The sequence below is a fragment of the Ascidia mentula genome, chromosome 1 (genome assembly GCF_947561715.1).
Source record: "Ascidia mentula chromosome 1, kaAscMent1.1, whole genome shotgun sequence".
Classification (NCBI taxonomy): domain Eukaryota; kingdom Metazoa; phylum Chordata; class Ascidiacea; order Phlebobranchia; family Ascidiidae; genus Ascidia; species Ascidia mentula.
In genome coordinates this window covers 21239887-21298860 of record NC_138566.1, presented here as the reverse complement: position 1 = coordinate 21298860, position 58974 = coordinate 21239887, and the positions used below count along the sequence as shown (strand labels likewise).

At 36.4% G+C, this 58974-nt stretch overlaps 1 protein-coding gene, 2 long non-coding RNA genes and 1 pseudogene across 3 annotated transcripts; all 4 read left to right on the top strand.

Moving 5' to 3' along the window:
* The first annotated feature begins 26092 nt into the window (after positions 1 to 26092).
* Positions 26093 to 27082, top strand: LOC145889344 (uncharacterized). The gene has a single exon (XM_082980288.1). It carries the CDS (start codon positions 26093 to 26095, stop codon positions 27080 to 27082), a length of 990 nt encoding a protein of 329 aa, XP_082836414.1.
* A 1943-nt stretch (positions 27083 to 29025) lies between these two features.
* Positions 29026 to 33326, top strand: LOC145909111 (uncharacterized). The gene is made up of 6 exons (XR_014403103.1): positions 29026 to 29195; positions 30793 to 30852; positions 31050 to 31079; positions 31446 to 31639; positions 31716 to 31920; positions 33215 to 33326. It is a non-coding gene; the product is annotated as an uncharacterized LOC145909111 (long non-coding RNA).
* A 3049-nt stretch (positions 33327 to 36375) lies between these two features.
* LOC145909104 (uncharacterized) lies at positions 36376 to 39590 on the top strand. The gene is made up of 6 exons (XR_014403096.1): positions 36376 to 36497; positions 37211 to 37282; positions 37860 to 38061; positions 38375 to 38430; positions 38766 to 38837; positions 39153 to 39590. It is a non-coding gene; the product is annotated as an uncharacterized LOC145909104 (long non-coding RNA).
* A 12451-nt stretch (positions 39591 to 52041) lies between these two features.
* LOC145889335 (uncharacterized) lies at positions 52042 to 54598 on the top strand (annotated as a pseudogene).
* Positions 54599 to 58974: the final 4376 nt, after the last annotated feature.

Genomic DNA, 58974 nt, shown 5'->3' with positions numbered 1-58974 from the left:
TTTTGTCTAAATCCTTAAACCAAAACCTCTTTTTAAATGTTGACCTAATCAACCTGACACAAAACAGATCAACTTAATAAAAATTTTTTACTGACGCAACTCTATTTTGTTATGTAACAGTAATGTCACAATGACTAGTTTTTGAAAAACGTTGAAGATTTTTTTTGGACACTTTTTGAAAATATGACATATTGTGCAGCATAGGACAATAAATTTACCACAAAAAATGGAAGTTTTGTTATAGAGCTTGTGTCCCCAATTAAAAATGGTTAAGTCCCTCCTCCCCCCGACTGATGTAAACAGCATGTAAAAAGTAACAAAACACTTACCATTTCAGAAATTGTTGGTATTGTTTATAGTCACTGCTACTGCTGCTGGAGGAACTACTGCTACTGCTTTCTTCAGTAGAGTCATCAGATGACGATGATAAACTTGAATAAAAAGAAAATACATGTTTACATCACCCAACGGTTTTCAGAAGTTAAAAGCACTAGTAATCATATATTTACCAATATAAGCTATCCTCATCACTGCTGCTATCAGAAAACTGTAGGGTTCTGTTAAAAAATTAAAATTATAAAGTAAACAACCCAATTTTCTTTTATTTCTGCAACACCAAGATTGTTAAAGAAGCCAAAAACCATTCTTAGATGAGGGAGTTAAAAACATCTTTTTTAAAGTTTTACCACTGATCAGAAGCCAAGACAACTGATAAGAAGCCAATAAACGTTGTACATACCTTTTATGTTTCTTTGAAGCTTTTTCATCCTTCTTATAGTCTCTAAAAATGATAATAAAATAAATTACACCACAAGAGTGAAAAATGCAATAAATTACACAGCAAGTAAAATAAAATAAAATAAATTACACAGCAAGAGTGAAAAATGCTATGAAAAAAAGTGCCCAAAACATAAAATTTTGTGAAAATATGAATGAAAAGGGCTTTAAACAACTTGTGTAAATTGCACATTAAATTCATTATCTAAACCAGGGGTTCTTTAAGTGGGGAGGGGGGGTGTAGATGCTTGGCAAGGGGGAGCGCAAACATTTTCAAAAATGACCAATCAGCGTTCCATTTGTATTTAGTATTTCCATGCAAAGAAACCTTTGTTTAAATGTTTGAAAGATTATGATGTTTGTCCCTCTTTACATCAGTTTTGTTACAATGGTAACTGTGTACCAAAATTGATCATTATATTGTCGAAAATAGTTTTGCTACCTTTATCTGCGGCAAATATTTAAAGATATCGAAGTTTAGAAAAAAAGAGCAGTGCAGAGTATTTGCAGATTGTTTCGTTTCAAAAATGCAGTCACATCCCTCCCATTGACAAACGTTAAAAAAAGCTTGTTTTTGAATTGCGCATTTTTTAAGTTGTCGGACTAAGAGGGGGGCAAGATTTGACTAGTAAGGGGGCGCGACCAAAATAGTTTAAGAACCACTAATCTAATTACTACTTATAGTTACAGCCGCGGTTACGCTGTGTGAATCTCAAGATGTGCGTTCTGCGTTGTTACAGCGAACATTTGGGGCAGTGCATAAAAGTGACAAAATAATAATGTTCCGGGCCAGAGAATTTTTTAAATTGGTGTAGAACAAGCTTACAACATATAAATCACGTTATCATTGCATTTTTTTAAACACCTATGAAGTATAATCGCAACGCAATGGGTTTGACCGTGATCAAAATGAATAGTTACATAATGCGTAGATAGCGAGCATTTGGGCGCTGCATACAAGTGTTAATTTAATGATGTTCCGGGTCATAGAATGTTCAAAAAAATGGTGAAGAATAAGCACAGAACATGTACATTACATTATTGTTGAGTTTTTTAAACACCTATAAGTGTATCGCAACGAAATGTGTTTGACCGCGGTCACCAATCAACTGCATCGTAAATGCTACGACTTACATAAATAACTCGCATTCGTAATAGCTAATTGTTACGTCATGTGTGAAACACAATTATAGAAAAAAGATTTTTCGCACAAAAGACTGTGATCTTCATAGTATTAAAAATTTTTCATGCGGTCCACACGCTATTGTTGATAAAATTTTTTAAATAAATTCGGTTAACCGAAGCTTCGATACATCACTACCAAAACTTAACATCAACTTAAAACACACAAAAGTTAAAATTAAAGAACAAGCATTTTTTCAAAAAAAAAAGTTAATTAAGCTTACTTGGCAAACAACTTTCTCCTTCTGAAATTGTCCATTTCGCCCTCCGCTGAACCACGTAACTTTGACAAAGAAAAACTGTGCCGAACAAAGACTTTGAAATCAATGTAGCCGAAAATAATTTGACATAAAACCTTCTTTCATTTGAGTGAATACCTATTGGTTACAGAATAAAGCGTCAATTTAAAAAAAAAAAAATAAAATAAACTGTTAAAAGATTTTTCATTCAAATATCATCAGGGCTCAATCTACCCAGAAATAATAACAATTGCACTACTGCCGCGGCGCTGAATTATTCTTTTTCTGGTACGGCTTATTTGCTTGACTAACACTGATCTTTGGTGCGGTTTCGAAATGCGCTTCAGCTTTCGTTCTTATGCGTTTTATACAAAAAATTTTCATTTTTTTTTAAACAGCTAACAGCTTTAAATAACTAACACCAACACTGTTACGACGCACTAGTTAAATTCCAACACAGTGGGGCAACGCAAAAACAACTTGCAATGTAGGTCGAGTCGCAGCTGGGCATCTAAGCCCAGGGACAACCAGACGCCTAATAAACTGCATAAACGATCGAAACCTGCACGGTTGAAGGGACGCCTGTTTACTTGTAATGAAAACAATCACAACTTTGCTTTACTTCAAAGTAAACATTAAATTTACGCAGATTTATCGTCGGCTGAGAAAATTGCAAACGTTATTCGAAAAGAAATTATAATTCGAAACCAAAATTTGCGTTTCCAACGCCCTGGTTGTTGGGAAACATGATTACTTGTAAATAACTGATGTTCGTGCGATCCATTTTGGAATTGTTTCGAAACACGCCTTAGTGTTCGTTGTTCTGTTAAATATTATAAAAACAATTACAATTTTACTTTACTTCAAAGTAAATATTCAATTTACGCATAATTAGCGTAAACTTGACATTAAAATAAACTGCTTTTCACACAAATAACAACTTTAAACTTTCGAATAGCAACATGCAGTTCGTGGATTGTTATTATTGTAAATCTATGACGTAATTATGTAACAATTTTATTGATAAACATAAGTGGTGTGATATTTTAGTAATTTATTGGCGGAACCCAAACCAACTTGCATTTCGTTGTTAAATCAAAACTAAATTTGGTTTGCATGCATTTTTCAAACGGGAATTCAAATGAGATCTACGTGCGGAACATTTTGGAACTGTTCGAAACAGGCTTTTATTGTTTTTTTTCTTTTGTTCACAAAACATGTTCAATATTGCATGACGTTTTTGTAAATTGAAATAGTGGCTAACAGCCTTGTAAAACCATCACCAACACTGTTACGACGCACTAGTTAATTTCCAACACAGTGGGGCAACGCAAAAATAACTTGCAATGTAGGTCGAGTCGCAGCTGGGCATTTAAAACTTAAGAGAAAAAAGCCCAGGGACAACCAGACGCCTAATAAACTGCATAAACGATCGAAACCTGCACGCAGGGTTGCCAGGGTGGCGGTATTCCCGCCCAATTGGGCTGGTTTTCAACATCGAGTTGCGGGTTATTTTTACGAGTTGCGGGTTGCGGTTTATTGGGCGGGTTCGCCAATGACATTTTCAACCCCTATAATCACGCATTCTGGCACTAATGTCTCATACCAAGAGTAAACCAATGCGTTCATTTCCCGACAAACGAAACAATCGTACGGCGCAGAGAGTAATAATGCGTTCAGAGAAACACGCAGTGGGTGGGTGCGACAGAAACTTGAACCATGCAACTGGAGTCGTTTTTGCAAAGCAGCAATGGTGCTGAGAAAATTTTATTTTTGCAAACAAATTTAAAAAATATAGTAACCAATGAACTAAGGATTGCTTGAGAAAACAATGCAGTCAAGAGGTCTTTCGTAGTGGGTAAATTTTTTTGCCATAATGCTTACAGCTTCCACGTTTGATCGCTTTACACACGCGTATGACGAAACTACGGAATACAGATGTACGAGATTTTGTAGTTGTAAAAATACATGTTTTAATTGATTGCGTTTTTTAAAGTTGTTAGTTTTAGTTATATTATGACCCAAATTCATTAAATATTGCAATGTTTTTGCTATGTATTAATGCTCCTTGCAATTAAAGAAAACGTAATAGGTAGCGCCATGGTCAGAACCAAATGTGAAAAAACGTAACCGCGGTAGGTTAAAGCTACTGAGTGCGACAATTCACTAACAGTTGTCGATTTCAAGCTAAGTCAGAGTAAAATTGGGCTGGTTTTGGGCTTGTTTCAGAAATTTCTTGTTTGGACGGTTTTTGGGCTAGTTTTGGCAAGGCGTTGGGCGGTTTTAGAAAATTTTACCTGGCAACACTGCCTGCACGGTTGAAGGGACGCGCGATTACTTGTAATGAAAACAATCACCACTTTGCTTTACTTCAAAGTAAACATTAAATTTACGCAGATTTATCGTCGGCTGAGAAAATTGCAAACGTTATTCGAAAAGAAATTATAATTCGAAACCAAAATTTGCGTTTCCAACGCCCTGGTTGTTGGGAAACATGATTACTTGTAAATAACTGATGTTCGTGCGATCCATTTTGGAATTGTTTCGAAACACGCCTTAGTGTTCGTTGTTCTGTTAAATATTATAAAAACAATTACAATTTTACTTTACTTCAAAGTAAATATTCAATTTACGCATAATTAGCGTAAACTTGACATTAAAATAAACTGCTTTTCACACAAATAACAACTTTAAACTTTCGAATAGCAACATGCAGTTCGTGGATTGTTATTATTGTAAATCTATGACGTAATTATGTAACAATTTTATTGATAAACATAAGTGGTGTGATATTTTAGTAATTTATTGGCGGAACCCAAACCAACTTGCATTTCGTTGTTAAATCAAAACTAAATTTGGTTTGCATGCATTTTTCAAACGGGAATTCAAATGAGATCTACGTGCGGAACATTTTGGAACTGTTCGAAACAGGCTTTTATTGTTTTTTTTCTTTTGTTCACAAAACATGTTCAATATTGCATGACGTTTTTGTAAATTGAAATAGTGGCTAACAGCCTTGTAAAACCATCACCAACACTGTTACGACGCACTAGTTAATTTCCAACACAGTGGGGCAACGCAAAAATAACTTGCAATGTAGGTCGAGTCGCAGCTGGGCATCTAAAACTTAAGAGAAAAAAGCCCAGGGACAACCAGACGCCTAATAAACTGCATAAACGATCGAAACCTGCACGCAGGGTTGCCAGGGTGGCGGTATTCCCGCCCAATTGGGCTGGTTTTCAACATCGAGTTGCGGGTTATTTTTACGAGTTGCGGGTTGCGGTTTATTGGGCGGGTTCGCCAATGACATTTTCAACCCCTATAATCACGCATTCTGGCACTAATGTCTCATACCAAGAGTAAACCAATGCGTTCATTTCCCGACAAACGAAACAATCGTACGGCGCAGAGAGTAATAATGCGTTCAGAGAAACACGCAGTGGGTGGGTGCGACAGAAACTTGAACCATGCAACTGGAGTCGTTTTTGCAAAGCAGCAATGGTGCTGAGAAAATTTTATTTTTGCAAACAAATTTAAAAAATATAGTAACCAATGAACTAAGGATTGCTTGAGAAAACAATGCAGTCAAGAGGTCTTTCGTAGTGGGTAAATTTTTTTGCCATAATGCTTACAGCTTCCACGTTTGATCGCTTTACACACGCGTATGACGAAACTACGGAATACAGATGTACGAAATTTTGTAGTTGTAAAAATACATGTTTTAATTGATTGCGTTTTTTAAAGTTGTTAGTTTTAGTTATATTATGACCCAAATTCATCAAATATTGCAATGTTTTTGCTATGTATTAATGCTCCTTGCAATTAAAGAAAACGTAATAGGTAGCGCCATGGTCAGAACCAAATGTGAAAAAACGTAACCGCGGTAGGTTAAAGCTACTGAGTGCGACAATTCACTAACAGTTGTCGATTTCAAGCTAAGTCAGAGTAAAATTGGGCTGGTTTTGGGCTTGTTTCAGAAATTTCTTGTTTGGACGGTTTTTGGGCTAGTTTTGGCAAGGCGTTGGGCGGTTTTAGAAAATTTTACCTGGCAACACTGCCTGCACGGTTGAAGGGACGCCCGATTACTTGTAATGAAAACATTCACCACTTTGCTTTACTTCAAAGTAAACATTAAATTTACGCAGATTTATCGTCGGCTGAGAAAATTGCAAACGTTATTCGAAAAGAAATTATAATTCGAAACCAAAATTTGCGTTTCCAACGCCCTGGTTGTTGGGAAACATGATTACTTGTAAATAACTGATGTTCGTGCGATCCATTTTGGAATTGTTTCGAAACACGCCTTAGTGTTCGTTGTTCTGTTAAATATTATAAAAACAATTACAATTTTACTTTACTTCAAAGTAAATATTCAATTTACGCATAATTAGCGTAAACTTGACATTAAAATAAACTGCTTTTCACACAAATAACAACTTTAAACTTTCGAATAGCAACATGCAGTTCGTGGATTGTTATTATTGTAAATCTATGACGTAATTATGTAACAATTTTATTGATAAACATAAGTGGTGTGATATTTTAGTAATTTATTGGCGGAACCCAAACCAACTTGCATTTCGTTGTTAAATCAAAACTAAATTTGGTTTGCATGCATTTTTCAAACGGGAATTCAAATGAGATCTACGTGCGGAACATTTTGGAACTGTTCGAAACAGGCTTTTATTGTTTTTTTTCTTTTGTTCACAAAACATGTTCAATATTGCATGACGTTTTTGTAAATTGAAATAGTGGCTAACAGCCTTGTAAAACCATCACCAACACTGTTACGACGCACTAGTTAATTTCCAACACAGTGGGGCAACGCAAAAATAACTTGCAATGTAGGTCGAGTCGCAGCTGGGCATCTAAAACTTAAGAGAAAAAAGCCCAGGGACAACCAGACGCCTAATAAACTGCATAAACGATCGAAACCTGCACGCAGGGTTGCCAGGGTGGCGGTATTCCCGCCCAATTGGGCTGGTTTTCAACATCGAGTTGCGGGTTATTTTTACGAGTTGCGGGTTGCGGTTTATTGGGCGGGTTCGCCAATGACATTTTCAACCCCTATAATCACGCATTCTGGCACTAATGTCTCATACCAAGAGTAAACCAATGCGTTCATTTCCCGACAAACGAAACAATCGTACGGCGCAGAGAGTAATAATGCGTTCAGAGAAACACGCAGTGGGTGGGTGCGACAGAAACTTGAACCACGCAACTGGAGTCGTTTTTGCAAAGCAGCAATGGTGCTGAGAAAATTTTATTTTTGCAAACAAATTTAAAAAATATAGTAACCAATGAACTAAGGATTGCTTGAGAAAACAATGCAGTCAAGAGGTCTTTCGTAGTGGGTAAATTTTTTTGCCATAATGCTTACAGCTTCCACGTTTGATCGCTTTACACACGCGTATGACGAAACTACGGAATACAGATGTACGAGATTTTGTAGTTGTAAAAATACATGTTTTAATTGATTGCGTTTTTTAAAGTTGTTAGTTTTAGTTATATTATGACCCAAATTCATCAAATATTGCAATGTTTTTGCTATGTATTAATGCTCCTTGCAATTAAAGAAAACGTAATAGGTAGCGCCATGGTCAGAACCAAATGTGAAAAAACGTAACCGCGGTAGGTTAAAGCTACTGAGTGCGACAATTCACTAACAGTTGTCGATTTCAAGCTAAGTCAGAGTAAAATTGGGCTGGTTTTGGGCTTGTTTCAGAAATGTCTTGTTTGGACGGTTTTTGGGCTAGTTTTGGCAAGGCGTTGGGCGGTTTTAGAAAATTTTACCTGGCAACACTGCCTGCACGGTTGAAGGGACGCCCGATTACTTGTAATGAAAACAATCACCACTTTGCTTTACTTCAAAGTAAACATTAAATTTACGCAGATTTATCGTCGGCTGAGAAAATTGCAAACGTTATTCGAAAAGAAATTATAATTCGAAACCAAAATTTGCGTTTCCAACGCCCTGGTTGTTGGGAAACATGATTACTTGTAAATAACTGATGTTCGTGCGATCCATTTTGGAATTGTTTCGAAACACGCCTTAGTGTTCGTTGTTCTGTTAAATATTATAAAAACAATTACAATTTTACTTTACTTCAAAGTAAATATTCAATTTACGCATAATTAGCGTAAACTTGACATTAAAATAAACTGCTTTTCACACAAATAACAACTTTAAACTTTCGAATAGCAACATGCAGTTCGTGGATTGTTATTATTGTAAATCTATGACGTAATTATGTAACAATTTTATTGATAAACATAAGTGGTGTGATATTTTAGTAATTTATTGGCGGAACCCAAACCAACTTGCATTTCGTTGTTAAATCAAAACTAAATTTGGTTTGCATGCATTTTTCAAACGGGAATTCAAATGAGATCTACGTGCGGAACATTTTGGAACTGTTCGAAACAGGCTTTTATTGTTTTTTTTCTTTTGTTCACAAAACATGTTCAATATTGCATGACGTTTTTGTAAATTGAAATAGTGGCTAACAGCCTTGTAAAACCATCACCAACACTGTTACGACGCACTAGTTAATTTCCCACACAGTGGGGCAACGCAAAAATAACTTGCAATGTAGGTCGAGTCGCAGCTGGGCATTTAAAACTTAAGAGAAAAAAGCCCAGGGACAACCAGACGCCTAATAAACTGCATAAACGATCGAAACCTGCACGCAGGGTTGCCAGGGTGGCGGTATTCCCGCCCAATTGGGCTGGTTTTCAACATCGAGTTGCGGGTTATTTTTACGAGTTGCGGGTTGCGGTTTATTGGGCGGGTTCGCCAATGACATTTTCAACCCCTATAATCACGCATTCTGGCACTAATGTCTCATACCAAGAGTAAACCAATGCGTTCATTTCCCGACAAACGAAACAATCGTACGGCGCAGAGAGTAATAATGCGTTCAGAGAAACACGCAGTGGGTGGGTGCGACAGAAACTTGAACCATGCAACTGGAGTCGTTTTTGCAAAGCAGCAATGGTGCTGAGAAAATTTTATTTTTGCAAACAAATTTAAAAAATATAGTAACCAATGAACTAAGGATTGCTTGAGAAAACAATGCAGTCAAGAGGTCTTTCGTAGTGGGTAAATTTTTTTGCCATAATGCTTACAGCTTCCACGTTTGATCGCTTTACACACGCGTATGACGAAACTACGGAATACAGATGTACGAGATTTTGTAGTTGTAAAAATACATGTTTTAATTGATTGCGTTTTTTAAAGTTGTTAGTTTTAGTTATATTATGACCCAAATTCATCAAATATTGCAATGTTTTTGCTATGTATTAATGCTCCTTGCAATTAAAGAAAACGTAATAGGTAGCGCCATGGTCAGAACCAAATGTGAAAAAACGTAACCGCGGTAGGTTAAAGCTACTGAGTGCGACAATTCACTAACAGTTGTCGATTTCAAGCTAAGTCAGAGTAAAATTGGGCTGGTTTTGGGCTTGTTTCAGAAATGTCTTGTTTGGACGGTTTTTGGGCTAGTTTTGGCAAGGCGTTGGGCGGTTTTAGAAAATTTTACCTGGCAACACTGCCTGCACGGTTGAAGGGACGCCCGATTACTTGTAATGAAAACAATCACCACTTTGCTTTACTTCAAAGTAAACATTAAATTTACGCAGATTTATCGTCGGCTGAGAAAATTGCAAACGTTATTCGAAAAGAAATTATAATTCGAAACCAAAATTTGCGTTTCCAACGCCCTGGTTGTTGGGAAACATGATTACTTGTAAATAACTGATGTTCGTGCGATCCATTTTGGAATTGTTTCGAAACACGCCTTAGTGTTCGTTGTTCTGTTAAATATTATAAAAACAATTACAATTTTACTTTACTTCAAAGTAAATATTCAATTTACGCATAATTAGCGTAAACTTGACATTAAAATAAACTGCTTTTCACACAAATAACACCTTTAAACTTTCGAATAGCAACATGCAGTTCGTGGATTGTTATTATTGTAAATCTATGACGTAATTATGTAACAATTTTATTGATAAACATAAGTGGTGTGATATTTTAGTAATTTATTGGCGGAACCCAAACCAACTTGCATTTCGTTGTTAAATCAAAACTAAATTTGGTTTGCATGCATTTTTCAAACGGGAATTCAAATGAGATCTACGTGCGGAACATTTTGGAACTGTTCGAAACAGGCTTTTATTGTTTTTTTTTTTTGTTCACAAAACATGTTCAATATTGCATGACGTTTTTGTAAATTGAAATAGTGGCTAACAGCCTTGTAAAACCATCACCAACACTGTTACGACGCACTAGTTAATTTCCAACACAGTGGGGCAACGCAAAAATAACTTGCAATGTAGGTCGAGTCGCAGCTGGGCATCTAATGAGAAAAAAGCCCAGGGACAACCAGACGCCTAATAAACTGCATAAACGATCGAAACCTGCACGGTTGAAGGGACGCCTGACTACTTGTAATGAAAACAATCACAACTTTGCTTATCAAAGTAAACATTAAATTTACGCAGATTTTACGTTGGCTGAGAAAATTGCAGACGTTTCTCGAAAAGAAATTATAATTCGAAGTTATAAACCATTTCGTTTTCAAACCTAACACGAAAACAAAATTTCCTTTTGCAAACGTTTTTCGAAACGAAATTTTGTTTTCGAAACCAAAAATTCGTTTCCAATTCCCCTTTGCGGCACACGGTCAGATTCGTATGTGAAACAAGATGTTTCACCATCTTTTGGCGTAAATAGTGCAGGATTCACTTTATCACGACGAACAATCACGATTTTCTTTACTTAGATGTAAAACCCGGGAAATTTCGCTTATGTAGTGCGTGGTGATAATGTTATCACTGAAATAAACAGTTTTCTACGTAAATAACATCATTACACATTACAGTCGCATAAAACAACTCGAGTATTTCGAAAATGTCACACAATTGTGTCGCAATTTCATTTAAGTCTAGTAATATTCAACTAATTTCTTAGGGGAACCCAAACCAACTTCTATTTCGTTTTCAAACCTAACACGAAAACGAAATTTCCTTTCGCAAACGTTATTCGAAACGAAATTTTGTTTTCGAAACCAAAATTTTGGTTTCCAATTCCCCTTTGCGGCACACGGTCAGATTCGTATGTGAAACAAGATCTTTCATCATCTTTTGGCGTAAATAGTGCAGGATTCACTTTATCACGATGAACAATCACGATTTTGCTTTACTTGGATGTAAAACCCGCGAAATTTCGCATATTTAGTGTGAGGTGAGAATGTTATCATTGAAATAAACTGTTTTCTACGTAAATAACATCATTACACTTTACAGTCGCGAAAAACAACTCGAGTATTTCGAAAATGTCACACAATTGTGACGCAATTTCATTGAGGGCTTGTAATATTTAACTAATTTCTTGGGGGAACCCAAACAAACTTCTGTTTCGTTTTCAAACCTAACACGAAAACGAAATTTCCTTTTGCAAAGGTTATTCGAAACGAAATTTTGTTTCAAAAACCAAAATTTCGTTTCCAATTCCCCTTTGCGGCACACGGTCAGATTCGTATGTGAAACAAGATCTTTCATCATCTTTTGGCGTAAATAGTGCAGGATTCACTTTATCACGATGAACAATCACGATTTTGCTTTACTTAGATGTAAAACCCGCGAAGTTTCGCATATTTAGTGTGTGGTGAGAATGTTATCACTGAAATAAACTGTTTTCTACGTAAATAACATCATTACACATTGCAGTCGCATAAAACAACTCGAGTATTTCGAAAATGTCACACAATTGTGTCGCAATTTCATTTAAGTCTAGTAATATTCAACTAATTTCTTAGGGGAACCCAAACCAACTTCTATTTCGTTTTCAAACCTAACACGAAAACGAAATTTCGTTTCGCAAACGTTATTCGAAACGAAATTTTGTTTTCGAAACCAAAATTTTCGTTTCCAATTCCCCTTTGCGGCACACGGTCAGATTCGTATGTGAAACAAGATCTTTCATCATCTTTTGGCGTAAATAGTGCAGGATTCACTTTATCACGACCAACAATCACGATTTTGCTTTACTTAGATGTAAAACCCGCGAAGTTTCGCATATTTAGTTTGTGGTGAGAATGTTATCATTGAAATAAACTGTTTTCTACGTAAATAACATCATTACACTTTACAGTCGCGTAAAACAACTCGAGTATTTCGAAAATGTCACACAATTGTGACGCAATTTCATTGAGGGCTTGTAATATTTAACTAATTTCTTCGGGGAACCCAAACCAACTTCTGTTTCGATTTCAAACCTAACACGAAAACGAAATTTCCTTTTGCAAAGGTTATTCGAAACGAACTTTTGTTTCAAAAACCAAAATTTCGTTTCCAATTCCCCTTTGCGGCACACGGTCAGATTCGTATGTGAAACAAGATCTTTCATCATCTTTTGGCGTAAATAGTGCAGGATTCACTTTATCACGATGATCAATCACGATTTTGCTTTACTTAGATGTAAAACCCGCGAAGTTTCGCTTATTTAGTGTGTGGTGAGAATGTTATCACTGAAATAAACTGTTTTCTACGTAAATAACATCATTACACATTGCAGTCGCATATAACAACTCGAGTATTTCGAAAATGTCACACAATTGTGTCGCAATTTCATTTAAGTCTCGTAATATTCAACTAATTTCTTAGGGGAACCCAAACCAACTTCTATTTCGTTTTCAAACCTAACACGAAAACGAAATTTCGTTTCGCAAACGTTATTCGAAACGAAATTTTGTTTTCGAAACCAAAATTTTCGTTTCCAATTCCCCTTTGCGGCACACGGTCAGATTCGTATGTGAAACAAGATCTTTCATCATCTTTTGGCGTAAATAGTGCAGGATTCACTTTATCACGACGAACAATCACAATTTTCTTTACTTAGATGTAAAACCCGCGAAATTTCGCTTATGTAGTGCGTGGTGATAATGTTATCACTGAAATAAACTGTTTTCTACGTAAATAACATCATTACACATTACAGTCGCATAAAACAACTCGAGTATTTCGAAAATGTCACACAATTGTGTCGCAATTTCATTGATGGCTTGTAATATTTAACTAATTTCTTCGGGGGAACCCAAACCAACTTCTGTTTCGTTTTCAAACCAAACACTAAAACGAAATTTCCTTTTGCAAAGGTTTTTCGAAACGAAATTTTGTTTTAAAAACCTAAATTTCGTTTCCAATTCCCCTTTGCGGCACACGGTCAGATTCGTATGTGAAACAAGATCTTTCATCATCTTTTGGCGTAAATAGTGCAGGATTCACTTTATCACGATGAACAATCACGATTTTGCTTTACTTAGATGTAAAACCCGCGAAGTTTCGCATATTTAGTTTGTGGTGAGAATGTTATCATTGAAATAAACTGTTTTCTACGTAAATAACATCATTACACTTTACAGTCGCGTAAAACAACTCGAGTATTTCGAAAATGTCACACAATTGTGACGCAATTTCATTGAGGGCTTGTAATATTTAACTAATTTCTTCGGGGAACCCAAACCAACTTCTGTTTCGATTTCAAACCTAACACGAAAACGAAATTTCCTTTTGCAAAGGTTTTTCGAAACGAAATTTTGTTTTTAAAACCAAAATTTCGTTTCCAATTCCCCTTTGCGGCACACGGTCAGATTCGTATGTGAAACAAGATCTTTCATCATCTTTTGGCGTAAATAGTGCAGGATTCACTTTATCACGATGATCAATCACGATTTTGCTTTACTTAGATGTAAAACCCGCGAAATTTCGCTTATGTAGTGCGTGGTGATAATGTTATCACTGAAATAAACTGTTTTCTACGTAAATAACATCATTACACATTACAGTCGCATAAAACAACTCGAATATTTCGAAAATGTCACACAATTGTGACGCAATTTAATTGAGGGCTTGTAATATTTAACTAATTTCATGGGGGAACCCAAACCAACTTCTATTTCGTTTTCAAACCTAACACGAAAACGAAATTTCGTTTTGCAAACGTTATTCGAAACGAAATTTTGTTTTCGAAACCAAAAATTTCGTTTCCAATTCCCCTTTGCGGCACACGGTCAGATTCGTATGTGAAACAAGATCTTTCATCATCTTTTGGCGTAAATAGTGCAGGATTCACTTTATCACGACGAACAATCACAATTTTCTTTACTTAGATGTAAAACCCGCGAAATTTCGCTTATGTAGTGCGTGGTGATAATGTTATCACTGAAATAAACTGTTTTCTCCGTAAATAACATCATTACACATTACAGTCGCATAAAACAACTCGAGTAATTCGAAAATGTCACACAATTGTGACGCAATTTCATTATGGGCTTGTAATATTTAACTAATTTCTTGGGGGAACCCAAACCAACTTCTGTTTCGTTTTCAAACCTAACACGAAAACGAAATTTCCTTTTGCAAAGGTTATTCGAAACGAATTTTTGTTTTAAAAACCAAAATTTCGTTTCCAATTCCCCTTTGCGGCACACGGTCAGATTCGTATGTGAAACAAGATCTTTCATCATCTTTTGGCGTAAATAGTGCAGGATTCACTTTATCACGATGAACAATCACGATTTTGCTTTACTTGGATGTAAAACCCGCGAAATTTCGCTTATTTAGTGCGTGGTGATAATGTTATCACTGAAATAAACTGTTTTCTACGTAAATAACATCATTACACTTTACAGTCGCGTAAAACAACTCGAGTATTTCGAAATGGCACGCAATTGTGTCTCAATTTCATTTAAGTTTTGTAATATTAAACTAATTTCTTGGGGGAACCCAAACCAACTTCTATTTCGCTTTCAAACCTAACACGAAAACGAAATTTCGTTTCGCAAACGTTATTCGAAACGAAATTTTGTTTTTAAAACCAAAATTTCGTTTCCAATTCCCCTTTGCGGCACACGGTCAGATTCGTATGTGAAACAAGATCTTTCATCATCTTTTGGCGTAAATAGTGCAGGATTCACTTTATCACGATGATCAATCACGATTTTGCTTTACTTAGATGTAAAACCCGCGAAATTTCGCTTATGTAGTGCGTGGTGATAATGTTATCACTGAAATAAACTGTTTTCTACGTAAATAACATCATTACACATTACAGTCGCATAAAACAACTCGAATATTTCGAAAATGTCAGACAATTGTGACGCAATTTAATTGAGGGCTTGTAATATTTAACTAATTTCATGGGGGAACCCAAACCAACTTCTATTTCGTTTTCAAACCTAACACGAAAACGAAATTTCGTTTTGCAAACGTTATTCGAAACGAAATTTTGTTTTCGAAACCAAAAATTTCGTTTCCAATTCCCCTTTGCGGCACACGGTCAGATTCGTATGTGAAACAAGATCTTTCATCATCTTTTGGCGTAAATAGTGCAGGATTCACTTTATCACGACGAACAATCACAATTTTCTTTACTTAGATGTAAAACCCGCGAAATTTCGCTTATGTAGTGCGTGGTGATAATGTTATCACTGAAATAAACTGTTTTCTACGTAAATAACATCATTACACATTACAGTCGCATAAAACAACTCGAGTAATTCGAAAATGTCACACAATTGTGACGCAATTTCATTGTGGGCTTGTAATATTTAACTAATTTCTTGGGGGAACCCAAACCAACTTCTGTTTCGTTTTCAAACCTAACACGAAAACGAAATTTCCTTTTGCAAAGGTTATTCGAAACGAATTTTTGTTTTAAAAACCAAAATTTCGTTTCCAATTCCCCTTTGCGGCACACGGTCAGATTCGTATGTGAAACAAGATCTTTCATCATCTTTTGGCGTAAATAGTGCAGGATTCACTTTATCACGATGAACAATCACGATTTTGCTTTACTTGGATGTAAAACCCGCGAAATTTCGCTTATTTATTGCGTGGTGATAATGTTATCACTGAAATAAACTGTTTTCTACGTAAATAACATCATTACACTTTACAGTCGCGTAAAACAACTCGAGTATTTCGAAATGGCACGCAATTGTGTCTCAATTTCATTTAAGTTTTGTAATATTAAACTAATTTCTTGGGGGAACCCAAACCAACTTCTATTTCGCTTTCAAACCTAACACGAAAACGAAATTTCGTTTCGCAAACGTTATTCGAAACGAAATTTTGTTTTTAAAACCAAAATTTCGTTTCCAATTCCCCTTTGCGGCACACGGTCAGATTCGTATGTGAAACAAGATCTTTCATCATCTTTTGGCGTAAATAGTGCAGGATTCACTTTATCACGACGAACAATCACAATTTTCTTTACTTAGATGTAAAACCCGCGAAATTTCGCTTATGTAGTGCGTGGTGATAATGTTATCACTGAAATAAACTGTTTTCTACGTAAATAACATCATTACACATTACAGTCGCATAAAACAACTCGAGTAATTCGAAAATGTCACACAATTGTGACGCAATTTCATTGAGGGCTTGTAATATTTAACTAATTTCTTGGGGGAACCCAAACCAACTTCTGTTTCGTTTTCAAACCTAACACGAAAACGAAATTTCCTTTGGCAAAGGTTATTCGAAACGAAATTTTGTTTTTAAAACCAAAATTTCGTTTCCAATTCCCCTTTGCGGCACACGGTCAGATTCGTATGTGAAACAAGATCTTTCATCATCTTTTGGCGTAAATAGTGCAGGATTCACTTTATCACGATGAACAATCACGATTTTGCTTTACTTGGATGTAAAACCCGCGAAGTTTCGCTTATTTAGTGTGTGGTGAGAATGTTATCACTGAAATAAACTGTTTTCTACGTAAATAACATCATTACACATTACAGTCGCATAAAACAACTCGAGTAATTCGAAAATGTCACACAATTGTGACGCAATTTCATTGTGGGCTTGTAATATTTAACTAATTTCTTGGGGGAACCCAAACCAACTTCTGTTTCGTTTTCAAACCTAACACGAAAACGAAATTTCCTTTTGCAAAGGTTATTCGAAACGAATTTTTGTTTTAAAAACCAAAATTTCGTTTCCAATTCCCCTTTGCGGCACACGGTCAGATTCGTATGTGAAACAAGATCTTTCATCATCTTTTGGCGTAAATAGTGCAGGATTCACTTTATCACGATGAACAATCACGATTTTGCTTTACTTGGATGTAAAACCCGCGAAATTTCGCTTATTTAGTGCGTGGTGATAATGTTATCACTGAAATAAACTGTTTTCTACGTAAATAACATCATTACACTTTACAGTCGCGTAAAACAACTCGAGTATTTCGAAATGGCACGCAATTGTGTCTCAATTTCATTTAAGTTTTGTAATATTAAACTAATTTCTTGGGGGAACCCAAACCAACTTCTATTTCGCTTTCAAACCTAACACGAAAACGAAATTTCGTTTCGCAAACGTTATTCGAAACGAAATTTTGTTTTTAAAACCAAAATTTCGTTTCCAATTCCCCTCTGCGGCACACGGTCAGATTCGTATGTGAAACAAGATCTTTCATCATCTTTTGGCGTAAATAGTGCAGGATTCACTTTATCACGATGAACAATCACGATTTTGCTTTACTTGGATGTAAAACCCGCGAAATTTCGCTTATGTAGTGCGTGGTGATAATGTTATCACTGAAATCAACTGTTTTCTACGTAAATAACATCATTACACTTTACAGTCGCGTAAAACAACTCGAGTATTTCGAAATGGCACGCAATTGTGTCTCAATTTCATTTAAGTTTTGTAATATTAAACTAATTTCTTGGGGGAACCCAAACCAACTTCTATTTCGCTTTCAAACCTAACACGAAAACGAAATTTCGTTTCGCAAACGTTAATCGAAACGAAAAAAAAACAAAATTTTGATTTCAAAATGCAAGTGTGTTTTGTTACAAAATTTCCTCCAAACCGACATGTTTCGCTCAAGGGCATCATCAAGTGCCCATTAAATTACAATTTTTTTTTGTTTTTTAGCATTATGTTTTTACCCAAAATTTCGTTTTTGTATATCGTTTCGAAACGAAAAAGTGTCATACGAAACGAAATTTCGTTTTTCAAAACGAAAGTCAAAACGAAATGAAGAAACTCCATGCATTTAGATAGGCTGACCATGCCCTCACATGTTTGCTCTATCATCCATTTAAAGTGTAATGTATTTGCTTGCTCAAAAGAATGGTAATCAAACTCCTGTAACAAATATAAGTTAATTTTCCTTCCTCTTGACAGTAGATAATAATAAATATCTGTTGTACCATGACACAAACTACTGGCAGGGCTCAGCTCTCTCGCTTTACATTGAAAATCGTAAACGCATTTTCTGCAGAAAATTTTTGTTAAAGGTTTTTTTATTTGCATCTCAAAATGTCTGTTAGTTTTTAATACGTGAAGAATGCTTTCGCATTTAGATATCTCCGACATCCAGTGGCGTCTCTGCATCCGGTGGCGTCTCCACATCCGGTGGCCTCTCCACATCCAGTGGCCTCTCCACATCCAGTGGTGTCTCTAGATTCATTGTAAGTAAAAGTGAGTTGGATCTTTTTCTAACTTGTGTATTGTGTAGATCTTGGGTTTATTTTTTTGCCCAGTTTACGTAATTGGTTAGATGAGACAAAAAATATATTCTATTGTTTTCAAACCACTGGTGTGCAACAGACCAGAAAAAATCGATTCAAGGTTTTGTTTGACATTTTATTTTAATGTATTTCTAATAGTTCATTTATAGGACATCACAAATATGCAACCCAAAATACAAGAGTGTGTCAGGCAACTCTTACCGTCGAGACTGACCATTTTGCGAGGATATGCTGGCCAACCTGCAAATATAGCTTAAATATAATTAAATGCTGCAGATTGTTATTTAATAAAGCTTATGCAACATAGCTTAGCCCATTTTACGGCACATCGCTGCGTCGGGGCACATGTAAATAGGGTTTTGAGCACCGTGTTGCAAAATATACGTCTTACCATCAGCTCGTTCATCATCGCTAAAATCATCCATAAGTCCAAAATCGTTTTGGTATAAATACCTGCGAAGTAATACAAACTAAACTAGTGTTTATATTGCCATAACCATTTGTTTTACGTTGCTTACCAGCTTTGTACTGCTGCAAGTCCAACAAGCAGCAGAGGTACAATTATTGGATTTTGCAGTTTTTTAATAACTTTTCCTGAACTTTTATCACAAAACTATTTTACCTAAAGCAAAAGTGTTTCAAAGCAGTTTCGATGATAAACTTTCTGCTTGACTGCAATCGAACTACTGCAGTTCATATATCAGCGATTATCACTTTATTGGCATGTTGACGGGCGTTTTTCCGGGAAAATTATATCAAAATATTTATCATTTACTTACCCTATACAATATTCAATTTTAACTTTACACTCTCGGACGTTAATGCTCTTTGAGCATGTTAAATTACTGCACGCACTGTTATTGATTGAGGAAATTTCAAAAAGTGTCTGTTTTCATTATGCTGACACCTGTTTTGACACCTGTTTTGACACTTGTAATATATATCATTTAATGACGTGAAAGTTATTAACTATCACGAAAATCTTTTAATTGTCGATTTAACAAAAAAAATTAAAATAGCATAATGTTTTTGAATGATATTTATTGTGTCTCACGACACAAATTGTCTTCGATATGCCATGTTAGACAAATGCTCAAATTTATTAGTCGTCATAAGCAGCGTAAATCTAACTGATACAAAAAATTGATGCAATTGAATTGTGTTAATTTAAAATACCATGACAATTAATTCCATGGTCAAGTCAGTAAAAACAGTCACATATCTGCAATATCATTGCTGGTCTCTTGGCTCCCTTTCAACTACAAAATTATAGTTGGTAAATGTAAAATCAATCAATGTGTTGGGAAAATCGAACATGCTTTTTTCTTAATTGCCCCGAAATAAATGCTGTTGCAAACCACGTATGGTAAAAGAGTTTCCATAAACTTTCGTTACATTTGTTTTATTTCAATATGAATTACTGTTTAAAGAAGTCAAACAGAAATGCGTGTATAAATTTATTCTTACACCCTTGTGCATCTCCGTACAGACGTGTAATGGTGAACATAAAAAATATTTTAAATGTATCCGTCCTGACTGACAACCTTTAAACTGAACGGCGTGTCTAGCCTCTCTGCAATAAAAAGTGAAATGTTTTACCAGAGAAGATTTGGACATGATTGACGGAAAAGTTGCAGGAAGGCTTTGAAAGTGTACACATCGAATAACATGCTGCAACATATAATTACTCCGGTTATAAATTACATGAATTGTGTACATGTCCGATTTGGACGCCACCTGCTGGAAAAGGAGTTCACCTATGCCACTGTATAGTGCATAATGGACGGACTCGCTACAACAAAGAAGAAACTATTAGCAATATTTTAAAGTTTAGGTCCACGTAGGTTTGTTGGTCACTTGGTTGCATATCGTCATATCAAATGCCCAGTTAATTTTAAGCGTTGTTGCAGACTAAAAAATTTACTCGCTACATTTCTTAAAATATTAATAGCTTCGTACTGCTTGACTGGCTATACCATAGCCCTAAGACGTGCAAGACACATCGACAAGAATAAACCTGACTCTTACCATCCTGACCAGCAGTTTCCCATCTCGTCAATTCTTCACTGCCTATAATACAACAGACAAGGGTAAACGGCACAATTTGTCCAACGAAGTGAAACAAATATCACTTTCGCATTTTCCGTACTCTTTTTTACTGTAAACATATAATTTATGCTGTATGTGTTTTGCTTTACGGTCAGAATGAGAATGTTTACAAACTATATGCAACTTACTCAATCACATTTGTATTCCCTTGCAACACTTTTGCTACCACCAACGTAAGACACATCATCATTAAAATTATTGTTTTTGCATGATAAAATTATCTCTTAACATGTATGATTGTCTGCCTATTGCTTTGTTTCCACTAAAATATTGTTAAGATGCCACATCGAAATGCTTCATTATCTGACAAAAAGTGCATGCTTGTTTGATTAATAGCAACAAACACATTGCTTTGCCATAACATGGTTGATCCATAGCTATTATCTAAACGGATGTAATTTATTTATACATTATATAGATAGGCGCGTTTATTGTAAAAAATGCTAATAGACTATGTTAATTTACTATTAATACTCAGGAAAGCATATATTTTACCACGTTGATAATGCATTTGTTCGTGGTGTATGTCTCTATACGCGGAAGTCTGTTATTACCAAAATTTCGATGGAAGTGGATGCTTCAAATTAGCACTGCGTATACGATGAAATATTTAGATATATGCTCCTATGAAAGCATTCGAAAGCAAAAACCAGCGACAACTTTTAGATTGAGGGTGGTTAAATACATAAGATATGAACACTCTTTCATGCAAAGTGCTGTGGCCTAAACTTGCTGTTTATAATCCTGGTGAATTTAGCTTTTAGTTTACGGATGCTGTACAGAAAAATACACTTATGAAGCTTCAATATATTCATTCAAATAAAAAATGCAACGAAGCTATTCAAAGCTATAGTATGGAATTTGGCGATTTCTGAAACAACAAAATAACAAGAAGGAAAATTTTCTTCCGCAGTGACTTTGTCACACGACTTGTGCAAGTTAACAACGCTAAGGCATCAGTATCTTGATTCGTTATCACAATAATTAAAAATAACCCCACCAAAAGGCAAATGTCACCATTAGTTCTGTGTAATGACCGAAAATCAATTTTGTTCTATATCTAAATTTATATTTGTGTGCAATAAACGTGCAAAATCCAACGACTAATTTCATGCAAATCAAACATCCGGACACGGCAAAGAGCATTTCCTAGATAACTCCTGTAACAACAATAAAGCTAAAACAAATCTTATCATCCTGACCAGCAAACTCAAAACTATGTATTTCGGGGCTGTTTGCGATGGAAAGAACGCAAAGCAATTTTCAGCCACTGCGAAGCAAGCCAATGCGGAGTCAAACACGCTATTGTGAACCCTTGTGTTAAATCTGTCTGTTTGCAACAATAAAAGGAACTCTCACCATCATCCCATTCTTCTCCGGTATATTCTTGTTGGAATCCCAAGGTGGATGGGCTGGAATCTGACGAACCGGGTGGTAATCGGAACGGGTACCTAAAAATAAGTGCTAAGTAACTGTTTATATTTTTACACACCCTAGTATCGGTTCTCTTACGTTAGACCAACTGTCATATGTCCAAGAAATAGCATCAATACGATAATTGCTTTTTGCATAATTAAATTACACTTCGCTCCGCAGCTCAATAAATTACTATCCTTAAACAGTTTATCTAAAAAAAGCCAGCACAGTGCCACTGCAACAGCTGCACTGATGAGACCTCACAGGTCGAAACAGTGCGTGCACACACCCTGTCTGCCGCTTGCCAATATTATCATGGCTTTTTTGCACATATAAAGTAGTAACCGTTTTCGTAAAATTTATGGTTGTTGTGTTTGCACATAGTTAACAGGGTGGAAGTTGTCTATTAATAACAAAGTGCCGTTGCAAACCACTGCAATAAGTCAACTAACCGTGTGGTTACTATTGTGTCGTAAAGGCCTTTTTCGCACCTAGTTTTGTGGTGACATTGCAAAGACATGCATTGGTTTTTGGTTTCAAACATGCTGCGTGTCATAAAACTTTATAAATTTTTTACAGTTTTCTTTTCGATATACCTGCGACATGCCTGGCTGATTTTCGCTGTTTGATGTGTATAGGGCAGACTGTGAATAACTGAATAATTTTTGATTTCTTAGAAAATGACGGGCATTTTATGCGATAAGTCTCTGCGAATTTCCTATCGTCAACAACACAATAATCATTTTAGGCAATTTGGTAAAAGTCACTCGTCTCCGATATCAATGGCGTTTCTTAGTTACCTGCAATAAACAAGATAGTCAGCATGGTCATTTTCTATATCGCAACATTTTTAACCTCTTTGCTTTGTCATTACAATTCAAAACTTCGAGACTAACACCTGTGGCCTTGATCTCTTGTCAGTCTGTAATTACAGCTTAAAATTCGTTTAACGATTCGCAATGTAAACCCAACTGAAAACTTGTTTTTAAAACGTAAGGTGCCATGCCTTAAGTAAACAAATATTTTGCTGTATTGCCTGAATTCAAAAACAGAAATCGCGTCCTTGAAAAACTAGTATGAATCGGTCTCCCGTAGATAAGGGCAACGTTTACATACAATACCTGTTCGTAATATTAAAAAGAAAGCTTACCAAACGCCCAATCATCTCCACTATAATCCAGCAATATTTCCGAATATGGTGGGATAGCAATCAAAGAGGCTTTAAGGTTCCTTACCTTATATGTGCTGCCACAAACCTAACAAACAACATCAGAGCAATTGTTATTTTACGCATTGTTGATAATTATTTCTTTGCTTATCTTGCAATTACTTTTTCTGAAGTCAAAATATTCACTGTTAAACTCTCATAGGAATCCATTTTGCTTTAAATTTGAGGCAAAAAGGTCAACAGAATTCGATTGGCCGCAACGGAATATCTAGATCGAGATGTGAGATTGCCACTATATATGCTAGTTTTATGTACCAATAAAATATATCTTCCGATTTACTGCATTTCTTAAATTGATTGATGTAATTTTGAAACAGGAACGTGTACGTTTTGTTCATGTGTTTGATCGTTGTGATTCATAGTTTATAATGAGAAAATTATCTGTTATCAACGAAATGTTGATACAAATTACTGCAATAAATCAAAACTAATGCTTAATTATCAAACGTTAATGAAATGAAAAACATGGTATAGATTATTTTGCGGCTGGCACCAATTGAAAATATGTTACCATACAAGGTAAGCATATTATTTGATATCTGGTTTACGGTTGCAATGACAAGAATGACACTGCTATATCCTACTACTGTTTGCATGAGTGCAGGTTTTTTTTTATCAATGCAGCCCAACTGGTAACAGAACACAAACCGCGTTCTTTATGTGATGCCATCCTTTAGTCATAAACAACATCGCAAAAACTACCAACAACTGTTCTTAGGTTGCTGAGTATTGATCTTCTGGCAAATTTGATTGTATCGATATTTCTAGACGTTTAGCATTAACACATGCCTGGCAGCGTCAGTAATAATTTATTTAAACTTTTATTAGAGCCTGATGATAGACATAATAAATGATGTTTCAACCACTTAACCTAAAGATGTATTTAGCAAACATGCCCATGTACTGGACAAATGACATCAGACATATGAAAGCATAGTATGTTACCGAGCTCGATTTTTTTTAACTATCAGTTTTATTTATTTTGAGATTATGTCTAAAAATGCAGTATAACATTGTAAATAATAATGTCATATAGCCGAAAACGGAAAACTTACATGGCCACTATACTTAGGCATTTAATGAAATTTTATTGTTTATGTTCCTTAAAAATGTTGAAGAACGTTTTTGTAACAAAAACAATGCTAGTCTAGCTTTCGCAACAATGCACACGTAACTGGAAATATCCGTCTTCCAGTTACATCCTTTCCATTCCACGACTGCAACGTGCGTCTTGTGTTGCCTTTCCTACGTTTGCATGTATTCTGTGTTTTTTAAAGCCTTCCCTGTTCTGCTCGCAGTTTTGAATATATTCTCTGTCGGTAACTTTGGTTTTGTTTTTATTTTATTATTTTTTTGACATTGAAAAACAGTTATCATGGGCTCTGGTTACATTAAATGTGCACATCTCCATTTTAAACAATATTGGGGCGCAACCTGCTAGAAAGCAATTTCATCGACCTCCGCATCTTCACTAATTGCGTGACGTTCTGCAACCAAAATACCAGTTCTACAATAAAGTTTATCCTTTCCCAACCAAACACCTTTCAAACAATTGTTTCAAAATTCTGAGTTTTTCATTTGTATTCAAAAAAATTGACACGGAAAACGGCGCTTGTCTATCATATTATTTTGATATGAGCGTTTAGCTTTTGCTGTATTGTAACTAAATAGCGATTTTTAGAAAAATATTAGTCGCGGAAAGTGTTTAAAACGCCAATAAAATTCCGTCGCATACCTCATTCTGGTTGCAATTGTTGACGATAAAAGTCATTTCAATGGAAAACGGCGCTTGTGTACCATTTTTTTCGATATGAGCGCTTGGCTTCTGCTGCACTGTAGAGCGATATTTAGAAAAATATTAGTCCCGGAAAGTTTATTTTTATTACGTACTTACAATTACCATCATTTTGTGTGAACTCTCGGACACGCTGTGAAGTGTATATTCATGTTATATAAAGAAACATTTGGTTTTACATAACATTTAAAATGATTTTCACTTCTGCCAGATAGACGTTTTGCCAATTTGCTTGCCGAAAAGGACCAAATTATTCTAAACCAAAATTAACGACTTAAAACATAATGAAAACTGAAAATAGGCTTTGACCACCAGGTATCATAATGAATTATGAATCTGACGCTCTTCTGGTGGAGATCAACAAATATACACCTTTTGTTTAAAAAAGATTGTATTTTCCTTCGTTTCGCCTGTACGTACGACTAGGCTTCTTCAGAGAATAAAACAAACACAGTAGCGGAGCGAACCCACAGGGCAAAGAAATTGAGCGACGAAAAACAAAAGGGCGTAACAGCTAAAACACAGCGGGACATAATTCAATGGACAACATCGATCATGGGTCAAACGGTCAAATTACTTCCGCATGAGTGATGTCGTCAGACTCGTCAGCCTGTTTACGTCAATTCCGACAGATGTTGCGCTCAGAATATCCTTAGACCAACTACAACAAGACACAACACTACATGAACGTACCAATCTTAAGTTAACACACATCCAAGAGGCATTACAGTTGCGCTTAGACTCGACTGTTTTCACATATAAACACGACATTTACCAACAAATTTTTGGCACCCCCATGGGCTCTCCCATTTCACCGGTTCTGGCCAACATTATAATGGAACAACTTGAGCAAACCGCTCTTGCTTCCTTCAAAACACCCCCGCGACTTTGGCTCCGTTATGTCGATGACACGTACGTCATCATAGCAAAAGACGAGATCGCAGGGTTTCATAACCACATAAACAGCATCGAACCTTCTATTAAGTTTACCCGGGAAACACAACATGACCATAGTCTGTCATTTTTGGACGTAAACGTCACTGCAAACCCGGACGGGAAACTTACCACCTCCATTTTTTACAAGCCTACACACACTAACCGCTACTTACAATACACCTCACACCATCCGAAACATCAAAAACTCACTGTGGCCAGAACCTTATATAACAGAACGATTACACATATTGCCGATCCACACACTCGGAGGGTTGAACGCAAACACATTCGAAACGTTCTAAAACTAAACAAATTTCCCACTAACCTAAATCTCACAACCCACACACACAACAAACCCACACAAACATACACAGCATTCACTTCCATACCATATGTACAGGGAGTTTCTGAGCGGATATCAAGAATACTCAACGCCACTGGCGTAAAAGTTGCCATGAAACCGGTATGCACTTTAGAAAACATGTTTCCCAAACCTAAAGACCGTATTCCCATGCTTCAAATGACCGGTGTAGTTTACTTAATCCCTTGTCTTGATTGTAACACTGTGTATATTGGCCAGACTAAGCGCAATTTAACGTCCCGTATTAAAGAACACAAGGCAGCCATACGCAATATGGAACCCAATAAATCTGCCCTATGTGCCCACATGCTTGACACCGACCACCGTATCAATTGGAAGGAAGCAAAAGTATTAAAACAAGAAACAATTTTGGCAAAACGGTTGGTTGTGGAAAATTATTATATTAATTCGCTACCGAATGTTTTAAATCGGAACGATGGAAAAGTACTTTCGCCCGTGTTCCGCAATTTCGCCCGTAACAATTCGTGACTTTTGTTTCCCATGTTTGACCGTTTGACCCATGATCGATGTTGTCCATTGAATTATGTCCCGCTGTGTTTTAGCTGTTACGCCCTTTTGTTTTTCGTCGCTCTATTTCTTTGCCCTGTGGGTTCGCTCCGCTACTGTGTTTGTTTTATTCTCTGAAGAAGCCTAGTCGTACGTACAGGCGAAACGTCAGAAAATACAATCTTTTTTAAACAAAAGGTGTACAGAAGAGCGTCAGATTCATAATTCATTAAAACATAATGTGAAATTTGTGGCAAATCATGCGGAACGATTTTTCAATTTTTTTTATTTCGCCGGATTGACAAAAGTTCGTTTTCAGCGTACGAAGGTTCTCGTCTCGGTTGGTGTAAAATGTAAAGCAAGTCTGAAAAGTTGTAATTAATAAACTTTTTGTTTAGGAAATGTGGATTGTACATTAAGTAACTGCCATGTCAACACGATGGTAGTGCACCACCACCAGTATAAACCAATTGCATTACAAGTAGGCCTATTTCTAATAGGCCTAAAAGCAAAACCAAAATGGAAAATGCAAAAGGTTAGAAACATATAAACATATAAACATACGATAATATACCTTTCTAGAACAAATAAAGTATCATAAAGAATAAGAAACCCCACTGAATGTTTGAGAAATGAATAATATACATAAAACAGTGTAGTCAATTTTTAATACATGCGGATACAGACAGACCAGTAACCATAATTTGATCCACTAGGTGGCGCTTTTTTTTCCAAGCAGATCAAGCACTTCCATATTTAAACCCTGCAACTGAGCTATATGCCAAATGTGCCCAAACAAAGGCTGGATTAATTTCTCGCTTATAATTTACAGTGAGAGATGTTTTGTATCGCAATCTAGTTATTACAATAAATATGAGTTGCGCAGAGTTTTGTAAAGCTCCATTGTTGCCTGAGGGCAACTGTACAAATCTTAATTAATTTGAAAACATTTGCCGAACTAACAACTAACTTGGCAAAATAACAACTAATATCTTGTAAGTTAAGGCTGATTCCCACTGGCTAACTATAAGACAACCATTGGGAAATACCCTCGCGTATATGTGGGGTGGTTCTTTAGCATCTACCCTACAACTGATTGGTCGGTTATTAGCTGGACGCCCATTCTTTATTCACACAATTTGTCTTTTTCATGCTGTAGCGCTCCCTATAAAATTAACATTACACTCCTGGTAATCAGTAAGTCGATACAGAAATACACATGGTGTTACATCTTGTTTAAATGTGTGTTGCAATCTCATACGGTCTGTGACGCAATAATAAGAGACCAAGTTTTAAGTGATAACGCAACGTGGTTTTGTCCTTTTTGTGTTCGACAACTGTGCAGCACAGTGCATTGTCATTTTCATTCTGCAAAAGGTTTTTTGTGTTGCGAGCGAGCATTTTCTGGTGAGTCTATTTGTACATATGTGTGAAACGACTGAAGTACCAAATAACCGAAATGTGTAAATTTTAACTTTGGCAAATTTAACTGCGATGACTTGGAAGTCAGTTCGCTGAACAATATAGCTGCCCTTGTTAATGTGATTAAGTTTACACACGGTGTTGACGCTGTCTTTGTACTCACAGTGTCTCTCTTGCATTTGTACACACGTGAGGCGTGGTGTATTCAATCTTCTGTCGTCCAAAGTTATCGGTAAGCATTGTGTTTGTTACGTCATAGTGGCGCATTGTAGTTTATGTTGCCTGTTTCGTTTAGGTGTGCGACAGTAACTGCTTGGACCGTCTTTGTGGTCCAGAGTTTCCCGGTTCCCAAATAGTTGGTGAGCCTTATGCTGTAATTATCTACGTGTGAAGTGTATTCGTTTGACACATTGCCTTCTGTGTAGAAACCGTGTTCTAAGGGTCCACGTGTCCTACGTGTCTTTTCGTCTCCTCCCGACGTCTGTATCGTCTACACTTCGAATACATTCTATCTTGCGTACGAGTGCGTGCTGCACATTCGATAACAAGAATAACATCAACTGAGTGAGCGAGTTTGAGGCCCATTATAGATACGCGTTTTAACTGCGGGAATTCCGCCTCGTGTGACGTTCCGCACCAAGAACCGGGGCGCGTTCAACGGACTTTACACATGGCAAGTATCACAACAGTTGTATATGCTTTAATGAACGTTTCATATGATGTAACAACAATAATAAACACAACGAACGCTAAACGAAACTTTCAAATACCAACGTTTTTTCAAGTTGAGCGTTTATAAATTGGACAGTGATGAACTTTAAGCTCGCCATCCAGTTTTAGGCATGAGCAATAGACCCAACTGCCACATTGAATCCACAATATGTCTAAAGAATCGCCATCATCATCATTCTGAAAACACATAGCACACACTTCAGGTGTGACAGCTGCCAAATTTTATTTTGCCTGTAGACTTTGTGCACTGGTTGGAAAGCTAAGGCAATATTTCTTCATTCTGCCCACCTTGCGCTGGGTTAAAAAAAATCGTTTTTGACTAGCAAATAGTTTATTTGAAGGCATGCGTTTTCCCGGAGGATAGTTTCTGGTGGTCTAATTGATTTTTCTACAGCTAGTGCTGATTTTACATCCTTCTGTAATGCGTTTAGTCATTCCTTGTTATCTATGGATGTTACCAAGTCACTTAGTGAATTGAGATCGTTTTGAAAGTGGGACTTTAAATAATTTGATCGTTTTTTGATGCCGACAGTGGTTTCTAAAATAACTTCCAGATCTTTAAAGCATTTTGCTCAAAAACGAAATCTGCCTTCTGTTTCAGCTAATCTGCTTAAAACATGAAACGAGTGTGTTTGGTCATTTGCGTTCTGTCAACCAATTGCAGAAAAAAGCACAAAGCAATGTGGTGCATTCATTTCTTTATTTAACATGTGGATGTATTTTGAAGATAAAAAGGCTTAAAGCTGAAAAGACATAAAAAATCTTAGCCTGAAAAAAGACATAAAACATATCTCACTATTTATTGTCACTGTAATTCATGGTGAGAAAACAATCCAGCCTTTGTTTGGGCACAATTGGCATATAGCTCAGTTGCAGGGTTTAAATATGGAAGTGCTTGATCTGCTTTTTTATGTATGCGGCATCAGATAGCAACTTGTTAAGGTTGCCATAATTTTAAAGTAACTTTTCAGAGACGGTTGGGTGAGTTTCGCAGCGCTTAGAATGGCGGAACGTGCAATAAATTGCAAAAAAAGTAATACAACCATGCAGTTTGGAGTGGCACAAATTTTTTTTTATGTGTTTTGTACATGTTTGTTAATTTTTTACTCCAAGAAAAGCTTTTCGCATTGAAATGGATGTCGATCTCACAGAATGCACCCCGACCAATAAAAAAATTGCTGAAAGAATAGCGCCACTTAGTGGATAAAATTATGGTTACTGGTCTTTCTTTATCCGCATGTATTTTTAATTAGCACAATTTGTGATAAGAAATAAGTAGCATTGTTAAATGGTGATCTTTAAATATGAAGAGGTCGATGTACATATCAACCCATAAGAAAAGCTCCATGCCCTTAATAAAAACTAACCACCAGTACAAACCAATGTCTGATGTAAGTGTGAAATAATATCTTTTGCATTAAAAGCAGGCCCATTTCTATCAAATATTTTACTAAGTTTTTTTTTTCAGAAAACGCAGAAGATTAAAGATTTATAAGCATACAATAGTATACCTTTCTTGACTATTCCTTTTTGTTTAGATTTTTACCAGAACAAGAGTTCTTGAAACTTCCATTTGATTCGCATTTATTTAGTTTCAAGTAAGAAACTATATCGATTAGGTTTAAAGTACATTATAAATATATCAATTTTCTAATGTTTCATCTTATTTCACATCCCTTCGTTTATTGCAAAGGCGTGGGAGAAATGGAGATAATGCAGTATTACTGCATCATAAAATAGTACTTACAAGTAAACTTAAAAGCTTTTCATTTACATTTCCTTTTATGTTGTGCAGGGGAGAGGGGAAAGTGGAGATAATGTAAAGGTATATTGTATTATAAAATAGTACTTACTAGTAAACTTAAAAACTTGTATTATTTGCTCCACTTGTTTATCATATGATTATTGTGACACGGGGCCTGACGGCACTATTGCTGGATCTTTGCTTGGCCATAGTGTTTCCACCTTGTTTTCCCTGTTAGGTTGCACCTAGTGTGGTGCCCAATCGATGATGGTGATTGTATGGTCACAACAAAGTGGAAGTCTTTGCTTGGCCGTTTGGTCAGCAAAGTCATCTGATAGTCACGCCAGCTGCACTGATGAGACCTTTTAGGTCGAAACAGTGGCCATCTGTCTGCAGCTTATACACAATTAAAAGCTTTTCATATACATTTTCTTTTATGTTTTGCAGTGACGTGGGGAAAGTGGAGATAAAGGAGATAAAGTGTATAATACATTAAAGTGTAAAAATGCACTTTTACCTGTAGGACCTGTAAGTGTACATGGCTTAATCACAAACCTGAAAGTTCCTGCGGTATTACCTTTAACCAACTGGGCTAAAAAGTTTCACATTATTTGCAAAGAAGATCTCATAAATAAGCGAAAGTATGTGAAATAGTAAATCCAATTCTAGCTAGATGTAAACACACTACAAAAGTAACTCATTCTTGTTTACCAATAGTTGGAACATCCAATCGAGACATATGATGTATTGTTTTTTCCAAAAAATAAAGGATATTTTTCTATCGGACTACCGAAGACTTGCTGTACAGTTGTCTTTTGATGTTAAGCAAAGTGGGAACAAATCAAAACTGAAATGTTTTCTCCTTCAATGACTGCAAGAAAGAACAAATGTGGCGTTCAATACTTTTATCATTTTCCGAAAGGTTTGTGATTAATTTTTTTGGAAAAACTTCTATGCCGAAGAGATAGATGCCATAAGTAACACGAGTGGTACTGAAAAATTCTTGCACTACAATGATGCTATAAAAGCTTAACATGCCCCATTTAGTAAAAAATTTGAAGTGGACAATGTCCAAATCGACGCAAGAGAAAAGCTGCAGGTCCTTAATTTATCCTCAACAAAGTGTACGTACTGTATTTTACGGACCATAAGGCGCAATTTAAATCCTTTTTTTTTTCTCATAAATTGATCGTGCGCCTAATGTATGGATCAATGTAAGGATGCTTTATTGCCTACACTCAAAACCAGTACCGATACTATTATTATATAAATAAACCACCGTCTTACACAATAAACTACAGTAAAAGCAACTAGCAACTGTGATATTCACTAGGCTCATTTTTTCTTTTGCTCATTGTACTATTGTGACTTCCTTACATTTATTACGTAACAAGTAAACTTTTATTAATGAGCTTTATACGGTAACCTATACTCCTTAAAATACGTTGCGTTCTATAGCCCAGGGCGCCTTATGTATGAACAAAAAACTAATCAAAGCAATTTATTGACAGTGCGCTTTATGGTCCGAAAAATACGGTAACCAAATATTGTCATCCACACCACAAATTTTCATATCCGCACCAGTGTGGATGGTCCCACAGGTTGAAAAGCACTGTATTAGATCATTACAAATTATAACATGAAGTAATTGTTGGCAATGCAGATAGTAGATTTTATTGTAGCGGTCCGGTAAAATCCCAACGCGGTCCAAAATCGTACACGAAACTTGTTGTTGTTTAATTAATTTATTTGTTGCATCCCTGAATAACACTGTATTGGGTCAGTTTTGCGGATTTTGTAATCAAATACAGGATTGTTGGAGAGGTTGCAAACACAGTGTTTGTCGAGCAGTTTAGATCATTGTGCAAATGGATAATTCAAGTTTTTATTATATGGTTGCATAAATGTTTTCTGTGAATAGTCAAAATGTGTTCATTAATATTTACACAGCATGAAGTGGGGGATTAGCAGAATTTAATTAGACACAATAGACACAAAAACTTGATTAGCTTACTTCTTAATCTCTCACATTGTCTCATCACATCATAGTATTTACATAATATGCCACAAAGCAAGTTCAGAATTTTGTTAAAGGTTTTTGACTTGCCATTTTCACCTGTTCATCAACAATTATTTTGCAAATCTCTGCTGTTGTGTAATTAAAAGCACTAAATGCAATAAAAAAAATACTAATGTTTTTGATATTTTTAAAAAAGGCCACACCACAGCCACAAAGCTGTGCGGAGTAGAGAGTCAACCTCTTTAAGCTGATCTCCATCAACCCACAGGAAAAACTGTTCAATAAAGGACTAAAACATGACAAACAACAACAAAATTACTAATTTGTGTTAGTGGCAACTGGGCTAAAAAGTTTTACATTATTTGCAAAGAAGATCTCATAGATAAGCAAAAGTATGTGAAATAGTAAATCCAATCCTAGCTAGATGTAACCACACTACAAAAGTAACTCATTCTTGTTTACCAATAGTTGGAACATCCAATCGAGACATATGATGTATTGTTTTTCGAAAATAAAGGATATTTTTCTATTGGACTACTGAAGACTTGCTGTACAGTTGTCTTTTGATGTTAAGCAAAGTGGGAACAAATCAAAACTGAAATGTTTTCTCCTTCAACGACTGCAAGAAAGAACAAATGTGGCGTTCAATACTTTTATCATTTTCCGAAAGGTTTGTGATTTGAAGTGGACGATGTCCAAATCGACGCAAGAGAAAAGCTGCAGGTCCTTAATTTATCCTCAACAAAGTGTACGTAGCCAAATATTGTCATCTTCACCAGTGTGGATGGTCCCACAGGTTGAAAAGCACTGTATTAGATCATTACAAATTATAACATGATGTAATTGTTGGCAATGCAGATAGTAGATTTTATTGTAGCGGTCCGGTAAAATCGTACACAAAACTTGTTGTTGTTTAATTAATTTATTTGTTGCATCCCTGAATAACACTGTATTGGGTCAGTTTTGCAGATTTTGTAATCAAATACAGGATTCTTGGAGAGGTTGCAAACACAGTGTCTGTCGAGCAGTGTAGATCAATATGCAAAGGGGTAATTCAAGTTTTTATTATATGGTTGCATAAATGTTTTTTGTGAATAGTCGAAATGTGTACATTAATATTTACACAGCATGAAGTGGGGGATTAGCAGAATTTAATTAGACACAATAGACACAAAAACTTGATTAGCTTACTTCTTAATCTCTCACATTGTCTCATCACATCATGGTATTTACATAGTATGCCACAAAGCAAGTTCAGAATTTTGTTGATGGTTTTTGACTTGCCATTTTCACCTGTTCATCAACAATTATTTTGCAAATCTCTGCTGTTGTGTAATTAAAAGCACTAAATGCAATAAAAAAATACTAATGTTTTTGATATTTTTAAAAAAGGTCACACCACAGCCACAAAGCTGTGCGGAGTAGAGAGTCAACCTCTTTAAGCTGATCTCCATCAACCCACAGGTAAAGCTGTTCAATAAAGGACTAAAAGATGACTAACAACAACAAAATTACTAATTCGTGTTATTGGCTCCACTTTGCTTATCATATAATTATTGTGCCATGGGCCCTGACGGCACTATGGGTTGAGCATTGGGTGATTGTATAGTCACCACAAAGTGGAAGTCTTTGCTTGGCCGTTTGGTCAGCAAAGTCATCTGAAAGTCACGCCAGCTGCACTGATGAGACCTTTTAGGTCGAAACAGTGGCCATCTGTCTGCAGCTTATACACAATTAAAAGCTTTTCATATACATTTTCTTTTATGTTTTGCAGTGACGTGGGGAAAGTGGAGATAATGTCTAAGTGTTTAATACATTAAAGTGTAAAAATGCACTTTTACCTGTAGGACCTGTAAGTGTACATGGCTTAATCACAAACCTGAAAGTTCCTGCGGTATTACCTCTAACCAACTGGGCTAAAAAGTTTTACATTATTTGCAAAGAAGATCTCATAAATAAGCGAAAGTATGTGAAATAGTAAATCCAATCCTAGCTAGATGTAACCACACTACAAGAGTAACTCATTCTTGTTTACCAATAGTTGGAACATCCAATCGAGACATATGATGTATTGTTTTTCGAAATTAAAGGATATGTTTCTATCGGACTACTGAAGACTTGCTGTACAGTTGTCTTTTGATGTTAAGCAAAGTGGGAACAAATCAAAACTGAAATGTTTTCTCCTTCAACGACTGCAAGAAAGAACAAATGTGGCGTTCAATACTTTTATCATTTTCCGAAAGGTTTGTGATTTGAAGTGGACCATGTCCAAATCGAAGCAAGAGAAAAGTTGCAGGTCCTTAATTTATCCTCAACAAAGTGTACGTAACCAAATATTGTCATCCGCACCACAAATTTTTATATCGCCACCAGTGTGGATGGTCCCACAGGTTGAAAAGCACTGTATTAGATCATTACAAATTATAACATGAAGTAATTGTTGGCAATGCAGATAGTAGATTTTATTGTAGCGGTCCGGTAAAATCCCAACGCGGTACAAAATCGTACACGAAACTTGTTGTTGTTTAATTAATTTATTTGTTGCATATCTGAATAACACTGTATTGGGTCAGTTTTGCAGATTTTGTAATCAAATACAGGATTGTTGGAGAGGTTGCAAACACAGTGTTTGTCGAGCAGTTTAGATCATTATGCAAAGGGGTAATTCAAGTTTTTATTATATGGTTGCATAAATGTTTTCTGTGAATAGTCAAAATGTGTACATTAATATTTACACAGCATGAAGTGGGGGATTAGCAGAATTTAATTAGACACAATAGACACAAAAACTTGATTAGCTTACTTCTTAATCTCTCACATTGTCTCATCACATCATAGTATTTACATAATATGCCACAAAGCAAGTTCAGAATTTTGTTAAAGGTTTTTGACTTGCCATTTTCACCTGTTCATCAACAATTATTTTGCAAATCTCTGCTGTTGTGTAATTAAAAGCACTAAATGCAATAAAAAAAATACTAATGTTTTTGATATTTTTAAAAAAGGTCACACCACAGCCACAAAGCTGTGCGGAGTAGAGAGTCAACCTCTTTAAGCTGATCTCCATCAACCCACAGGTAAAACTGTTCAATAAAGGACTAAAACATGACAAACAACAATAAAATTACTAATTTGTGTTAGTGGCAACTGGGCTAAAAAGTTTTACATTATTTGCAAAGAAGATCTCATAGATAAGCAAAAGTATGTGAAATAGTAAATCCAATCCTAGCTAGATGTAACCACACTACAAAAGTAACTCATTCTTGTTTACCAATAGTTGGAACATCCAATCGAGACATATGATGTATTGTTTTTCGAAAATAAAGGATATTTTTCTATTGGACTACTGAAGACTTGCTGTACAGTTGTCTTTTGATGTTAAGCAAAGTGGGAACAAATCAAAACTGAAATGTTTTCTCCTTCAACGACTGCAAGAAAGAACAAATGTGGCGTTCAATACTTTTATCATTTTCCGAAAGGTTTGTGATTTGAAGTGGACGATGTCCAAATCGACGCAAGAGAAAAGCTGCAGGTCCTTAATTTATCCTCAACAAAGTGTACGTAGCCAAATATTGTCATCTTCACCAGTGTGGATGGTCCCACAGGTTGAAAAGCACTGTATTAGATCATTACAAATTATAACATGAAGTAATTGTTGGCAATGCAGATAGTAGATTTTATTGTAGCGGTCCGGTAAAATCGTACACAAAACTTGTTGTTGTTTAATTAATTTATTTGTTGCATCCCTGAATAACACTGTATTGGGTCAGTTTTGCAGATTTTGTAATCAAATACAGGATTGTTGGAGAGGTTGCAAACACAGTGTTTGTCGAGCAGTGTAGATCAATATGCAAATGGGTAATTCATGTTTTTATTATATGGTTGCATAAATGTTTTCTGTGAATAGTCAAAATGTGTACATTAATATTTACACAGCATGAAGTGGGGGATTAGCAGAATTTAATTAGACACAAAAACTTGATTAGCCTACTTCTTAATCTCTCACATTGTCTCATCACATCATGGTATTTACATAGTATGCCACAAAGCAAGTTCAGAATTTTGTTGATGGTTTTTGACTTGCCATTTTCACCTGTTCATCAACAATTATTTTGCAAATCTCTGCTGTTGTGTAATTAAAAGCACTAAATGCAATAAAAAAATACTAATGTTTTTGATATTTTTAAAAAAGGTCACACCACAGCCACAAAGCTGTGCGGAGTAGAGAGTCAACCTCTTTAAGCTGATCTCCATCAACCCACAGGTAAAGCTGTTCAATAAAGGACTAAAAGATGACTAACAACAACAAAATTACTAATTCGTGTTATTGGCTCCACTTTGCTTATCATATAATTGTTGTGCCATGGGCCCTGACGGCACTATGGGTTGAGCATTGGGTGATTGTATAGTCACCACAAAGTGGAAGTCTTTGCTTGGCCGTTTGGTCAGCAAAGTCATCTGAAAGTCACGCCAGCTGCACTGATGAGACCTTTTAGGTCGAAACAGTGGCCATCTGTCTGCAGCTTATACACATTTAAAAGCTTTTCATATACATTTTCTTTTATGTTTTGCAGTGACGTGGGGAAAGTGGAGATAATGTCTAAGTGTTTAATACATTAAAGTGTAAAAATGCACTTTTACCTGTAGGACCTGTAAGTGTACATGGCTTAATCACAAACCTGAAAGTTCCTGCGGTATTACCTCTAACCAACTGGGCTAAAAAGTTTTACATTATTTGCAAAGAAGATCTCATAAATAAGCGAAAGTATGTGAAATAGTAAATCCAATCCTAGCTAGATGTAACCACACTACAAAAGTAACTCATTCTTGTTTACCAATAGTTGGAACATCCAATCGAGTCATATGATGTATTGTTTTTCGAAATTAAAGGATATTTTTCTATTGGACTACTGAAGACTTGCTGTACAGTTGTCTTTTGATGTTAAGCAAAGTGGGAACAAATCAAAACTGAAATGTTTTCTCCTTCAACGACTGCAAGAAAGAACAAATGTGGCGTTCAATACTTTTATCATTTTCCGAAAGGTTTGTGATTTGAAGTGGACCATGTCCAAATCGAAGCAAGAGAAAAGTTGCAGGTCCTTAATTTATCCTCAACAAAGTGTACGTAACCAAATATTGTCATCCGCACCACAAATTTTTATATCGCCACCAGTGTGGATGGTCCCACAGGTTGAAAAGCACTGTATTAGATCATTACAAATTATAACATGAAGTAATTGTTGGCAATGCAGATAGTACATTTTATTGTAGCGGTCCAAAATCGTACACAAAACTTGTTGTTTAATGTATTTTTTATTGCATCTCTGAATAACACTGTATTGGGTCAATTTTGCAGATTTTGTAATCAAATTGTTGGAGAGGTTGCAAACACAGTGATCATGATGCAAAGGGGTAATTCAAGTTTTTATTATATGGTTGCATAAATGTTTTCTGTGAATAGTCGAAATGTGTACATTAATATTTACATAGCATGAAGTGGGGGATTAGCAGAATTTAATTAGACGCAAAAACTTGATTAGCTTACTTCTTAATCTCTCACATTGTCTCATCACATCATGGTATTTACATAATATGCCACAAAGCAAGTTCAGAATTTTGTTAATGGTTTTTTGACTTGTCATTTTCACCTGTTCATCAACAATTATTTTGCAAATCTCTGCTGTTGTGTATTAAAAGCACTAAATGCAATAAAAAAAATACTAATGTTTTTGATATTTTTAAAAAAGGTCACACCACAGCCGCAAAGCTGTGCGGAGTAGAGAGTCAACCTCTTTAAGCTGATCTCCATCAACCCACAGGTAAAACTGCTCAACAAAGGACTAAAAGATGACAAACAACAACAAAATTACTAATTCGTGTTATTGGCTCCACTTTGCTTCTCATATAATTATTGTGCCATGGGCCCTGACGGCACTATGGGTTGAGCATTGGGTAATTGTATAGTCACCACAAATTGGAAGTCTTTACTTGGCCATTTGGTCAGCAAAGTCGTCTGATAGTCACACCAGCTGCATTGAGGAGACCTTATAGGTCGAAACAGTGGCCATCTGCATGCAGCTTACACAAAATTACTGATGTTTTTGATATTTTTAAACAAAAAGTTTACACCACAGATGCAGAGTAGAGAGTCAACTTCAAAACAAACTGACAAATTGATGCTGCATGCTTGGGGCATCAAGTGTTCTTTGTTATATATATGTTGTGTTATTTGTCATAGTGTTTGTGTTGTGTTATACTTTAACTTTAAAAAAACTGCCAAATTGATTCTGCATGCTTTAGGCATCAAGTGTTCTCTTTCATGACTTTGCTACATGTATGCTAAACATTTTATTCTCTTGTTTTGTATGTGTGGTGTTGCACTTTTACTTCAAAACAAACTGCCAAAATGATTTTGACATGCTTGGGGCATCAAGTATTTTCTTCAGTGACTTTGCTACATATATGCTAAAAATTCTTTTCTTCTGTTTTTGTGTGTCTAGTTTTGTACTTTAATTTCAAAACAAACTGCCAAAATGATAATGACATGCTTTTAATGGCAAAAACTACCTCTCTGACTGTGGTATAACGTTCATACATATAACCAAAACGTTCTTTTCTTGTATTACTGTTTCATACTGTAATAAAATTAATAAACAGGTTGACGAGCTGTCATTAGATTGTTTTGACGTCAATTTTGCAACGTTATACTTTGTAATCGAGCTGAAAGTCGTTTTCTTTCAAGTGCAATACGAACAGATGTTGTAAAGCGCAGTTTCGTATTGTAACATACCTCAAGAGAAACCAGCACTTGTATTGCATAATGTCTTGTGGGCAGCATTGCACAAGTGTTGCATAATTCATTTCGTTTGCAGTATCGCACAAGCATTTGCAAGCCCGTCACCATAGGCATTGAATATTTCGCAGCTTCCGATCCAAGTGTAAACATATAACCGCACAAAGGGACCCAAATGATTTATCCATCGAATGTTCTCGAGTAAAGTGGTTCTCCTATGCTCCTGTCACACCACACCTTTGTTCTTGTATTTAATTAACCCAAGTGATATTTAACGACACGTGACTAAACCAACTGTTGCGCGTTTTAAACACGCTTTTCGTTATTCGCTTACTTTTGGCCAACTAAGAATAATTCTAAAACTGCCTTTCACACAAACTAAGCTCACTAAACTGTTTTACAAACTATTTTTGGTGCAACGTTTTGCTACACCACCAAATGTATTTAGAGTGTCTCAAAGTTACTTTGATAAACCTGAGTTATGACATTATAAATCGAGATTAATTAATAAAGAAAAATGCGGAATTGACTTTACGAAACAAAGTGCTACAGTTTATCACATACGAACATTGTCACCAAACGATACAGCTGCCTTGCTTCTGCCAGGCCGTCTTATTACCAGCGGCAGTTTATAAAAGGCAACGAGATGACGTCATAGCACGCTATCACGCCATGAAAAGTGGACAAAAAAAGTCATGCAATTTCAGAAATAAACGACACGCAATAAATCCAATTACACAGAAAGGGTGGTGGGAAATAATTAAGGTACACATTTTTGTCGAAAATTGACGAGAAAATTAGTCATGCAAAACACAAATTAACGATATATTAGGCTTTTTTGTAATGCCTGCATCAAACGGTACAATATTGATTACTATCAAACGCATCATAATTTCGTTTTTACTTTGAATGTGTATTTTAGTCGCTCAATCTTATCAACCAACTTTTCAATCGCCTACAGGTGATGTTATATTTATCACCTGAAAATCTGGGGGGAAGAATTTGTAACATACCCAAAGAAACCAGTACTTGTATTGCGTAATGTCTTGTGTGTGTAAATAACTCTTAACTGTCCAAGAGATATTTAACAGTGCCTCGATAGCGTGAGTGCGAGATGAGCTTCTTCGATTGTAAAACCTGCTTCTACCTCGTTCTGTAAACCAACCAGAACTCGGATAATTTTCCGAGTAGTTATTGTAATGAAAACTGTTTCCAGCTTCATTGAAACGGTACATTATTACGAAACTCTACAATACGAACGTTGATTCTACCGGGTTCAGAGAAGCTTGCAGTTATCAGAATAGCAGTGTAACAGTAATACGATAGATTAGAATGAATTTACAGGTACACACTGGGCTTATAAAAGCTCTCCATACTGAGAGCTGATTAGTCAATAATGTCACGTGGTATCATGAACCGCTTGAAGTAATATAATACAAGAACATAAAATACAGCATATTGTCAGTCAGGAGACAACAAGGTTATATGTAAGCCGGATCTAGGTGATTCACGTGTGCTGGAGAGTCATTTTGTTCTTGTAGCTGTATTCCTACCGTTTCACTGCCAAATGAAAAAAAAACAAAAAAAAACAGAAAAACAAAAATGTTAAGTAGCGTACTTGACGTAGAAAGCGGTGCATGAACAATTTTTGAAAAAAAATCCACCATCTCAGCTGTATACAGATCGCTTTGTTTTTTTTAAGCATATAAGCTCTATTTTTTCCCTGTGTGATGATATTCTCTGTTCCGATACCAATTTGTTTTTATTGAATTGAACAAAATTGAAAGAATAGAACGAATAGAACGAATAGAACGAGCAGTACGAGCAGTACGAGCAGTACGAACAGACCGAACAGAATGAACAGAACGAATAGAAAGAACAGAATGAACAGAAAGAAACCATACATGCCCGATTTTTTATTTCATGGTTTTATTCGCTTTGTAAGCTTGGAAGCTGATTTGTTTTTCTTGTTTTTCTTGTTTTTCTTAATTTTCTTCAGTGATTTGATAGATTTTTTTGGCTTCCTGTTGCCCTTTTCTTTATTCTTTTTCTCATCATGTAGACCACTGCTTCCGGCTCTCTCACTGTCATCCATTTCTTCAAGAATATCCCGCAAGGATCGTCGGACTTTGTTTGGATTTATTGTTTGGTTAACAATGGAATCCCAGTATGCGTCAAAAGTTTTTTTTCGTTTAAAATCCTTCATGTGTTCTTGACTAGAATTGGCAGCCGTCAATTCGATGTTCGATAATAAATGCCTGACCACATGAATTTGTATTCCCATGGAATACATAGAAGCACCAACATGTGTCATATGGTGAATATATGAGTCGATGATTTCTTCCATGTTGGTCATTTTTTCGCGAAATAAATCCAATTTGCCTTTCAGCTCAACCGCGCTAGTTTCGACTGTCGTTTGCTTGCCTTCAAGTCTTCTGTCGAAAGGACTGCAAATTTCAGTAATCTCCTTGACAAATTTGTCGAATTCAAAAATTCCTGGTGTTTTGCTTAAATCACTGATGTGCTTTGAAACTCTGAGCCAGTTCATACTCAAAGTTTCCTGAAATTCAGAGATTGCAATGTGGGGACGGACCAACCATTCACAAGTGAACGGTTTTAACCTGTAGAGAACCTGTTGTTGGTCGTCAAGTTGTTTTCTATCGGTTGCCAGTCCGTAAGGTTTCAAAAAATCTATTAGATACAATTAGTTAGATGTTTTTGTTATTACAATCAGTTAGGAAATATTAAAGCATAGTTACAAACCTTTAGGGTAGTGGTAAAAGTAGTTTACTCCTTTCGTGTCATTTCGCGCCGTACTAAGTGTTGACTGCATATTGCTTTTTCTCAGAATGACTGCAATTTCTTTCTTACAATAGCGCAAGTCTGCAACGCAATAATATTATGTGAACAGCGAGGTTCACAGAGTTTGACAACGTCTGCTCGAGAAGAGAAAAAAGTTTATATTTTGTAAATGACATTAGTTGCAACGTTGATGCCTTAAAGAGAAAAGAAGAGAGGAGGCGAAGCGAGGTGATCGTTGGCCAAGCGAGGCTTTTTGGCTGGCTGAGTTAATGCGACATCAAGTTTTGTGCGTGACCTTCTAAGCTGCTATTCGTTTCTCCTTGTATTGGAATTGCAGGTAATTCCTAAGGAAATAAGTTTTATGTGTTGCAAGATTGTTTTTCCACAAACAATTAATAATTGTTTAACGTATGTTGTATATTGAACGGTTTATAAAAGTGTCACTTTTTATGAATTGAAGAGATGTGTTTCTGTATTATTTTTCATCGTAAATACAACTTAAACTATTGAATTGGTTTAAACTTTTGTTTCCAAAAAAGACGAGGCGAGCGTGCACTGCGGGGGTGAAATTACAAAACAGCACCAGCGGCGGCAAGAGGAAAAGTTCCTCTTGCTCGCTATTTTAACGAGGCGTTTTAGAGCGAGGAAATCGGCAAAAAAAGTGGCACATCTCTTTGGGCCTCATACGAAGACCTTACGTCACTATTGAGGAAAAAAGATCTTTGCAAGTCGCCAAAAGCACTGCGTTCCTGAATATGAGTTGCGTATTTTGCAATAATCTGTACATTTGCGTTGTACGTTCTTGTATTTATACCACTTTTTGACAGGATTAAGCAAAACAATCTTAACGGAACGACTGCTGAACTTAAGGTTTCTCATAACTATTTGGGACACACCAGCCGTTGAATTGTTACCAAGACGGCGTACCTGCCAGTATTATTTACTGGAACGGCGTTCCGGCTTACTTTTCAGCACTACTATCTGATATATTTCTTGTTTGCATTAATTAGGCAAGTTTGCGATATTATCCAAAAACACAAATAAAATTATTGCTTTGGTTTTAGGTTAAGCAGTTGAAGAAACGGCCAAGATTTATCATTGGTGATGCGCAAAAGATTCACCAAGTATCCGATTTCCTATCCTATAAACTTGTTTGTGGTAAACATTTCGTCAAGAGCGCACCTAACTGATTATTATGGCTCTTATGTTCTGTAATATAACAAGTCGTTCTGGTTGTTTATTGAAGCATAAAATACAAAAACAGGCTAATATAGAACCTTTTCTGTTGACCCAAAATAAAAACAATCTGACAAGAACACCATGACACAAGTTGATGTTATGTCACTATCACATCTTCCCAAAAAATTTTTACTGATCAACATTGGGCTGCTCTGAAACTATTCCATCCAGCCATTAATGAAGGACGCATATTGGTATTTCTATGAAAATTAGTTTTGGTGCTGGGAAATGCCCACCGTGTAGACATGTGTCACAATCAAAAGTCATGCATCACCAAGCAAAGCAGTGACGCAATTAAGTTAAATTTACGGTTGAATAAGCGCACATGTGCGTGCTGTTGTCATGGCGAATTTTAGGGTGCTTGGGGCAGTTTTAGTGGGGTTTTGGGCTATTCCAATTAGGTAGTAACTTGCTGGTGGGTGCTGCTGAAAATTATGTTGAAAGTGAAGCAAAAAAATCAGGCTGTATTTGTGGAAAAATGAATCGTTTAAGTGTCCAATCATTTGTGATTTTATGAAAGATCCATTTCATATCTACAAAGTTTGATCGAAATTAGTCTCCGAAAAAATGGTTTAGCCACCCCCCTAGGGCCATTTGCCCCCCTGGTTACTCAGTATTTTGGTTAAAAGAGCAACAAAAAATGGAACTGGATTTTGCAGAAAAATGAATCGTTCAACTACCCACTCATTTGCATTTTTTGTAAGTTCCAACTCTTCTCCATGCGATGGCATCAAATTTAGTTGCTGAAAAAGTGTCAAAGCCCTCCCCCAAGGGCTGGGTATGCCCCCCTGTTGGTCATATGATCTTCCAGTAGGCCCAACAAGTCCTTGCTCTGTACAGTCTCATCCAGGAGCAAATTATTTTTGCGTATTTTGCAAACCAAGACATGCATCTCGCTTTTATACAAGAACTTCCCTCAAGTGAAAACATGTAAAAAACAGCGCACATAAAAAAACGAACATCGTCGTGTTTTGAAACAGGAGGCCAGAAGTAGTTATTAGTGTTTAATTACCATGATTTCGAACTTGCATCTGCACGGTGCGATGTATTCACAAGTAATACAATACAGCGGCTGACTTTGCACATAAATGTGACGACTGATTTTTCTGTTAATCTAATTTGTGTTGTAAGTAATCTATTCTCTACCCATCGTGACATGTTTGCGAGTTGCGCTTTGTGCAGAAGCGCAACCTGTTTAAAATCCAACTAGATATTGAAGACAATTACTATGAAACTTGGTCCCGATTAAGTGATCGACTGAATTTAGTAAGACGTTTGTGTGATATTTTTTTGTTATTGCTTTACTTCACCAAGTTTCAAACCCAAAATAAAATGAATGTAATGACGTACTAAATACATCTCAATCTCACACAACACATAGTGAATCTTCAGCAGTTGACTCACAAGTGTGCAATTAAATAATACGCAGTAAACTGCTCACACGATAACATAGTTGTTTCTAATCGGTTAGATTAATCACGTGATAAATGAGGAGTTTCACCGTGAAACAGTGCTTCCCAACCTGTGGGTCGCGACCAAAGGTTGGGTCGATTGTTAAAAGCAAAGTGAAAAATTATTATTGATAAATAACAATGTTTTATGGTTCTTTCATGGTTTATATCATCAAAGTCAGTGCATTGCTTCTATGCTGAGGTCGAAAAGGTTTCGGCGTTCATCCTTGGAGATTCGGAGATCTGGCGTTTGGCCTTGGGCGGTAGCTGGTTAAATCCGTGTTCGTTCTCCGAAGCCCCCATATCGAATACCAACGGTCCGTGTTCTGAAACATGAGGTGCTGGACCTGACAACAGAACTTGATAGGGAGTCCAGAAGTCTCACTCTGATCTGTTATGTTTATTGGTTGAAAGAGTCGCAATACCTACATCGGGCGATATCAAAGCCTATAATACCACATTTATTTACAATTTCGAGAAACGAAATTATGTTCCCAAATGGCAAAATCGTTCCGGGAACATTATTTTCACACACAATTTAGTTACAGAACCATAGCCTCTTTTTGTTGAATTATAATTTCGAAAATTCCAATTTGTGTATTATCGAAACAAAATTAGTTTTCAACTTAGGCAAACAAAAAGTATACTTGTGGTGCGCATCAAACACAAATTTCTGTGACTTTTAGTTAGACCGGGTTTATTACAAATAATTAAAGATCCGTGATGGGAGTTTTACAATCTAGTCCTCCTTAAACATGTGGCAGACTGAAATATTCGTTTGAGTTCATGTCGGCGAAAAAAATAAAAAAATATTGGGAAATTGAGTGCAAAAAAGTAAAGAAATGTTTCAGTCCGCTTTAATACAACAATTGCGACTAAAAAATCTGTATTTCTTTATCACACCCTATAATGCGTTCAAATTCAAAAACAAAGATCTCACCAATCAAATCACGTTGACGGCCCCTATAAAGACTTTGACCAATAGCTTCAACTGGTATACAAAGCAGAAGAACGAGAATGCTTGACTCGCATACTAGGCAGTTTGTGGCTGTGAGACAGAAATGGTCATTTAATTTAATAAATAAGTATAAATAAGAAAACAAGTCCATTGAATATGAATTTGCATCTATTCTACAGCAATGGATTGCAGTACATAGATCTAGCAGAACAATAAGTATAAGATTGCAGCAAAGTAAATGTACCTGAAACTGAAGAGTATTGTGCTGGTACAGGACGTCGACCTTAATCATGAACGTACAACCATTCTCTATGGACAGTTTGCCACGAAGTGTCCAGGAAGTAACAGCTGTTGAATCGGTTGCGATATCAGTGGGTGTCACATGGGCAGCTACCCTCATCGAACCGGTGACAAGAGCAACACCTCTGTCCAAAGCATACAGAAATGTGAGTATTACCTTAAACACAAATAAAAATTACCCATGTATAAGCAATGGAGCCAAAAATGTTTTTTATTGTAAGTCATGCCATAGCTGCACTGATGAGGCCTATTAAATAGAAACAGTGGCCTGCAGCTCACTATAAAAATTAACCATTTCCCATTTACCTTGGCAGAATGGAACCAAGTACGTTGAGATTTGGGTTAGCTGTGAAAAGTTCTGTCATGTCAACACGAGACGGCTGACGTCATTGCTTGTCCTGTCGTTACATGCCAAAGTCAGTGGAAGACTGGAGATGGTCGGAAACATGAAAGTACTGTTCATCAGCATCATATCGTTGTGGTATTTGTGATCGCTTCCCTGTGTGGCAAGGTTTTGTTAAATAAGTTGAACGGAGAGAAACAAAAAAAAACACCAACACACTGTATTATGGAAGCAAATGGCAAATATAAGAGTGAAATAATATAGCTCTGGACACCAACATTGGCATTAGAAAATAGAAAAGATACCTGTTGCTTAATTCCATCAAGCGTGCATCACTTGAAGATCTTGCAACAACTGGTTCTTCCTCAAGCTCAGCGTCCTCATTTTTCTCTTCAGGGGTGTGGCTGAATCGATTGTTCTTGAGGTAGCCTTTAGGACAATGGAAGGACTGGATGCAGGTATCGACACCTTCAACATGGCCTCCAATCTGTAGAAAACTACAAGTTAAAAGAGTTATTTTGCTTTGCATACGCCCTGAAGTAGAAAATGCATTTGCTTAAAACCGAAAATGGTACCCAACTACACATTTTTTTCAAGGATATTAGTGATAAATTAACCAAGAATCATTAATCTTTTATGCCATAGTTTTATTTGCTCACTATTAAACTAAACATGCCTCAAACAGGTTAACAGCTTGTCCCCACAAGGGTAAAGTCAACAGATCCACTACTGGGCACAAAAGAATTGGGTGACCAAACCACGCTGTTTTCCACAGTGGCACCGGGGTCAAAGTGTCTGTAAACATTGGAATGTTAATTATAATAAAGAATAAACTTCAATAAACTGCAAGCCAATTACAAATTGTAAACAGTAGTAAAGTCCAGTTTGGATAGGTTACCCTTGCCGTGCTTTTGGACTCACTGGAAAAGAGCGTTGCCTCATAGAAGCGGGAAAACTTTCTTGGATCGAGATCGTATTTCTTAGCGAATTCAGGCTCAACCAACAGTAGCTCGATGTACCCTTTTAGCGGATCAGCCGATTCCTGACGCTGTTGCAGGTGGGCTGAAATGAACAAGTAAACTTAATAGCTGATATTGACGTTTTTCTATGGTTTGAAGGGGTGTGCAAGAAATGGAGATACTGTTAGTGTATAGTATTATGATCAAGTACTTACAAGTAAACTTAATAACTTATAAGATAAGCAAAGTGGAGCCAAAAATACGAATTGTGTAAACTGCAAACAGATGGCCACTGTTTCGGCCTAAAAGGCTCATGAGACGGGTTTTTTGTCACCTTGTTTTGTGCAAAGTTATAATAAACAGGTCCACACATATTATTTGTCAAAAAAGTTACAATAAACATTGGTAATTGATTGAACGTTGTTGGATCTAAAACAACATACATTTTCTGACATTCTGTGGGTATCTAGCATTCTATGGAAAATCAGCTAGAATGTAATTTATAAATCACTTTACAATCTTGCATTCATACGAACAGTGCAACTACAATTTGAAACGACGCTAAAATTAAACAATTGTTTCGGGCAAAGTACCTCTGACTTACATCAAGTGCACGACTTTATCTTCCCACTGAACCTGTCTATGCAGGAATGCGATGTGAATGATCGGAACACAGATAAAACGCAAGGTACTTTGTTACAGACAAAAAGTAACAGTGCTAACAGCACTTGACAGAACATGCCACATTGTCAGAAGTAGTGTCCGACAATCTTTGCCAAAACATCTATTAAACCAAAATGCGGCCTGTAAAGCAATTTCCGCAAGCTAACCCCAAGGAGAGAAGAGAACATTACTACTACAACCATTTGTTGTGTAATTTCAGGGTCACACTCTCTATATATGACAGACCAGATTTCTTTGATATTGAAAACTAAGCATCACATCTTGTCACAACATTTACACCTCTCAACTCCCATCGGGCTGCATCCCTGAAACTAAGAATCTCGCATGGGTCATAGTATCATGATGCAAGGGTGGATTGTCACAAAACTAAACTATTTGAAAAGGTGAAAGCTAGAAAACCCTTTTCACTTCGCTCAGTGTAGTGGAAGCTAACTGACTTGCCCACATTCTGTAGACATGAATCACAAGACATGTCGTTTGTATAACTTTTTCCAATGTTTCACCACGCCAAACCATTTAACATTACCTGTTCCACCTCAGATTCCACTCTTTAACAATATTAGCAATACTATTATTTTCCCTGTAATCTTTCACCCTCGACAATCATTCTTTGGGATTTAATTTTCGCTTTTGAATTTTGTTATTTCCAGTTCATTACATGACCAAATGTTTGAGGTTTGATTTGAAATTGTGTTGTCAATTTGTCAAGCTTGACTGAAGCACGCCACAAACATTACGTGTGAGGATCAAGAATTGTATATTCACCACCATTTTCTGTTCCACACCATTTGTAAAAATGCAGTGTAACATTATGTAATGCAGACCCTTGTGTAGCAATGAGTGCAAACAAAAATAAGAGACAATACTGTGTCTTTAGAGCTAGCAAAAAAGATTTACAGCCTATTCTTATTTAGTCTTCTTTGTCAGATATATAAAACCAAAAATGACACAAATGTTGTGCCTAAAGTATTACTGAACAATTATTTCAAGGATTTTTATTTAACATATTAATCGAAGTATTTTCGGTTCGTTTATATCACTAAACTTACCCGTCAAAAAAGCAGCCGAAGTTCTCATTTACAAACATTTTTGAACTTATTTTTACAACTGAAGGGTGTGCACAATGCTTTCAAGACAAAAATCTAATACAGGATGATTCAAGCAGAGATGAAACAAGTAAAGCAAATAAACTTGCAAAATAAAAGTGACAACATCCGTCGCCGGCCGCTGACACAAAACAATTCAGAGGCGGGCTTGAAACCATTTTTGTGACACGTGTCACTATTTGACATGTGTCACCAAACCCGAGCATGTCACTATGCATGTCACGAATTTCAGCATGTCACATTGCGTGTCACCAGCCAGCATGTCACATTGCGTGTCACTAGTATGTCACATTACGTGTCACCAGTATGTCGCATTGAATGTCACCAGTATGTCACATTGCTTGTCACTAAACATGTCACTTTGTATGTTATGGAGAGACACCAAATTCCAAAACATTTAGTCTTGATCTAGCTATTTATTTTAAGACATATAACTTATTGTAGCTTGGTGTGTATGTAATGAAACTCACTTTCTGCACAGCACAGTCAAAAATATAACATACACCTTTCAAAAGCACATTTGGAAACACACAATCACGCAATGGTAGACAGACACATATCACGCAATGGTAGATGTAGTAACGGTTACTTTTAGTTTCTTCTTGGGATCATTTCTAACTGCTACCCCGACACCTACATTTGTAGCGAACACAGTGTATGTGGTGTTGAATAGAACGCATGACAGACCGCATTCAGCTTTAAAAACTGCCTTGTTGAGTTGTTACGAGAAAGACGAGATTAGTCGCTTGAATGAATTGCTGAACAGTACTTCTTTGCAAGGGAGAAAGCCTTCCGATTTGTTGCGCGAAGTGCTAAATCTATTAAATCATTCTGGCGAATTAGAACCTAGCACAGAACGTTTGTTGAAACGATTTTTATTGACAAACTTCCTTCTAACATTCGTCTCGTTCTTGCAACCGATTATGACACGGATTTGGACACTCTTGCGATTAAAGCTGACGCTATGATGTCCATTAATTCGCCCAGCCAAACTACTTCGCGCCACGAAGAGGAAAAACCTTCTGTTGTTTCCACCTCTGTTAACTCTCAAATGTTAATAAATGACAATTTTGATAGACGGTTGGATAAGATAAGTCAGCAAATCAGTGCTTTGTCGACGCAGCCTTCTAGTTTCTCTGCACCGTCTTAGACCAAGGCATGTTCATAATCAAAATAGTGGGGATTGTTATTATCATTCTCTTTATGGATCTAACGCCAGATATTGCAGCCCACCTTGTTCTTTTCAAAATTCTTATCGTCCAAAAAACTAAGGCCTGTCTTTTCAAGGTGGGGTTGGAAAGACTCGAAGTTTTCTCATGAAACCTTTAACGTTTATGACCCGCATTTAAATCTTTTGTTTTTATTTGACACCGGTTCTGACGTTTCTCTTGTGCCACTGTGGTTTGCCAAACGCTTTCTGCAAAAAGAAAATATAGTCTTGCGAGGAATTTCGGGAAATTCTTTAAAAATCTTTGGAACAACTAACTTGACGGTTAATTTTGGTCAAAGTAGAATATCTTTTTGTTGGAAATTCTATGTTGCGGATATAAATCAAGGCATTCTTGGTAGTGATTTTCTAAAATTCTTCAATTTTCTTGTTGATGTCCGCTATAGACGTTTGATTTACCGTAAGAACAAACGCCTGCGAAACTACCACAATGCTCATGAAATGCGTAAATTTTATTCAGGTTTACCATGTTATGGGCGTTGTAACAGTAATGCACGCGAATACCGCCGCAGGCCTTTTCACCGAAACAGATTTGTTCGAGCTGAACACTTGCAGTTACTCACCAACATGTTGAGGAAAGACGTAACGAAAGGTAATGTGCTGACATGGTCGCCTGAGGCTATAATCGGTTTTGAAAAATCACGTGACTTGTTGAGTGACAGACCTTTATTGCACTATCCAAAATTGAATGGAAGATTTTCTTTAGTTTGCGACTGTAGTAATTTTGCCATGGGCGCAGTACTCAATCAATTTGATAATGGTGAATGGTGTCCTCTTGCTTTCTTTTCAAAAGGCCAAAATCTTGCACAACGGAAATACTCAACTTTTGATCGTGAACTTTTAGCCATTTATGAGGCAGTTAGACATTTCAAAAACTTGCTCCGAGGACGAAATTTTAATGTGGTTACGGATCACAAACCCCTGGTTAGAGCATTTCATTCCAAATCTGATAATCTTTCGCCGAGACAAGAACGACATTTCGACTATATTTCTCAATTTACCAACAAAATTGAACATATTAGTGGATTTCATAATGTTGTTGCTGATTGCCTTTCAAGGATTGAAGTTAATACCATATCTCTCTCTCATGATGTGTTTGATCTCGATGAAGTAGCATTAGCCCAAGACACTGATGGATTTAATGACATGCTTGCTGAACGATGCCGAAGTTTAAAGTTAGTTAGACGCAGACTTCCGAATTCACATAACAACATTGTCGGAGACATTTCTACAGGTATATTTAAAGTTGTTGTTCCTTTGCAGTTTAGAAAGCGAGTCTTCAATGTTTTACATTCTCTTTCTCATCCCGGCATTGCTATAACACGCAGACTTATTGGCGAACGTTATGTCTGGCCCCACATGAACAGCGATATTCTTCAGTGGGTAAAAACTTGCATTCCTTGTCAAACTTGTAAGGTTCACGTTCACAATATTACTCCTTTGGGTAAATATGTCGAGCCTCAGGAACGCTTCACCGATCTCAACGTTGATATTATCGGACCGATGGAAGAATCAAATAGTTTTAAGTATTGCTTAACCATCATTGTCAGATTTACACGCTGGCTTGAAGCTATACCTCTTCCTGACATCACAGCAACTACTTGTGCCAATGCTTTACTTCTTGGATGGATTTCTCGATTTGGTGTTCCACTTCGCATTTCTACCGACAGAGGTTCAAATTTCTTATCAGGTGTTTTCAACGATTTTTGTGATTGTCTTGGAATTAAATTACTCAATACCACCAGCTATAATGCAAAATCTAATGGCCTTATTGGACGATCGCATAGGCGTCTTAAGGCAGCCTTAAGTGCCTACAGCAAAACTTCAAATTGGTACTCTAATCTTGGTTTAGTTATGCTTGGAATTCATGCGAGTTTAAATGCTGATTTAGGTTGTTCTGCAGCTGAACTGGTTCTTGGAACAACTCTCAGATTGTGATCCGGTGGTTTTGCACAAGAACCATACCAGAAACAGTCAAACAATGCCAAGCACTAGTATACAATCCATCTACAGATTTCTTGAAAGTTGATGTTTTTATGTGCCAAGTGAATATTGAAAGCTGCACAAGCGTTCATTATTTCTTTGGTGCAAAAACTCATAAAATGTCTACTGTAGCGGGAGCTGCACCGGTACCAAGCAATTGTGAGGAATGGAGGAAAACACATGTTGCAAAAGACCTTGGAAATCTTGAACAGTTGACATCTTCTTCTTGGACAACAAGAAACAAACTTGAAATTAAATATCACTGGCCATCTTCAGCTCAGGGTCATGTGAAAAATGCGATTTTGACCAAATCCATTGTTTTATATGACCATACAAGAAAACAATTAAAAGGTCCTTTGGGAATCATGTCAAATTGTAATATTCAAAAAGGCTTTTGTACTGTTGGAACGAGAACATTCGTTTGGAATCCTCCTCAAAATCTAAATTGTCCACAGACCACTCCTCTTGGTGAACACACAATGCTCCTTCGTTTTTCTAGAAACAACTCCAAACCTTACCGTGTATAAATTAAAGACCTTGGATTAAGCATTCATCATGAAAGTGACTGTTTATCTGCCACGTATGATTGTTACGGCAAATCTGCTTTCTGTGATCCTGGTGGTTTAATTCTTGTGCAAATAAACTGCTCGGAAAACACTAGTTTAAACCTTTCTCAAGAGCCCAGAAATTTTACAAGAAGAACGAAAAGCAAAGCACGCTTAACAATGGATCCAACTGCAAGATTTATTACAGAAGTCGGCGATTCTATCAATGAACGATTTGTGAATATGACTGCCGACATACATTATATGGAATGCCAATTGAACTCTCTTCTAACAAACGTTTATGCGTTATTGGCAAGGCAGTATCCAGGAGAAACAATTAGCAAACTTCTGGGTGTGAAAAGAGCTGCCATTACTATTGGAGATGTTGCCACAGAATTGACATGTGAAGACATAAATGGCACCATTCTTCACGGTCTTAGACATGGCAACTTATACGCCACTCGACCGCTAATCGAATTACTCGATGGGAAATTTTACTCGAGGACAACTCTATCGAGACGGATTCGTTTACAGGAATATTAAGTTCTTAGAAAACTATGTTCCAGGTCGAATTATGTCATTTAACATTAATAATATATTTTATACTTATGAGAATTATACTCTTACTCATGTTAATACTAAAGTACAAACTTTAAGGCCCAACTTAGCTCCTGTACGTTATACGCCACAGAGTGTTGACTACCAAACTTTAATGAACGAGTTTTCGAGACCCTCTACTGGGCTCGATGATATGACATCCATGCTTATGGCACTTAGCCAAGCTAGATTAACGCATGATAAATTATATCATTATATAAATTCTAACCTTAAATCAGAAGTTGATGCTGATATGGATTTTGTTACTACTACAGCAAATAATGTAGTTTCTAATGTATTTGTTGCAGCTATTAGTAGCATTACCAGCCCTTTTATAAGCGGTATTATGATTATATTTTATTTTAACGCACTGATATGGGGTGCTATTTTTGGATGGGCATTAAAACATTATGTTCCCATCGCGTTTCAACTTGCCAAGGGTAAGGTAATTACTTATCGCGAGGGTAAAAATAAAGACGATAACCCAAAGCTTGAAGAGGAGCAATTAAAAACTCGAAGGGGTAATAATAACAGAGAGGATCATAGAGATCCCGTAATACAGCGCCTTTATCCCATTGTTGGCGAAGATTAAACCCCACATATTTTGCAAACCCTGTATTTTAAAATGCGCTACCGGTATATAATCATTGGTGTTGGTGTTTTGTATTTTGTTTTTACGTATACTTATCGTTGGCATTGAACAAAGTACTGCTGTTTTGTTTTTATTTTTTTCAGTACAACAAATTGAACCATGAACTGTACGAGGTCACGAACCCTGCGAGACCACACCAAACATCGGAATCAATAACAACGTCGACGCAACTTGTGATCGTTTATTCCACATGCATCAAGCAATTTTATTTTTGTGTGTGTTGCGTCGGTTTTGGAATTGATTGCGACAATTACCTTTGTTACCAAAACTTTGGTGTGGTTTTAAATTGATAATGAAACATTTCGCACGAAGGGGCAAGTGTAGCGAACACAGTGTATATTAATATGAAAATTGTAATATTGGAACTGTTTATATTCGTGACCGGGTTTCCACGTACAAAGGTCAAACTAAAAGTGGTAGAGTAATAATTACAGACTTTTAAAACAACGACCGCCCTGGCTCTAAAACAATAAAGGACTATAAAGTGCTGTAACCTGTTGGTCCGCCCTGACATGCCTAGCGGGCACTTGTGACTTGTGTTCATGCTTTATATGGGCCACATTGGCTTGCATGATTATTCCATTCTACTTGTGGTTTCATTTGGACTGCTGCGTACGTTTCAGCCATCTTAATACAAGATTGATTACCTGATTGGTGTCGGATTACGGAGTTTACAGAAGAACACGCATTAAAACGCAACACATTATAAGGTTGCTTTATTACATAGGAGTATGCAGTAAATATTGGGTGCTTCTGAAAAGGCATTCAGCCAAGAGGAATCATATGCATTAGGCATAGGTGAACTATTACAGTTAATAGTAAAATTCACGATATTTTTACAACTGTGTAGTTTACTTTAGTTTGTGTGGTTTAGAAGTACACTACCACAGTGTTATTCTGTATTCTATTCAGCACTGCAACAAAGCAAATTCCATAATTACCATGTAATTTATTAGTAAAGTGGCATATCCAACATAACACTGCAACTTGCACTTGAATACCCCAGTACAATACAACTGTGCACATGCTCCTGTCATTGTGAAAACATTACCAGAATCCGGAAGGGTGGAAAACTTTCATCAAGAATTGGTGAAAATCCAAAATATGTTTTCCCTTTTAGTACGAGACCATATTGTGTTTCTATAGTTACGTCTATCCAACCAAATCCTTTTTTATATTTAACACCATCTATAACTATTTCGGTGACGCTAGTAACAACATTATCTGTTATTGCATTTCCACAGAAGTCATCAAAAGCACAGCAGCTGGAACTTGTGTTTTGTGTAGTGCCACAATGCTGTTACAGAACAAGTCGGAATGGGTGAATTTGGCAGCCAGTTTAACTACTAATAAAACTTATTGTTAAATTAATTTAAAATATTCACCTGTGAAAAAAGTTTATGGGAACTGGATAACAGGCACTTACCACAAAATATGGTAATAGTCTTTGCTGTTCAGATTCAACACCATGAAATGGGTTTGCCAGTCCACGAATATAATCAAATAAACTGCCAAATTCATCAAAAGAGTAGGCATCGAATGATGGCATGCTTTTGATGCCTCCTATTATAGCCATTGTTGATTGTTGCATGAGATGTTCTGCCCAGTTCATAACCAAGTGCAGAGCATTTTCTGTCATGTTGCAGTCAGATTTTAGTTTTGCCAATTTCAAACTCATATTTCAAACTATGATTATTTATTGATTTTGTGCTGGTTTGATATACTTGTATGTCAGCATCACAAGACACAATAGACGTTGTTCCAAATTGACATAAAAGTAAAAATAACCATTTTATTGTAATCCTATCCCTCTAATTCATATTATGTGAATGATTGAGACAAGAATTATCAGGTCTGGCCTAAGAATATGTTGTTCAGTAGTTCAAACTGGTTTATGTTTTGGAATAATCTTGATGTTTTCCTCACAGATAATAAAAGACTTCAGACGTCTGCAGCCAGGTCTCCCATCACAATCAAACTTTCAAAAACATGTTGAAATAACATTGCAAAAAGTCATTATGTACGTCAGTGAAAAAAGAAAAGAACAGATCCCCAAAAAAATATAATTGCAACACTTCAGGACATTAATGAAGAAGATCCTTTTACAGGTGTGGCAGAGGCACATTTATCATTAAAAGCAAATGCTGTGTGTAATAAAATTATCTACTTACAAAATATTTCATGAATCATGTGTAATAGGCACTAAAAGCTTCACCAATTTAAACTTGTTTATTTTTGCTTGGTAGATACACATGCTATAGTAGGGATACAACTTCTTTCGTCATTATTGAAAGGAAACACCAAACGGGAATGCTCCCAGGACAAGTACATGGCAGCGCAGTTTCGCCGTCGTCAAGTTACGCCAAAAAGTTAAGCGGGGTTTTAAGCGCCCGACAATCACCGCTTAACTTATGACGTCTTAACCGGGGATTTAAGCCGAGCTTAAAGTTAAGCGGGGTTTCTGCATAGCGCTTAAAAGTTAAGCGGGGATTTAAGCCGAGCTTAAAGTTAAGCGGGGTTTCTGCATTCCACCCTAAGGTGGTTCGTTGTAAATTGTTTGACAGTTGTTGGAGTTAAGACACATAAAGTGGCCCAATTTATTTAAGTATTCATCCGCGCATGTTTCTGTCTTAGGACAACATGTTTGTAGGGTGATTTGACACAGTGAAATAATTTATGATTCTTATGTATTAGAAATGCAACCGATTAATGCAGATCCAATATGATAACTCTGGTTGTCGCATATTGTTGCAATACTTGTACTGTCACGTGACCGCGGTCCGGAAAATCGCAACGCGGTCGAAAAACGTAAACGAAACGTTTTGTGTCAGCGGTGGGCGACAGATGTTGTCACTTTTATTTTGCAGGTTTAATTACTTTATTCTCTGCTTGGATCATCCTGTGTTAGATCAGTTTTTGTCTTGAAAGAATTTTGCACGCCCTTCAGTTGTAAAAATGTGTGCAAAAATTATTGCAAATGAGAACTTCGGCTGCTTTTTTGACGGGTAAGTTTAGTGATATTTAAAACGAACCGAAAAAGAATTAATCTTTGTTTCAGAAAAATCTTTGAAATAATTGTTCAGTAATACTTTTTAGACACAACATTGTGTCATTTTAGGTGTGATATATGTGACATAGAAGACTAAATAAGAATATAATGTAAATCTTTTTTGCCAGCTCTAAAGACACAGTATTGTCTCTTATTTTTGTTTGCACTCATTGCTTCACCAGTGTCTGCATTACATAATGTTGCACTGTAATTTTGCAAATGGTGTGGAACAAAAAATAGTGGTAAATATACAATTTTTTTGTCTATATTTCATTTTGTTTTGACATCAGTAGGCTTAAGAAAAGGGCGTTTCAAAACAATTTCATACATGCTGTAGTGCAATCAAGACATTCCAGTGGCACCGCAGGATATGCTTTAAAGAGCGTATCTGAAAATATGATACGGATTTGAAATTTCGTCATTTTTGTTCTTTCTCCCTGACCCACCTTTAACCACTATTGCATTTTAGCTGCGAAAGAAAACATAACATCCTGCATGTTAAAATGATCATTAAAATTGTGTTAGATTCATATTCCGTTTTGTCTGTTATTTTTTTGCTATGCCTGATGTTACCGGGGTATGACGAACGCGTGTAGAGGATCCAAGGGGTATGACGTGTTAAAAACAACCACAATACATTTGTATTTGCTAGGCTGACAAACCATCATACGTACGTTTGGCTCCATTGCAGCGATTGACTCCAGAGTCCCTCCCAAATATGGGGAGGAGGAGTACTGGTCTCCAACTAACAACACCTGCTGTCGTCCACCAAACTGCCCAACAGACCACAGCGGAAAGTGACTAAAGCATCTAGAGTCTGGATAGATAAATGTAACAAGACAAGGAGGAAGAGCTTCGGATTACTCGAGCAGCGAGGTGTTTCAATCCCACCCCAACACCGCCCCACTAAGACCAGCTCACCATTAAAGAGGTGTGCAAGAAGGGAAATTCCTAACAATGTGGAGACCCTCTCGCCTCTCGTAAGCCGAATTCTCAAGGTAAACTAACAATGTATGTACGTATTTGTGAAAAGCATTATCTACGTTGTCAACAATTGTTCCTCACACCTCATGTTTCTGGCGTGCTTTAGTCAAGCTTGTTTACAACAAAAAGTTAACAAATTTACAACAAAATTCGAAACCTCAAACATTTTGTCACATAGTGTACTGGAAATAAAAAAAATTGTAAACAAAAGTAAAACCAAAATTAAATCCCAAAGAATGATTGTCAAGGGTGAAAGATTACGTGGAAAATAATGGTGTTTTGC

Coding starts and splice junctions, on each gene's coding strand:
- LOC145889344 (XM_082980288.1), top strand. CDS start 26,093: ATGGGCTCTCCCATTTCACCGGTTCTGGCCAACATTATAATGGAACAA.